General features: G+C 52.9%; 4 protein-coding genes and 2 pseudogenes across 4 annotated transcripts; 3 read left to right on the top strand and 3 right to left on the bottom strand.

Annotated features, from left to right (window-relative positions):
* The first annotated feature begins 4,785 nt into the window (after window positions 1–4,785).
* LOC128069456 (melanoma-associated antigen 10-like) lies at window positions 4,786–5,574 on the top strand. Its single transcript, XM_052662648.1, has one exon. It carries the CDS (start codon window positions 4,786–4,788, stop codon window positions 5,572–5,574), a length of 789 nt encoding a protein of 262 aa, XP_052518608.1.
* A 21,640-nt stretch (window positions 5,575–27,214) lies between these two features.
* LOC128069374 (heat shock transcription factor, X-linked member 3-like) lies at window positions 27,215–28,664 on the bottom strand (annotated as a pseudogene).
* Window positions 28,665–43,815: 15,151 nt separating this feature from the next.
* On the bottom strand, window positions 43,816–44,610 carry LOC128069362 (melanoma-associated antigen 10-like). The gene is given in 1 exon segment (XM_052662591.1): window positions 43,816–44,610. A coding segment is annotated over 1 exon segment (795 nt).
* Window positions 44,611–49,818: 5,208 nt separating this feature from the next.
* EOLA2 (endothelium and lymphocyte associated ASCH domain 2) lies at window positions 49,819–51,461 on the top strand. The gene is given in 4 exon segments (XM_052662647.1): window positions 49,819–49,897; window positions 49,900–50,066; window positions 50,782–51,027; window positions 51,441–51,461. Coding segments are annotated over 4 exon segments (513 nt in total).
* A 694-nt stretch (window positions 51,462–52,155) lies between these two features.
* Window positions 52,156–54,590, bottom strand: LOC128069454 (heat shock transcription factor, X-linked member 3-like; annotated as a pseudogene).
* A 44-nt stretch (window positions 54,591–54,634) lies between these two features.
* LOC128069453 (melanoma-associated antigen 10-like) lies at window positions 54,635–55,423 on the top strand. Its single transcript, XM_052662646.1, has one exon. The coding sequence runs from the start codon at window positions 54,635–54,637 to the stop codon at window positions 55,421–55,423; it is 789 nt and encodes a 262-aa protein (XP_052518606.1).
* The last annotated feature ends 14,820 nt before the right edge of the window (window positions 55,424–70,243 follow it).

The following is a 70,243-nucleotide window of genomic DNA, read 5'->3' as shown; positions in this document are numbered from 1 at the left end:
ATGTGAACCCCAATGAACCCTGCTGCCCTTTTTAAAAGAGACAAGCTGTGAGTCAACCATAATGTCTCTGACAGATGATTGCATCCAGGAGATGCGATGCCCAGTTATAAGTGGGTGTAGCTCAGCCATAGGTCAGAATGAAGTGAAACCATCTGCAGCTACAGGGATGGGTCCTACTAAGTGAAAGAAATCAGACAGAGCAAGACAAAGACCACACGCTATCATTCAGAGGTGAAATCGACCACCTAAAACAGACAAACTCATTTTAAAAGGAGGAGTAGACACGGAGTTAGCAAACAGACTTAGTGTCAACCAGGGGACAAAAGAGTAGGGATAAAACAGGAGGATGCACTTCCCATGCACACACTCACATATGTAAACTAGGCCCGCTTTCTTTAAGGTCCAGCTCTCATACCCATACATGACTACTGGAAAACACATAGCTTTGACTAGATGGACCTTTTTGGGCAATGTCTCTGCTTTTTATTATGCTGTCTAGGTTGGTCATAAGTGGCAGGAGGAAACAAACTACAAGTGTCAATTTATCCCTGCATTGGGGTCTCTTCCAACGGATCAGTTCCTGGCAACAGGCAGCCAAAGTACTGGAACTTCAGCTTTAGCATCAGTCTTTCAGGTGAGTATTCAGGGTTGATATCCTTTAGGATTGACTGGTTTGATCTCCTTGGATCCAAGGGACTCTCAAGAGTCTTCTCCAACATCAATTCTTCCATTCTCAGGCTTTTTTATTTTACAGATCTCACATCCATACATGACTACTGGAAAAACCATGGCTTGACTATACAGATCTTCGCTGGCAAAGTAATGTCTCTGCTTTTTAATTTGCTCTCTAGGTTTGTCATAGTTTTTTGTCCAAGGAGCAAGTGTCTTTTAATTTCAAGTGAAAAAGCACAGTGGAGAAGTTGGCTTAAAACTCAACATTCCAAAAACTAAGATCATGGCATACGGTCCCATCACTTCATGGCAAATAGATGGGGAAACAATAGATACAGTGAGAGACTAAATATAGGACTGGAGTAAGAGATAGATTGAAATATAGTAATAGAAGATACTCTGTAGCAATTTAAGTATAGTAGATGGGGAAACAGTGGAAACAGTGTCAGACTTTATTTTTGGGGCTCCAAAATCACTGCAGATGGTGACTGCAGCCATGAAATTAAAAGATGCTTACTCCTTGGAAGAAAAGTTATGAGCAACCTAGATAGCATACTGAAAAGTAGAGACATTACTTTGCCAAAAAAGGTCTGTCTAGTCAAGGCCATGGTTTTTCCAGTAGTCATGTATGGATGTGAGTGTTGGACTGTGAAGAAGGCTGAGCGCCGAAGAATTGATGCTTTTGAACTGTGGTGTTGGAGAAGACTCTTGAGAGTCCCTTGGACTGCAAGGAGATCCAACCAGTCCATTCTGAAGGAGATCAAACCTGGGATTTCTTTGGAGGGAATGATGCTGAAGCGGAAACTCCAGTACTTTGGCCACCTTATGCGAAGAGTTGACTCATTGGAAAAGACTCTGATGCTGGGAGGGATTGGGGGCAGGAGGAGAAGGGGACGACAGAGGATGAGATGGTTGGAGGGCATCACCAACTCAATGGACGTGAGTTTGATCAAACTCTAGGAAATAGTGAAGGACAGGGAAGCCTGACACACTGCAGTCCATGAAGTTGTAAAGAGTTGGACATGATTGAGCGAATGAACAACAACCAACAGGTAATATTATCTAATCATCAAACCAACGGTTCCCCTAAATCACCTGCCATGACTCAGCCTCTTCACCTAAAACCAAATATTTTATACAGAATGTTTTCCAAGTACAGTGACTGCTGACGGGCCCTCACGGGAAGATATGTGGTTCCCTGTGCTCCCCCATGGTCATGGGCACAGCAGGCCCCCATCCAGCATCTGTCCTGGGACTGCAGCCTTCTCTCGAGTGTTAAGGAGGCCCCTCCTGAATGAGGATGAGGGGGTCCAGTCACTCTGGAACAGAGGTTCTCATAGACTACAACTCCACTCCTACTGGGACTCCTGGAGACCCCGGTCCGGGCTGTCAGGCCAAGCCCCACCTCCCCCACCACTTCCTCAGTGACTCAGGGAGTCAGAGTCGGTCTGAGGGCACAGTCTCATGTGGACAGAGGGAGGGGCCCACGTCTGGCAGAGACTCGAGGTGAGGACAGAGGGTCCCCAAGGGATACATGTGCGGCCCTCCCAACAGCCATGGGGGACCACAGGGTGTGGCATCCAGACGTGATGTCAATGACCCCGCTGGAGGGGGTGAAATGAGGGCCTGGGTCACAGAGCTTGTGTTTAGGTCAGCGGAGTGAAGGAGTCCAGCTCTGCTAGGAGTCAAGGTAGAACCCTGAGGGGGCCACTGGGAGCCCAGGACATACAGGTCGTCACTGCTTTTAGCCCTGCGAGACCCCGACAGGCTTGTGGGAATGAGCCCCCTCTCTTGCTTGCCTCTCAGGGGTCCTGGCTTGGGGGAATGCTGGCTCTAAGGCAAGCGAAGTTGGCAGCTGAGGGTGGTGCCTAGGTGAGCTGGGAGTCAAGGTGGCAAAGAGAAAGAGGGTTGAGGAACCCCTGTGGGATCATCTCAGCTCTGGGAAGCCCTGGGCTTGGAGCCCTGATATCATGTCCACAGTCTCCTCCCGGGGTCTCAGGTCAGTGACGGCCTTGATGTGAGGGTCCTGCTTCCGGTCAACATAGGGACATCCCCGGACCTGCCAGGGCTCAAGATGAGGACGTTGAGGGAGGACACAGGTAACCCCACAGGTCCTGGCACCTGCTGTCAGCCCTGGGAGACCCTGGTGGCATCATGAGCACAGGGTCGCAGAGACACTGGAGACTGGATGTAAGGGGAGGGGCCTCAGAGGGTGAAGGGGAGGATCTTAGGTTCTGAAAGAGTCTGGGTGAGGACCCTGAGGGAGGACTGCGGGGACCCTGGGCCTGGGATAGGTTGAGCCCAACATGCGTGGTCTCACTTCCTGATATCCGGGTCTCAGCCTGGGCTCCTGAAACAAGGGGCAGACTTCCTGACATCCAGGTCTCAGACTGGGGACTTCGCGTATGGGGCCCGGACTCAGGTGCACCAATTCCCAGGTCCTGTGGTGTGTCAAGTTGAGGACACTGAGGGAAGACTAGGGTACCGTGGGCCACAATCAGAGGAGACCTCAGAGTAGCCCGTCTCTGTTATCAGTCCGGGGTGTCCGTGGGATAGAATGAGCGAAACAGGCATGGTCTGACTTCCTGACATCCGGGTCTTGGAGACACTGGGCCCCCTGGTGTGAGGGGCCGGGGCTGCAGTTGGGGAGAGGCGAGAATCCCAGGTCCTGACTGGAGGCAAGGTGAGGTGCCTGAAGGAGGACTGAGGGGCCCCTGCGTGAGGACCGACGGAACCCCATAGATCCCCGCCCCGGTAGTTGGCCCTGGAGCCCTTGTGGTGAGAAGAGCGCACTAAGCCTGTCTGACTTCCTGACCTGCGGGTCTCAGAGAGACTGGGGACTTGGTGTGAGGAGCCGGGTCTCAGGTAGGGAGAGGACAGAGTCCAGGTCCTACCGGGAGTCAAGGTGAGGGAGGAGGGGAGCGCGACCCCAGAACAGAGGGGACCCTGGTAGTCCCCGGGCGGGATGACCATGTGCAGGGTTTCCTGACATGCGGGTCTCAGAGAGCCTGGGGCCCTGGTGAATGTGGCGGCGTTTCAACATGGCGGACGGCACAATCGCGGGTCCTGCCTGGAGTCTAGGCTCCATGCAGGGAAGGACTGAGGCTGTTAGACCCTAAGGCAGGGAGGGATCCTTGCTCTTGGCGTGGGGCAGTGGCGGGGCGGGGGGGGGGGGGGGGTGGTGGTGAGGTGGTGGTGGCGGTGTTGGAGGCCCCAGAGTGGGGTGAGCAGCTTATTCACCTCTTTCTTAGGGGCCTTAAGGTGAGGTGTTCTGGTAGAGGGCGGAAGCTTCGGGTCTGCAAAAGCTGGACTCCCTGGATACCGAGGGAGGACTGAGCAGACGCCTGCCCCTCTATTCAGTGCTGGGAGGCCAGGTAGGAAGTGAGGAGAGGTGACCCAGCTTCTCCCCAGCCTAGGACCCACGGGAGGCCCTAGGCATGTGTGGCCACATATGGGGCCCCTCAGCACTTTCTATCCAGACTTGGCACTTGTTCTGAGTTTCCCTGCAGGCCCCCAAAGGGGGAAGGTCCAGGCCATTCCAGTGGAAATGTGAGCACTACATGTGAGCCCCAATGGGACTACCCACCCCAGATCTGGGGGGACCTCATAGAGTCAATCCCTCCAACCAGCAAAGAAGGCCTAGGTCTGAGCCACAGTCTACCCCCGAGGTGCCCCCTCCATTTTTCTCACAGGGGCTCCAGGAACCAGGAGGCGACGGCGGAGATCTGAGGTCTGTGTTTGAGGTCACGGGAGTGCCAGGAGTCAAGGTGAGGCGGGTGTCCTGAGTGTGCACAGGGGCTCCCAATCCCAGAACAGAGGGGATCTCAAAAGGCCCTAATTCCCCCACCTTGTCGGCCCCAGAACCTCAGGCTGTACTGGCTGCACCCTGAGCCAGAATTTCTCTTCCTCACTTGACAGGGGACTGACCACCAAGGAGGAGCGCCCCTGTAACGCCCAAGAGCAGCCCTCAAGGAAGACCAGTAAGCGGCCTCAGTCAGAGCCACCCGTGGCGCATTTCAGAACTGAGACCATTTACGCTCTCTCTCTTTCCCAGGTCAGCGGTCTCCATTTTCCCTCTGCCACACCCCCACTGGGCACAAGACCCCAGTCATCATGCCTGTGGTCCCGACGAATGAGCTCTGCACTTCTGAGGAAGACCTTCAGGGCCAAATCCAGGCCCAGGGCCCAGTGGAGGCGCAGCTCCTGGGGGCTGAGGCAGAGGATGCCTCAACCCCTGTGGCCTCCTTCCCTCCAGACTCATCGTCCTCTGCCGCTGTGGATGCGGAGGTCTTGTTCAAGCAGGCTGTGAATGTGATGACGGCTGAACTACTGGAGTTCCTGCTCCTCAAGTATGGCACCAAGGAGCCGATTTTCCAGGCTGAAATGCTGAATAGGGTCCTCAGGGATAACCAGGCCCACTTCCCAGTGGTCTTCCGTAAAGCCACACAGTGCCTGCAGCTGGCCTTTGGCGTGGATATGAAAGAGGTGGACGACAGAGAGCACATCTATGTCATGGTCCCCACCCTGGGCCTCACCCTCAATGAGATGCAGAGGGATGGGCAGAGCATACCAAAGGCTGGCCTCCTGGTGACGGTCCTGAGCCTGATTGTCGTAGCAGGGGACCGGCTCTGTGAGGAGAAGGTCTGGGGAGCACTCAGCATGATGGGGGTATTTGCTGGGATAGAGCACTGCATCTATGGGGAGCCCAAGGAGCTGCTGACCCAAGTGTGGGTGCAGGCAGGGTACCTGGAGTACCGTCAGGTGCCTTACAGCCGCCCTGCTCGTTACAAGTTCCTGTGGGGTCCCCGGGCCTATGCAGAGACCAGCAAGCAGCAAGTCAAGGACTATCTGCACAGGGTCAATGGAAGGCGTCCCAGGTTCTTCCCACCCCGGTGTGCATAGGTGTGAGGGAGGAGGAAGAGGGGCCCTGAGCCAGAGCAGCAGCCAGGCTCCTTTCAGGCCCGCATCCAGCAGCTTGTCCTGGGGTTAGGAAGGGAGGCTGATCCTTCCCTCTGTGTTGGAAGAGGGAACATTCAGCCTTCTCAGTCGTGACAGCCTGGGCCAGTTGAGGGAACAGGTGTGTAGCATCTTTGGCTTCCTCTTCTCTACAATGACATGGAGATTCATTTCTGTTTCCTTTAGAATTGTTTCAAATGTTATTCCTTTTAATAGGAGGCTTAATAAGCCTCAGTGTCCAACTATGTCAATAACGTTGATCACAGTGTGTTTGTGCTTACCCAGTTCAAGAACAAGAGTTTTGCTGTTTTGTAAAAGTGATTGCGAACACTTTCATTTTATTTTGTCACCCTGAACAAGATTACATGGACTTGGAATATAACTATTTTGGAAATATCATATTACTTAGTAAGAATTAAGAAATAAAATATATTTGAGGTGAGTTCCTCTGTACTTCTTCTCTGTCATTTTATGCAGCTAAACTATCTCTGTTCAATTGGAGTTTTTCAAGTTATTATTTAAGAAAGTACAAAAAGCCTGAGTTGACGTAATAAGTGTCCCGCTCTGGCTCGTTTATTCCACAGACCTTCATGGAGCCTGTGCTCTGTGGAAGGCCCTGTGTTAACAGTGGGGACACTAGGAGAAGCAGGACACCCCAACACCTAGAGTGATGATCTGAGAGCTGCAGTCACATGAGGAAGGTGGACAGACATCCCCTAGTTCCACAGAACGAGACAACCAGGGGCAGGGTCCACGGGGAGCACTTGAGTGTTGGTGCCTGGTCCACGGTGGTTTGGGGCTTTGGGAAGCTGGGTTCATTCTGTGGGAGGTGATGGTGATGAGGGTGAATGGTGGCAGCAGCCAGGTATACACAGTGTCTTATGGGTGAGAAGAAAATCTGAAATGGGACATACACATTAGAAGATCCGCTTCTGTCCTAGATAAATTTCCTGGGGCAGGAAGGGAAGTTACGCTGCGGTCAGGGAGAGTTAGACACCTGTTTATGCTGCTTGATCTAGGTGCACCAAAAATTTGCCAAATGGGGAGGGGTGAGTGGACTTTGGTTTGCTGCACAATCTACCCAGTCTTGGAGAATATAGTTGAAGACGTCTTGGTAAGCATCCCCAAATTTTGGTAGGATTTTAATGGAGTGTCTTCTTTAAAACTGGTGGCTGTGCACTTAAGCTAATGGATCAGCTTATCCAGGTGGTCAGGCCCTAAAGCCATAGATGAGGAGGGATTATGGAAACCACAGTGGCAAAATCTGCACTGAACTTGAATTCACACACCTCAGAATTCTCCTTGGAGGTGGAAAGTGCGGCATTGTGCATATCCTAGCTAGAGTTTATGAATAAAACGCCCACTGCCCTTGTCCTCTCACTGTCGCTTGTCTGATACCTGCCCTCATGAAGCTCATGGCTGTCGGGAGCCTACGGGCACCTGTGGAGGTGCGCAGGCAAGTCCCAGCGTGTGGAGGCAGCCAGGACTCCTGGGGGAGACTGTGCCTGGCATCAGGAGGCAGGGGCACAGCCTCAGCTCGCTGGGACTGTGGGCAGCATCACTGCAGAGGGAAGGGCAGAACGAGCACGGGAGGGAGCCGGGGGACCCCTCCCTGACATTCCCAGGAGCCTTGAAGCTAAATTAGATCTTGCATTTGAAAGTGCCAGCACAGAGGGGTGACTAGAAATAGTTGGGGATTCAAGGCACTTGGGCTTTCTCAAAAACTCCTCAAACACGAAGGGAATCGTCTTCATCACAAGCTACCCCTACAGGCTGCTGTCTGTTGAGCGCGGAGCACACTGCAGGGCGGGGGAGAGACTCCAGGTCCTTGCTCATGTCTCTTCTCCTCTGCTTCCTGGAAGCTGCCTGCAGGGAACATGGGATCCTAGGTAAACCTCCAACAGTTTGGGAATAAATACATGATCAACTCACCAGTTTAAATACAAAGACAGAAAAAAATCTTTTCAGATAAAGAACAGTAGCACATTGTTTGGGGAAAAAGCATCCCATTTGTGCTGATATCTGGGGTGGTGTGGAAAGATATTCTGAAGGAAAGCTGTGCCACTTCCATGGGGCTGAGGTCCCAAGAAGCAGGAAAGGCTTCTTCCTGACTGACTGATGGAAGCTCTGGCCAGGCGCCGTCCATTCAGGGCCAAGGTGAAGACCTGGGCTCCTTCCAATGGCACTGATCTCGGGAGGCAGCAGGGAGCGGTTGAGCGAAGTGACATCTTAATTCCCTGCCCAGGAATTGAACCTGGGTACCCTGGATGAGAGCCCGGAATCCTAGCCAGGAGACTAGCGAGGGCTAGAGGCTGAATGCTATTGTTTCATGGATCATTGCCTCCAGTGAAAAGTGCATTTATCACAGAGGCAGAAACTGTAAATGCAGGTACAGACTTTATTATTAGAAACATAGCACAAGTGGGAGAGCACAGAAAGAAATGGTTCCGTTGAGACAGAAGCAAAGCAGAGATGCAATCCTGGAGAGAAAGTGTGTGGATGTCACCCCTGGTGAGCAGGAGCACAGTCAAGAGCTGGTCAAGTCATTTATATGAGGCAGTCCTTCTGGATTTTTGTCTTCCTTCAGGCCTATCATCTGGTTTCTTTTTCCACACCTGACCTCCCTGGGACACTCCCCTGGATTCATACACACATCCCTCAGCTAAGATGGATCTCGAAGTGAAGGTTTCCATGAGGAGTAAGACTCATTATGGTCTGGCATTATCCCTTGACTTTTGACCCACAAGGAGCCTTGCTTCACATGTCTGCTGTCTCCCTTGTCCCAAAAGATGCAGGAGTGGAGATCCCTTTATCCTTTACTCAAACGAGGTTTTGCCCCTCTTTGTCCTTGCCATGACGGTTACATTTAGGTATTTATAAGAGACAAACACTGGCTATTTATGCTGTCTCTATTGTTTTATTCATTTCAGAGAGCAAGCAGGAGGCTGATTGTAAGTGCCTCAACTGTAGCCAATATATCTCTTGGCACAGAGAATACTAACATTTGTAAGTACCCAGCCTGAAGCCCACTTCTTTGTGCCCTACGAAATGCACACAGGAGGCCAGGTGAAAATGTCTAACTTGGAGTCCATCCATCCATACTCCTCTGCCTTACTGTGTGATGCATAAATACTTTCTTTTTTTAAATTATTTTTTTTAGCTGTATATAGTATACCATTTTATTTATTTATTTATTTTTACTTTACAATATTGTATTGGTTTTACCATACATCAACATGAATCCACCACGGGTGTACTCATGTTCCCCATCCTGAACCCCCCTCCCACCTCCCTCCCGATACTATCCCTCTGAGTCATCCCAGTGGGAAATGCTTACTAATTCTGTTCCGTGTCTTCGCCGGGACAAGAAGATGATGTGACTTGCCAAAATAACCGTCAGAGCACAGAAGCCTTGAGATATATATAGCTTTGTGATTGAGTCCAACACAAATACTTGGAAGTCATACTCCTTGAACTTCAGACAGGGCACAGGTATCCCCCATGCCCATGACTTCAACCTCCAAAGGCTAAGTTTCTGTGTCTAACTTGCCTTTCATTCAGTTGTTCACTTCTGGTGCCATTTCAGAGCACGGTGGTCATAGTAATTTTCAGAAGGCAGACATGAAAAGGGAAGACCCTGCAGAGATCAACCTAATCAAGGTGAGAGGGTCTGGCCACTGTATGCTCCCCACATTGATCCCATGAGTAGTCTCTCTCAATGAGCTTCCCCCAGGGAGGCAGCTCCTTCAGTGGAGGCCAATTCCAGAGAAGACTTTTGCTCTGAGTCCTCACCCACCAACACCTGTGGCCCTGGGCAAATGAGTGGGCTAGTGGCAAAGAGGAGATCTGGGTGGCACCACGGCATCCACTCTAATCCACCCCTCCCGACTTTGACATACGCTCCCTTATCTGGTGAGTGCGCCTCATCTGAGGACAGCTCCTTGAGGATTCTGGTTGGTCTCCTCTCCTCCTAAAGAAGCTCCGAGAGAAAGACTGGACAAATGCTGGGCCCTCACAGTTGCAGCAGCTGCTGAACCACAACTGATGGTCACTCTCTCTTGCCTGAGATCCGTTCTAAATCCCCTGTACTCTCAGCCAGGACCTCGGCCATTTCCAGTGGCTTCCTTGGTGAGGTAATACAGACTTTGTCCCTCAGGGTTCTGAAGGCCTGGGCCCGACGCCCTTCCCAGACCCTTGCTCTTGGACCTGTCAATTCACCACTGAAATGGGGCAGGAACCAAGACATATCCCCTGGCTGTTAGAGATGTTTCCTGGCTGTTTCCCCTGTGCCAGAGTAACCCACACACTCCTTAGGAACAAGGTCAGCTCTGTCTGCTGGGATGGGAACTGTTCTCTGTGTGTGTTGGTCTCCTAGCAGGAGGAGCCCAAAGTGCCCAGATGGGAACCATGGCTGATGGGTCAGTAGGACTGTTATTGTGTCTCCTGGGGGAACCTTCTTGCTTTGGGAACAGCCTGTCTTGTGTCACCACCAGCAATAGGGTAACCAGTAGCCACATGAGGCTGGATATTGTGAACTCAAGTGTGCTTAGTGTGTCCCAGGGCCTGGCCTTCTACCTTAACATAAGTGAAGTGAAGTAGCCCAGTTGTGTCCGACTCTTTGCCACCCCGTGGACTGTAGCCCACCAGGCTCCTCTGTCCATGGGATTCTCCAGGCAAGAATACTGGAGTGGGTTTCCATTTCCCTCTCCAGGGGATCCCCCTGACCTAGGGATCAAACCCAGGTCTCCAGCATTGCAGGCTGTGGCCCAGCTAGTAAACAATCTGCCTGCAATGCGGGAGACATGAGTTCAATCCCTGGCTCGGGAAGATCCCCTGGAGAAGGGAATGGCTGCCCACTCCGGTAACATAATGTGAAGTCAAATGTAAATAGCTAGATGTGGCTACTGTGGACATCCATGCTGTGGAACTACAGAAGTTACTCTTAAGAACTGGAAGCACAACTTCCCTTGTGGGTCACTGGGAGTGGCGGCAGGTGGGGTCATGAGTCACTGGGAGTGGTCGTACAGGGAGTCATAGATCTCTGGGAGTGGTGGCAGGTGGGGTCATGGGTCAGTGGAAGTGGTGATCAGCGGGGTCACTCTACCCTCTGGTTCAAGGACCATGCATCTTACCTCGTGGGGAACTAAGGATGGCAGATGTTGAGCATGTCCGATCCCTGGAGGATGACACCCCAGCACCACGGGCTCTCATATCCCAGTGTGCACCCCATGCGTGCTGTGTAGGGGCCGTTCCACTGTTCCAGAAGAACAGCAGCTTCTGGATGGTGGGGGCTGAGATAGCGACTTTGGATCCCATGGCCACTTGCCCTCTGAGCCTGGTGTGCTGTTAGAGGATCTCTTGGTCTTGCATGGTTTTCTGAAATACCCTGTGTCAGTCAGTTCTGCTTTCTGTGAGCCCTCAAAGAGTGGTGCCAGACAAGGTGCTGCAAGCAGGAAAGCGAAACCCACATCTAGAATGTGTACCTATCAATTTCAGTAAAGATGAACCTCTCCTCCTGCAAGGATGGAACTGAGATGTTGTGATCAACTCACCATTAGTGGCTCAATGATCTTCTGGCGGGACGGTGCCACTGAGGGATCAACATCACTCTCTGTCCATGGTAGGGCAAACACCTCATAGGCGCCGTAGCTCATCTGGCCTGCTGGTGGCGCCTGTGCTGCTGAGCCCAGATGCAGCACCACCCTCGGCCCCATGGCTCCTCCACGCATGAGAGCACTGTGCAGCCCTGAGGGACCACTGACAGAGGCTGGGCGCTCTCAGTTCTTCAGGCATCGGGTCTTCAGCCATGTTTCTTGCCTCTTGTATGCTGCATGCTTTTGTGAGTAGTAAGAGGCAATGCAGATATCTTCCTTTTTGGTGTCCCTTCCTATCGGTTCGTTGATGTACCCCTTCTCCAAACCTACTTGTGGCAATCTACCATAATGTCTCATTCTAAGTACCTGACTGACTGGCCAATCCATTTTCCATCATCTTTAAGCCCAGTCTATTCTTGACACAGGCCATTTGCTTTATCAATATATAGTGGATCCCTAGAGGCACCCTCAGAAGTTGCATCCACTGGGAGCGCATTTCTGCTCACCCACGTCTCTATGGCCACATGTGGTGGAGGTGTACTATAGAGGAGTCCATTTCCACCTGCGGTTTCAGTTCATCTCCACTCAGCATTTCTACACCCCAGCACCTGGTCAGGAAGGAACTTCCTGGTCCATTAATCTCCAGGAATAAACTGAGGCAGAGGTGCTTGTGACACATTGGCAGGTCATATTGGGGTTTAGCTCACCTTCTTGTAATCGATGGCCCTGCTTGGGTCTGGTCTCCTCAGAGACACCACTTCTGTTTTGTGGTGGATTACTGTTGCAGTCGCCTCCCTTTGTGGGTCTGACAGAACCTAGCTCATGAGGACCAATGGCTGCATGCTGTATGCCGAGGAAGTGGCCATGTATTCCAGTGAAAAAAAACAAACCCGGCAAAGCAGTTGCTATCGAGTGGGTGGTGGTCCACAGTCCTCCTTAGGAGCCTATAGGTTTGAGTAGGGTCCAGACCGCTGAGGAGGTATGGTGGGGCCCACCTGCCTGCATCCTTTTGGTGTTAAGGGTGTCATTAATGTTGCACATCTCCCAGATCAGAGGGAATCTTGGTTTGTATTTACTCTCACAGTCAAGGTGCAGGGAGTGCACTTGGTCTCCCCAGCTCTGATAGCTTCTATACTAATGGCCTTGTGTGCATTCAGGGCTTGTGCCCATCATCAAGCACGTCTGTTCTAATCACACATCTGCAGATGGCAGGCAGGAGCTCTCTGGGTCAGATCTAGGCCAGAACTCCATATGTTCCTGTGCACACATGCTCCCCGTCCACTGTGGACATTGACGGAGTGAAGGCCTGACTATCACTTTCCACAGCATCCCACTTCTAGACGTCCTCACAGTGCTTGCGTCTTTCCTCTCTCGCCCACGTCCAGTCACCAAGGTGAACAATGTGGGTCTCTTGTGGGACAGACTTGGGGAATGATGGCTTTCATACATCTGCCAGGGTGTTTCAGAGTCTTTACTCATGAGGATCCCTCCTTCCTTTTCGTCAATGGATTCTGTGACTGACAATTGACTCAGGTCTGGGAACTGGGGAAGACCTCATGACTCTTTTGGAGCCCTCTCCTGCATCCTCCTGCTCACTCATCCTTGTTGTCTATCAGACAGTAAGGAATCTGCCTGCAATGCAGGTGACCTGGGTTTGATCCCTGGGTGGGGAAGATCCTCTGGAGAAGGGAATGGCAACCCACTCCACTATTCTTGCCTGGAGAATTCCATGGACAGAGGAGCCTGGCTGGCTACAGTTCATGGGGTCGTAAAGAGTCAGACAACAACAACTGATCCATCCATTCCCCCCCCCCACCCCATCCATCTATCTATCTGTGTCCCAAATAGAAAAATGCATAAAGGAGACAAAAGGCAACTAACAAAAGAAATATAAATGACTAAAAACCTTGAGAACCTTAATGTTTTTAGAACTCAAAGGAAGTGTATATTAAAACATTGAGAACATCCAGTGAACGTGGACAGTAGTTAATGTCATGTAGGAAAAGGGAAAACAGACTTGCTCAAGCATTACTGATGGTGATGCACACTGATCTGACCTTTCTGGAGGGGAATCTGGCAATAGGTAGGGAACATCTAAACAGGCATACCCTTATACAGCAATTTCACATCCAGGAATTTATTATTAGGAAATAACTGGACAACTCCACAAGGACATATGTACAGGGATTTCCAGGGAGAACAACCTAAACCTCCATTTAGAAACCTGGTTAAATAAGTTATGCTACATGGATATCATGAAATTGTCTTTAGCTACCAAAAATGATATAAAGCCATATTTAGTGATATAGAAAGAAGCCTACAATATAATAAGTACAAAAGCTAGACTACAAAAGTGTGCAGTGTGATACATTTCTTTTGTAAAATTCTGTGTGAAATGTACAAAAAAAAAAAAAAAAGCCTGGAGAATATATAGGCCAGAAAAAATATTTTTGGTTACCTCTGAATTATAGGATTTTGTTGGAGTTTTACTTTTTCATATGTTTCTGCATTTTCTGAATTTTAGGTAATGAACATGTATAACTTTTGAAATCAGATAAAATCAGTAATGCTGAAATGCTCTGAAAAGTGGAATGAAATGCTTGGTCAGGAGACTTCAGTAGAAAGGTGATCGTGCTTCCCTTCCATTCCCACCTGAAGCCAGTGCATCAGAGCATCTCCAGATGGAATTATGCTTCAACTGTGTCAGGCAGATGAATATCTATCCTCTTTCTTAAAGTTTCCAGAAAAAGAAGCTTCAAAATTCCCTATGACAATTCATTCCAGAGTTTCTCAAATCCGTCTGAAAAAGAAATTTCACCTAATGTTTAATCTGAAACACCTGTTCTGTGACTTAAGCCACTGCATTTCTGCTTCAATTTGCAGTGAAAATAGGATCTGGTGGCTGCCATTGGTCCTCAATCAGTTCAGCTCAGTCATGTCCGACTCTTTGCAAACCCACGGACTGCAGCATGCCAGGCCTCCCTGTCTACTACCAATTCCCGGAGTTTACTCAAACTCATGTCCATTGAGTCAGTGATGCCATCCAACCATCTCATCCTCTGTCATCCCCTTTTCCTCCTGCCTTCAATCTTTCCCAGCATCAGGGTCTTTTCCAATGAGTCAGTTCTTTGCATCAGGTGGCCAAAGTATTGGAGTTTCAGCTTCAGCATCAGTCCTTCCAATGAATATTCAGAAACGATTTCCTTTAGGATGGACTGCTTGGACCTCCTTGCAGTCCAGGGGATTCTCAAGAGTCTTTTCAAACACCACAGTTCAAAAGCATGAATTCTTCAGTGCTCAACTTTCTTTATGACCCGACCCTCACATCCATACATGGCTACTGGAGAAACCATAGCTTTGACTAGATGGACCTTTGTTGGCAAAGTAGTGCCTCTGCTTTTTAATATGCTGTCTAGGTTGTTCATAACTTTTCTTCCAAGGAGCACGTGTCTTTTCATTTCATGGCTGCAGTCACCATCTGCAGTGATTTTGGGAACCCCCCAGAAGTCTCTCACTGTTTCTATTGTTTCACCATTTATTTGCCGTGAAGTGACAGGACTGGATGCCATGATCTTAGTTTTTTGAATGTTGAGTTTTAAGCCAGCTTTTTCACTCTCCTCTTTCACTTTCATCAGGAGGCCCCTCAGTTGCTCCTTGCTTTCTGCCATGAGGGTGATATCATCTGCATATCTGAGTTTATTGATATTTCTCCTGGCAATGTTGCTATGCCAACAGGAAGCTGCTTAAAAACAGTCCCCTGAACCCCAGAGGGACATGATTGCAGGCTGGAGACAAGGTGTCATGGAGCACTTTTTTTCTGCCCTTGTCAACCAACGGTAAGTCCCCAAAGCAGATGAAAGGCCCCAGCATAATTTTCCTGGTTCTCTTCCCCATAACATCTTTGTGCACCAAGTTTATCCCAGCCTTTCAACTCATGGAACCCTCCCTGCTGTCCCAGCGACTGTGCACTGTTACTACACCCAGAATACAGATGTGAAAACTGAGGCTGGAAAAGAGTCATCACTGGCTCAAGATCTTAACCCTGGGCTCTGCACCATGACGCCACAATGCCAAGGACAAACCCAGGCAAGGACACTGATCTGGGCTGCTCAGCGCTGCACTGTGAGGCTGATGGCCATATACCCTCATGGTTAAGCGGGGTACCTGGAGGGTGACCAGGGCACAGAAGCTGGGGTGGGCATTCAAGAGACAGCTTCCAGATCATGGGCTGACAGAAAACCACAATTTTGCTCAGGGAAAACATGGCTTTTGCAATTTGGGGTCCAGGTTAATCTTAAGAATATGATTAGCTACCAAGCATGTTGCAAGTGAGGGCCAGGTGCCACTCCCTGAAGGCAGCTTTCCATCCTGTCCAAAGTTAACGCACAGGCTTCTCCGAGGTAGAAGAGGCTGCCCAGCAGGGCAAGCAGCACCAGCAGCAGCACAATGCCCTTTCTGCTCGTCTCCTCTACCTGCTTTTCCTATCAGCGCTTGAGAAGTGTGCTATGAAAGCAAGTCAACGAAGTGAGCTTTAATGCTGCTGAGCTTCAGGTGTTATTGACTGTATCTCAAAACTAGAGACTCCTGAATCACATTAACACCCCAGGATTGTGTTGCTGGACCCAGGTTTTGTGAGGCTGTAGTGGGAGACCGCACAGGGCTCTGGATATCCTGAAACAAGATGGTGTATAGGTTTCCGGAATTACAAACTAGTGAATACACGTGCTTGCCAAGGGTCCTTCCTTTTTTTAGCTCTGCTAAGCCACTTCAGTCGTGTCCTACTCTGTGTGACCCCATAGACAGCAGCCCACCAGGCTCTCCCGTCCCTGGGATTTTCCAGGCAAGAACACTGGAGTGGGTTGCCATTTCCTTCTCTAATGCATGAAAGTGAAAAGTGAAAGTGAAGTCGCTCAGTTGTGTCCGACCCTCGGCAACCCCATGGACTGCAGCCTTCCAGGCTCCTCCATCCATGGGACTCTCCAGGCAAGAGTACTGGAGTGGGGTGCCATTGCCTACTCCCTTTTTAGCTCTAGGTTCCTCCCATTTCTGCCAGAGAAGAACATGGTTGGTACCAAAATATTCCACATCCTGAGGCAGTTTGGCAGATGATGGGGTGTGTAGTCATCCAGGTTGACCTGGGGCTGGTAGTTAGTCCTGCCTGTCCCGGAAGGGCATCCTTGTAGGCCAAAGGCTGGAAGAAGGCAATGCATCCAATATCCCTGGGCCTCTGTCAGTCCTCTGAAAGTGTTGGTTCTTATTGGGGCTGGGGTCACGTGTGCCTAATGTTTTGTCCAAAAGCCTTGGGGACCACAAGAGTTTAGAGATTTAGAAATCATTAACAGGGACACAGAGATCATCAATATGCAGGCAGGGTCTGGCAAACACACTGACATGGCTGCAGTGAACCATGAGACTGTTAATACCAAGTGGAATACATAGAGAAAATTCAGGATACTATAAATAGCTTCTTGGTATCATCCACTTTTGGTGTGACTACCAAAAGGGTTTAGATCAAGTTGCTGAAAGCACTTGGCTACTGAAATGTTCTGGGTGATGAAATGGTGAACAGAAGGTCATGGACCTGAGGCAGCAGGCAGATGTTAACTCTTGCAGTTCAGGGAAGAGGCTTCCAGCTTTATGGATTCCTGGTCATGGTACAGCCCCCAGTTCACAAAGCCTGTCAGTTTGACTCAGCTCACACTGCCTTCTGTCCCCAGGGGCCACTATATACATCTTTGCTCAAAATCCACCAGTGGCCCTCAAGTCCCAACCCAGGCCACATCCTATAGGACCTTTGGGACTGGGGGCCGATGGTGTCCATGTTCTCCTCCTTTCCGAGTTGGAGGCTCTTCACTGTCTGCTTGTCTCCCAGTTGCAGGTTTCAAGGCACAAGCCTGCATTCCCACTCATTCTGGGGAAAGTTCTCTTGGGAAAAGAGATGCCTCTTCAACCACTATTTGTAGTAGGTGCTTTGTGTTTTATAGATTGCTTTCATGTGCTTTCATCTTGTGACCTCCTCACTCCTATCAGATGCACCGACAAATAGGATTATTCCTAATGGGGACATTTCACACTGTGCTCATGCTTCAGATAAAGAAAGGGAGACTCATAGAGGGAGTGATTTGCTGAGACACACACTCCGGCAGTGGTGGTGCTGGGGATCACTCCAGGTTTGAGATGGCAGAACGGAGTGTCTGCTTCCTCCCACACTGCCTCTGTGGAGGACCAGAGCCTGCCCAGCCTACCTGGGTAGTGCTGCACATACCAGCAAGCAGCCTTGCCTCTGCAAGCAATGGATGAAACTTCACAGCACATCAGTCTCTAGAAATCCTTTGCCAAAAATCCCTTGGGGGACCTGAACTGATGGTGTCAGCTTGGCGACCCTACACAGACTTGCCTGTTCCAGCCACAAACCTGGGCTCAGTTCCCTCCATGGGTCTGACTTATTGGGGGGCCCTCCCCCCATTTCCCAGCCAAGGAGACCCTCTTCACTACAAGGCCCGATCCAGATGGCCCTCCCATCTAATAACCCCTCCATGGTCCTTTGATATTAGCCAGCGGTTGGTTCCCCACTCTTCATGCTCCCCAACATCTGCCTCATTTCAGGCTCTGCACTGCACAGGTCTGCCTGGAAGATGCACTCCAGCCTCCTCACCCCCCAGCCCTGAGTGATGCAGGAGTGAGTGGACACCTGAGGCCCTGCACGGTGGAGGAGCCTCTTGCAGGATGGGCGTCCTTGGACTTGAATGCGCTATGCCTCATGAGGTCTGGCTCACAGACCTGCCCTCTCCCATCAGGCTGTGCTTATACCAGAGCTAGCAGATGGCTGGGTGGCCAGTGCACTGGAAAGAGTTTTCCTGCCCAACCCAGCAGCTACCTGCTGCAAAAGATGCTAAGAGCCCTTCCTCCCAGGCTGCAAGCAGGGCAGAGCATGGCACCACCCAGGCAAAGCACTTGGCATCCTGTGTGTACATACAGCCACTGCTCAGGCACCAATTCCTGGTTTTAGTTCTCCCGCTCGGTCAATAGTGATCATGAGCCTCAGGCACTGTGAGGGCCCGACCACCGGGGCCCACCGTGGACACCTCCAATGCCTGTCTGTGCTCTGCACCTCCCGATGGGCTGGCAGGAACTGTCAGGTCAATATCGCAGGTGAAGGGATGCCCTTCCCACCCCTGCCTGCTCCTTGTCCCCTTGGTGGTGAGTCCCCAGCCAGCCTCTGGCACCAACTCCCCCCTACCCCATCCCTGGGAATAGCCTCACGAAAGCCCCATCCCAAGAAGGTTGGCCCGAGTGAGAGGTAGCAAGCTGGGGCCTTGGTACGGGGTTGATATCCCCGTCCCACTGTTTATGAGGACCCATCCTGGGGGTAGTCCGTGTGCATTCAGCCCTGGGCTCAAAGCCACAGCCTAGCTGCTAGAATTTTGCTGGGCTGGCATGGGAAAAGGAATTCCCTGGCAAGTGAGAAGATCCAAGCCTGTGGATCATGGGAGGAATAGAGAGAAGTGACATTTTTGCTTTGCTGTCCACAGGGGATGAACAGCTCAGGGTGAAGAACAATGAGAACCAAGGGGTGGCCCAGGGTCTCCCCGGTAGCTGACAAAACCTCAGGCAGTGGACAAACATTGGCCCAGGATTCAACAGGAATGGCTGAACCTCAAAGATATTGAGCATTCCGCCAAGGCAGGCCTGACCCGCTGGCATCAGAGGTCCTCTTGGGAAAAGCTGCATCCCTGACATGAAGGCCAGGGAGACCGGGAGGCAGGCCCCTGAGACCAGAACTACCCAGACATCTCTGAACTTCTGAGCTTGTGGCAGCAGCCCACCCACCCCACCCCACCCCACAATGAGCTGAAGAACCCCCACCCCCACCCCAAGGGAGCAAATGGGACTGGAGCCCTCCCTCACAGGTGCCCTCCATCCCAGGAGGCAGGGGAGCTCCCCACCCCGAGTTGTGGCAGGACCCACAGCACTACCAGCAGGAGAGCCAAGGAACCATGGGAAGAAGTGGTCACATACTGCTCGGCCACAAAGCAGAGCGAAGTCACCACACAACATAGGCTGAGCTCGCCGGGCTTGGTGATGGAGGAGACGGACGACACCTCCTTCCCCCCATTCCCACTGCCCAGGGACTGTAGTAGAGGTCACAGGGTTGTACTGAGTGGCCAGAAGCCAGGGGCCATGACAAGGGTTGCCACTGCCCAGGAGGCCAGATCCACAGAGTGGGGAAGGTGATCAGTAAAACATGGCCTCTTTGGGGCTCGATGGATGGGCAACAGATCAAGGTGCAGTCCAAAACAACACTGAGGCCAAGAGCAGCTGCCCCAGTAGACCGGTCAAGATCCCTCATTCAGGTTGGCCCCTGAGCCAGTTCTCAGATCTGGAACTGAGGAACAGGGATGGGGTGGGCCCCAGGGGAAGGACCACTGCAAACAGACACAGGAACAACCTCAGCCCCTCTCAAAAGGACCTTGGGCTCTGCGTCGGTGACCCCATGCAGGGAGGTGGGACCACCAGAGGGGTGGAAGTTGCCGGGCCCAGGGTCAACTTGACACTGATGTGAGAGACCCAGGTAATTCTGACTCTGCAGCCACTTCAGGACCACCCCCTGGGCTGGGGTTTCTGGGCACAGGCGGTCAAGGGGAAAGGAACACAGGGCCAGTCCCGAGGATTCATCAGTCTGTCTTGAGCTGGGAAAGCCTGGAATGCAGTATCCCCCAGAGCCAAGTGCAGTGCTTAGTGAGACATCTGTTGAAGAGTCCTTCAGAACCTGGGGGCACATGTTATGTGAGGGAAAAATGGTAAGGCCAAACAGAAACCCTGCATGAACTCCAGTGAGTAAGAGAGAAACACACAGAAAAAGAGGGGGGATACACGCCCCACTCATGAACCAGAGAACCTTCTCAGCTCTGGTGGTGCCTTATGGGCATCCTCTGCTCCTGACTTCTCACATCCTCTGGGTGCTTCGCCAAGTCACCATGGTGGGCACGCAAGTACTCAAAGGGTAGCTCGATGGGACTCCCACCCAGAGCATGAGAGTCCACTCACTAAAGTCCTCTCACCATGAGTATGGGATGGCAATGCACACTCGAGGCCGCCCTCCCTGCTCCTCGATCTCTCAAACAAAGCACCTGGACCCATTCAGTGGCCCTCAACCTGGTGTCCAGAAGCCCCCTCCAGTGCTGGGGGCCCTGGTGCCTGCGTTGTGGCCAACTTGCCCAGACAGAAGACAGTGAAGAGCCCATAGACCCCAGAGCTTGGGTGTGATGGAGACGCGCAAAGCAGCATCTCCAGCTCCCAGGTCAGATGTGATATAAAGGTCTGCGATGTGAATGTGAGCGGGTCAGCGCCAGAGTCTCAGGGAAGGTCCTGGGCAGTGTCCCATCCCCTGGGCAGGCAGCACCCTGAGAAGTGGCAACAAAGTGGCCACTCATGTCTTCTCAAGATATTGCAGTGAAACTGAGATGAAATAAAAACATGTCCAGTTCTCAGGCTGGCCCCTCGATCTGGGATGTATGGAGAGGGATGCAGCCAACAGGAGCTGCCCTGGGGACAGAGGGGAAGGTTGGCCAACCTCCTGGAACTATACTGCCATGCCTGGGCTTGTCCAGTGTGCGGAAGTCCAAGGCCCAGAACTAAAGCTAGGCAGGGACCAAGGGACTGACACGGACGTGAAGGAGCCCTCTCTCATGGGCAGAGTGCTGGATGCCAGGGCAGAGTCTCCTCTGGTACTATTCGGCCCAGGTGCCAAGCCTGGAGGTGGATGGCGGCCACCAGCAGGAGGGCCTGAGGGACACGCACTGACCTCTGGGGCACTTACAGCTCCAAAAGACCAGGTGAATACTGAGTCTGCCACTAGCCTTCAAACAGAAGAGGACAAATCTGAAACACAAACAACCAGGGCAGAATGAGCACCCAGACCCAAAAGGAGTGACCAAAAGTCAGCACAGAAAGGACACACAGCTTAGTGGAGAGATGAGCAACAGGCATTTCAGAGAGGAAACCACATTGGCCAAGGAGGACACGAGGGAAACTGAGAATCTGGGTCAAGCTCGTCCCAGGTCAGTGCTGCCCACAAATGCACAGCAGGAGCAACGTGGAACCCTCACCAAGCCTCAGAGACCCAGGTGGGGTGGGAGGCAGCACTCCCCATGGCTCGGTCCTCACATCTGGGCACGTGAGGAGAGCTGGGGCCAGCAGCAAGGAAGGGACAGGTGTGGAGAAATGCCACGGAGCAGGGCCTCACAGCTTCCCCATCAGCAGCCACACGTCATAGGTCTCCAGTTCACTGGGCAAGGTCTCGTTCAAAACCAGGATTTGGAGGTACAGCAGCAGCCCACAATCTGTTCAAAGGACCCTCCCTCATGATCTGAAACCACTACCGGGAGGTTCTGGGGTTTCTGGAGACAGCTGGTAACCACTCTTGGGGAGAGGAGCAGGGTGCCACCATGAGGGAGTTGGGTGTGGTGATCACTCGGGTTCCTGCAATGCTGAGGCCTCAAATCCAGGAGGCAGCCTCTGCTCCTCAACTTGTGCCTGGGAGGCTTCTGCAAGGAGAGAGCAGGCTGCTTGCTGGAAGAGAAAGCACTGCTTTGCCACTCAACATTCCCACGGCAGCAGCTGTGTGGGTGCCTGGCTAATGGGAACAGGGAGACACCGACCTTGCCTTCCTGGAACTCGGTGACCCTCGGGGGGGTCCAGACTCGTGCACAGCAGCCACAGCCTGGGAGGAAGAGGGGGGCAAAGACGGGCAGCAGGAAGATGCAGAGTGCCCCAGAACTCCCAGATGACAGCACCTGGCACCCAAGTGAACAGAGAAAGGAATGTTACTGTCATACCTGGAAGGAGGACAATAGGTTGTCAGGACAAGAGGAGCCAGTGGTCCAAGGACAAAACTGCATGAGAAAGTGTGGGGTCTTGGATGTGCTCTGTGCAGAGTGCAGGGCCAGCGCAGCTACCCAGAGTGTGGGGTGATGAGGAAGGAGACCTGAGACCACCGGAAGCCTCCCCCAGGGCACCACAGACAGGTTGGGACTTAAACAGGAGAGGGCTTGGCTGCACTTTAAATCCGGGGTTGACAAGGACCGAGTGCGTGTGGTGTGGCACAGAACCTATGGTGTACAACTGGAGGAGAAGAGACAAGAGGGGTCCAGGCAGGTGGGGAGCCTAGGCTGACCGCACTGGCCCCAGGCCATGAGGCCTGAGCTCAGCTACTAGCAGTGGGGACAGGGAAAGGAACATTTACTCTGATCAGGCACTTGGGAGGCAAGGAGACAGTAGGGAGGGCAGTGGTCAGGCGCAGAGTCAGGTGGCTGCCCTGGGTGGGCTGAGCCCCCGGATGAGAGCAAGAGTTCAGGAAATAGTTTTGAAGGTGAAGCTGTCTTTCTCCGAGACATCTCAGGTCCCAGGGGAAGCAGGAGACACAGTGAGGATTTTCCTTCTCATCTGCAAAAAAGACAAAGAAAAAAACAAAACAAAACAAAACGGATAGACTGTTGCTCAGCACTGGGCCAGCAGCCCCAGGGTGGCTTGGAGGGGAGCTGGCCTGGGCTTTCAGCCCAGAGATGGGGAACTCTGCCCAGAGGCCCCGCCTCTCACGGCTTCCCTGGCCCCTGAGGAACAGTATGAAGGTCAAATGTGATCGCTGTCACTTTGACTCTCACCAAGTCTCGGGGAGTGGACGCCTATGGCAAGGGCTCAAAAGGGCACAATCTGGCCTCCTCCAAGGAGGCACACAGGCCCAGCCTCCATGGGTTCCCTGGGCCCACAGCTCCATCCCTATCAGCTCTGCCCTGCTCCACCCCAGCCCAGCTCCCCAGGGGCACCACCCCACCCTGCCCCAGCCCCACCTCCTTCTCCAGAATCTCCTCCTCACCCAGGTCTTTCCCACACTTCAGCCCCAGACTCCTTGCCCTGCTCCTCCCACCTCCGCCCCTCTCTTCTGCCGGCTGCTCACTTCCTGATCCTCCTTCAGGTCTCGCTCCAGGCCGCCGGTCTCAAGGCTCCTTCCAGCCTAATCTTCCAGGCTCCTCAAGAGTGTGGAGGCTCCTATTTTGTCTCCTAATGGACAAGGCCAGCAAGGGAATGCGCCTTTGTTCCTACGTGCGTGCCTACATGAGGATGGGAAGCCATACACACCGGAAATCAGGGGCTTCAGTGCCTGTGGGCAGGACGGGACCAAGGCCAGCTTGCGCTTTCACCTGTCAGAGGTCTCAGGTGTCAGTGGCGGATCACTGTCCTGCCTGGTTGCCACAGCCCGGCCATCCCAAAGCGCCCATGACTCGCTCTGCTTGCAGGCAGGCGGGACCTGCTTCATATGCAGAAGGTACCTCCGGGCAGGCCCTCCAGGCTCTGCGACCAGGAGCACCTGCCAGGCAGCCAAACTGCACCTTCTGGTCCCCTCCACGGCCACAGTCCCTGCCCGCCATCCTTCTAAGTGTGTGTCCTGGCACTGCCCTGGGCCACATATGAAGGCATCCTTGACTTCCTTCCAGCCTCCTGCTTGTCCCTGGACTGTGACCTCATGCAAGCGCCACCTGACCCCGGCGAGCCAACCCCACCAGGCCCTGACTCTGCAGGGCTCAGCTGCTTGCCCGTGGTTCCCCTCCTGGTGGGGCCCAACCACGAGTCCATGGAGGATGGCCCACTGACTCGGCGGACCCCCAGATCCTTCCAGAGTGGTAGTGTGAGGGGAGAAGTCATTTTCTCTTGTTCCTTGTGGGGTCTCCTGGGTTGTAAATCACCATCACTCCTGGGGGATGGGTTTCTGTGCTGCGGGCTGAGGCATCATGGGGTCCCTGTCCCAGCCGCATGAGGATAGGCCAGCTGCTGTGATGAGCAGAACCCACCCTGAGGTAACCTGCACGTGTGTTTCACATTGGTTGGGCCCTCCTGGGTCCCCGTGGTCTGAGGCTGCTGCCCAGAAGAAAACTGTGGTGGCTTGTTGTCCAACATTGCTGTCTTGCTACAGGTGATTTTCTCCCTGTTGCTCTGGTCCTTGCGCAGGTGAAGACGCCCAGACAAGCAGGCAGAAGAGTGTTTTCTCCCCTGGCCACCAAGCAGGCACCCTCTGCTTTGAGAGGTAGGAGCGCTTGCAGCCCCTTCTTGCTCAGGGATGCCACCCACACAGCTGAGATTTGGTGGCGCCCAGGAGGGAGGGGTAGGGTTGGCTGAGACACTGACTGGTGGAAACTGGGCAAGCCAGGGATCCAGTCACACACCCCAGTAGAGGACATAGCAATGGCCATGCCCCAGGGGCCAGCCAGGCTCCCTGGTACCTAGCTCAGACCCACTGAAGAGGGTGACCCTTTGTCACCCAGCAGGTGAACAGAGATTCAGTGAGATGATGATGCTCTGGGCCAGCCAGTGTGTGAGGACGTGGCACCCTTGTCTGTGGTTTGGGGCGTGAACACAAGGGAAGCCTTTACAGAAGGCAGTTTGCTGGCATGTGTCAGCACCTCGGGTGTGTGCCCTGTGCCCCGGGCCTCCTCCTGCACAGCCCTTCAGTCAGTGAGTGTGTGGTCACATCGAGTGGCTCTATTGCCAGAATGAGTTTTCCCTTCTCTTCCATCAGGAGGGAAGTGTCAGTAACTTGTGGGACCCCCAACACTGGGAGGTGAAAACAGACAACGTGTAAGGTTGAAAACAGACACATGAAGTTGTGCAGACATGGAGGAGTGTGCCCGAGGTGCTGGGAGTGGAGAAGTCATCCCCCCTCTCCCCGACTACAGAGAGATGTCCGGATAGGGCTGACCTGTCTTCAATTGCTTGCAGTCGTGTCAGGGTCAGAGGCCAGGTGGCTCAAACCACAAACCCTGTTGATTTAGGAGGCCGGCAGCCAAGGTTGAGGTTGACAGAGAGTCTGTCCCATCTCTCCTCCCTCACTTCTGGGACATTGCTGGCCATGATGGGCATGTCTGGGCTTGGAGAGTTCTGCCTTCCTCTTCACCCCAGTTCTCCTGTATGCCTGTCTTTAAATGTGTCCTTTGTATGGGGACAGCCATCCTGTTAGAGGTGGGCCATCCTAATGAGCTCACTAGACCTCTATTAAGACCTTTCCTTTGTCTATAAGATCACACTGATGTGCTTGGGATTGAGACCCCAGCACTTGGATTTGAGGGGATATGATGTGACTCCTCACACCCTACAAAGGCGCTGAGGAACACACTGGAATGTTCCTAGGATGGAAGGAGGGTCCTCATGGCTGCTGGGGGTGGAGGGAATCCAGGGGCGAGGAGAGCAGGCTGCCAGGGTAGGAGCCACATCACGTGGGGCCTCATGGGCCTGCGAGAACTGTGACTCTGCTGTGCTTGGGGAAGGAAAGGCCCAGGAGACCCTGGGCTGATTGCCTCAGGGACCTTGTCCCCACCCTCACAGCCATGTGGAAACAGAGGCTCTGCGAGGTGTTGAGAGCCTGCTGAGGTTCCGGGCCATGGCTCTGCTCCTCCGCCTCTCCCTCACTCCAGTAAACAGGGACCCCCCTCTAAGTACAAGGATAGAAGTGAAGATGGATTGCCTGTAGTCAGGTCCCATGTAATCATGGGCTATCTCTCTATGCCTTGGCACCTCCTCAGCCGTGGAAAGATGTGACAGTAACGTAGCAGGTTCTCTGAGGTTTAAATTCTGTGATCCCGGCATGGTTCCATCCCAGGCCCTGGCAAGCACAGGGAGCGCACCCGTCACTGAAGTCCCTGCTCTCCTTTGTTCTTTCTGTAGGCTCTGGGCAGGGCCCAGGGCATCTGCTGACAGTGGAGGCAGTGGTGTGGGAAGGGCTGCAAGGAAGGTGCCTCCCAAAGGCTTGGGGAAGACACCTGGCAGTGCCGTCCAGGGTGGCCCCAGGGCCAAGGCCAGGTTGGTTAGCACAGATCTGCCCTCAGCAGGCCTAGAGTAACATGGGGGATCTTCAGAGCATGGGCAGTGATGGGGCTGGGACTTGAGGGGTGGGGTGGGGGTCGGGGGGAAGCCAAGCCCAGGACTGTGCCTGTCTGTGCAGAGAAAGGACCAGAGGCAGGCTACTGGGCTGCAAAGCCAGGGGGACCCACGTTCCCTCCTCAGTGCTCCCAGAGTTTCAGGACCCTCTGTCTTGGAACTCACCAAGTGCCTCTCTCCACCTGTCCTACCCTCCTTCCTGCCTTCCCCACAGACTGCATGTGATGGCCGGGTCCTCTGGGTCACCATGCCCCTGTCAGCAGACAGCGTGGAGATAGATGGAAAGATCCAGCCCTCTGTGACCCCCTCTTCTGTGTTACCAGGCTTGCAGGATACTTGGGCACTTGGGCCTCTGTCCAGACCAGGGCATTGTGTTGGACATGGTGCCTAGATCCTAAATACAACTATGAGGGCAGAGCAACAAGGGCTGGTGTTCAGCTTGTGGAAATCTTGTACTTGTCTTTGGGTTTGGTGTCATGTGTTTGCAAGGCCCTTGGCAGGTGGAGTGACCCTGATTTCCAGTGGGCCTCTTGGGGATGGCCCTAGATTGGGAGCTGGAGACACTCAGCTGCCGATCAGAAACTTGTGGCATCGTCGGTGGACCCAGGAGGAGCCCCTTCTGCTTCAGGGTGCATGACTCATGCAAGCTGACACTCCCATCATCAGGAGCCAGACTGTGTCTTCTGCTGTGTGACAGGCAAGGCCCAGGGACCCATCCGTCCTAGGCTGTCCTCAGCGCATGGCTTGGGAGCCACACTCATGGCTGAGCGTGTGAAATGCTGCCGTTTCAGATGAAAAGGGACCATGGGGACCAGACTGAGGCCTGCTTGGGGCGTGGGCTTCCAGCCTTATTGGGCTCACCCAGTGCCGTGTGTGAATAGCATAGACAGACAGAACACAGACTCACGCTTCTCATTCGATTCTTTATTTACTCCCATGTTGTTTTTGCAGTCATGATAGCCCATGACTCCAAAACAACAAAGTTTTGTTGTACTTTATTAGAGCTAGAAATAGATTTTTGCTTACAAGAGAATGCTTTTGTGTGTCCCTAGGGACCTGGCAGCTCAGGGATTGGGATTATCCTTGAACTGCTCACAGAGGGCACACGTGTAATCTGAGGACTCCTCCTCCTCCTCATCCGCCTCAGGGGCCTCACTTGGGGCCACAACTAAAATGGCCACCTTCACGATGGAATCATAGGTGTTGTACAAATTCATCACCGAACCATAATCTGGGTACCTTGGGGGGCTCTTGGGCAGTTGCCCTGCGCTGTCCCTTCCAGCAGTAGCCGGGGATACAGACATGGAATTCCTGGACATACCCTCTCCCGTGGGGCCACCCAGCTCCCTGGGGAGATGGTTTTCCTTGGCCTGCCTGGCTACACTGCCTATAAACCAAAGGCCACAAAACAGAAATGAGCAACGGCCGGGGATTCTGTGAACATTTGGGGTTCCCTTCTGGACCTTCTTGTCAGCCTCTTGGGTGGACTCATTGTGACGAAATCGAGGAGAGTATCTGGTCACCACCACTTGCTTCTTTCTCTTTGGGGCCGCTCTCGAGCTGGTGGTGGGCTGAGCAGTTGTTCTGGGGTCACCTTTCCTCTAGATGTTCTGCAGGAGCAGAGGCTTGTATCTCTGAAACTTGGAGTTGCGATAGATCTGAAAGGAAATGAATCACTTTAGCCACCGTGGGGGAGAATGGCCATTGCTCGCCACCCTCCTCCCCACCACCGTCACGGCCTTGGTTAAGTATGGAGATAAGGTCTCTTCGTTCCTGGCAGGTTATGAGGCCCTAGCAAGTGCAATCCCTAGAGCTCCCCCAGTGCTGGCTGTACTTGATGTGTTACTGGTGCTCCCTGACATCAAGTGGCCCCTCAGGGTCTGGAGTCACCCCTGTGGATCCTGTCTAGGGAATGGTGGAACAAGACAGGCCCTGCTTTCTCTTCTTTCCTTTTCCACCCTCTCATGAGAAAAATGCTCTCCTGGGAAATGAAACCTGTCCAGCACTCAGCTCATCGAGTCTAGTCTCCCCAGGGCTCTCTACATTACCATCATCCTCTTCTTTCCTGCAGAGCAACCTGAAGGGCAGATTTTACTGAACATACAGGTTCAGTTTGTGAATGAAAGTCTTAATGCTGTCTGTCGAAGATCCTGTCTGTGCCCCTACGCTGGAAGACCTCCATCTGGAAGAGATCTGCCTCGATGACCACCATGTGTCCCTCATCGTTCCAGTGCACAGAGGTGAAGGCCACATTCTCCACGATCATCCAGAGCTTCCTTGGGAAGGACAGCCTGAGGAGGGCATTGTTCTCTTCCTCATTGGCTGTTTCTGGGTTCAGGCCCTGTCGGGGTGGGTTGTTGGGAGCCCAGGTCTGGACTTTCAGGTTGGTCCCATAGCTTCTCCAGAGCCTCCCCTGAATCCACGTTTGGATCTGGGGAGACCTGCTGTGGCCTCTCCATCAGTTGATGGGGCGAGCGGGGCTGTGCATGTCTCGTTGGAACTCTGACTAACCATGAAGCCAGTCTAGCTCAGGAGCATTCACCACCCAAGCAGTGAACGCTCATGGCAGAAGGGCCTCAGACCACGGTCAGGGTGCCCAATAAATACTGTCTGGAGATTCTAGAATCTCGGCTGTGGGCCATGCAGCCAATTAAGTGGTCGGCTTCCTTAATTCCTTTGTGATATCACAGAGGTGATGTGGAGAGGCAGCCCTGGCCCAGTGTTGGGGAGCGGGGGATGGGAAAGGAGATGTGATCCCCAGCTTGTCTCTTCACTGAAAGTACAGAAAAGTATGTTTCAGGTTTCCTGAAAAGGCTTCCATCTGCTGCCAGGCTCCTTGTTTCAGGAGGCCAGGCCCTGGATGGGTTGACAAATGTGCTCCTGGCTTCACCCCCCTCCCTAGTAATGGGCAGACCTGTGGCTGGCTGTTCAGAGCCAGGCCCTGGTGAGTCCTAGCTCGGCTAACACTGAGAGAGACTCCAGGCGTCAGATGGGACCCTGGCGGCTGTCCCTCCCAGAAGATGGGGTCCAGAGTGTCCTGGTTGGCCTAGCCTGAGTTGGTGGGTCCCCCGTCCTTCCTCCTCTTCTGGCTTTGGCCTCCTCCATTTGGTGCTGCTGGTTGGTAGGTTGTGTTCAGATGGCCCCAAAGTCAAGAGTCCTATTGTCCTGCCCGCGCCGCCCCTTGGGTTGAATTCTCCCCAGAGTAGGGCTGTGCTCAAGTACAGTGGGAGCGACCTCACGTTCCATTTGACTGTTCCCAAGCACCTGAGACAAAGACTCCCAAGGAGGCCGTGTGGGAGGGCATAGCCAGGCACTCCGCTTAGCTTGCAGCCTCCCGGGCTCTGCCCACCCCTAGACCTTGTCCTGCTGCAGATCACAGGCTGTTGTCTTCAGTTTCCATTTCTTCCCATAAAGACTGCTCTTGTGGCCCTAGAGTGCTCAATATGGGAAAACCTGTGTGTGTGCTTTCCCCATCCCCTTCCTGGAGCCTCAGATTCAGCCTCCCTTGAGGCTGCCTCTAAAGCCCTATTTCCTTTTGTCAGTGGGGTGGTTGGGCTTCTGCTACCCCCAGTCCTGGCCTCCCATGTCCAACGTGGGTCTCCATGGGTACTTGCCCTTTGAAAGACTTGATTGGGGCCTCAGGGTACAGCCTGTTCTACTGAAAACAAGCATTTCACTGGTCCTCCTCTCTGCCCCTGCCCCTGTCCCCACCACCACTGTGGACCTGTTCTCCCTTACCCAGATCCAGGTCCATCAAATGATTTTGCTGGCTCTTGGGTTAGGCGCTTTTCAATGGGCCTCCTTTACATACACTCACTCTCAGGGACATGTGTGACTTGTTGAGTTAGATGTGACCAAAGGAAACCCCTGTCTACCTGTATCTGAAAAAGGGTGAGAGTCTGGGTGTGGGACTGGAGGAAATCCTAATGGAAGTCACCTGTCTTCACTGTAAATGGACAATTGAGCACTGGGTTTGGAGATGCGTGTTCTCTGGCCTTTGTGGGCCACTGTTCTTCAACATCACCATGTAGGGGACAGACTGGCACCTTGGAAAGGCCTATGTGCAAGGACCCTAGGGCACTGTCCCTCAGTTCTGCCGCTCAGCAGGCTCTTTTGCCCCGTGTGAGGGCCACAGCCTGCTGTCTAAAAGAGACTGCTAAAAGGGTATGGAAGAGGCTCTCCCAGGGGTAATTCAGGCTAAGGACTGGCAGCGTGGATGGAGCCTTGACTTGGGCTTGCTCCCTGGCCTTTTTGCTTCTAAACAGGCTTACAAAGCATTCCTTCAGGTCAGTTACTCCGGTTGGGACATGACCTTGGAGGCTATGAACGTCGGTGGGGGCCCCTGGTGGCTCCTCAGAAGGGGACGGAAGGCCATGGCATCTGTGGGCAGCCTGGCTAGGTGGCCTTTCCTGCCGCTGCACCCTCCCACCGCCACACTCGGGGCCCCTCCTTGCCCCCTGGGTCCTGAGGGAGCTGCCTTTCCTGGCTTCCCTCCCCGAGGCACCACCCAGACCCTCGCAGTGGGTTTGTGTGTCACTGAGGGGTCTTTGTCAGCCATGGCTCAGGACACTTGTGTTGTGCACACACAAGCCCTCATGACGTTCAATACCTGCCTTTCTCAGCCTGGCTTTCCTGCCCTTGTGCTTGGTGGCCCAGCCCCAGTGTTCCCAGCCCAGAGGCCCTCCAGCTGTTCTGCTCCCTCACTGCGGTTGGGAAGACCTGGAGCCTCAGGGGTCCACCCGTGTTACCTTCCCTCCCGTATTGGAGGAGGCTCCTGTAGGGGCCTTATCCCAGTGGGCACTGGGACCATACAGTCAGGCCCTCCTCCCTCCTGCTCAGTGAGGAGCTGGTCAACCTGGCAGGTTCAGTTGGGCAGGAGGCCCCATGGCAGCAGCAGGGACAGGGCGCCGACCTCACGCGGGAGGCGCTGGGACTGGACAGAGATGCTGGCCCCCAGCAGAGTCAGTTCTCAGCAAACCCCAGAGCAGCCCCACAGTGCTTCTGGTTCTCCTCATCCCCTTCCTTCCCTGGGCCAGCTTTTGTCACCTCAAGGGCATCCTGTAGCACTGAGAAGAGGAAGGTGTGAGAAGTTGGAAGGTCAGGCCTTGGCATGGGGTGGGCGGGAAGAGCGGGGGCTCCAGAGGAATTGAGACCAGGGCTCTGAGCCCACCCCAGCCATCACTAGCACGTGGTCCTGCAAAGAAGCCCAAGCCCCATGGCCTCAATTCTTCATCTTGGAAGTGTGAGGAGCCCTGTGTGTTCGGCTGCAGGGTATGCCCGAGGGATGAGACTGAGCTCACAGGGCCTGAAGGCCGTAGACACTGTGATGGTGGGGCAGGAATCTCTCACACTGTTGCCCCCAGACGCTCCTCCACTGTCAACTGGATGGTGTTGACGTCTTTGTGATCCAGGGCGTGTCAAACAATATGAACCTCAATAGGATGTGGAATAGCTAATCAGCCAAACAAGATGTTTCATAGATAAAACTATGTACCTTTTCCAGTTAGACCATTGTGGACCATAGTGTTAGTCACTCAGTCATGCCTGACTCTTTGTGACTCGCTGGACTGTAGCCCACCAGGCTCCTCTGTCCAGGGAATTCTCCAGGCAAGAATACTGGATTGTCCGCCCTCCTCCAGGGGATCTTCCCGACCCAGGGGTTGAACCCAGGTCTCCACATTGTGACCAGATTCTTTATTGTTTCAGCTACCAGGGAATGCCCATTTGCAGTTAGAGGACCTGTTAAATTTGGGTGTGGAGGAATGTTGCAGCAGGACATGACAAGAGGCTCCAGGAAATAGAACAAGAACCTCTCCTTGCCTCTATCTCAGCTGATTTTCCATCCAAACCCTTACTTTCCGTAACTTCAGCCCCAACTAATGTCAAATACTTGATTATAATGGCCAGTTACAGTCTATAATTAAAAACTAATTAACACCTTGGGTTCTGGCTCCCTGGAACCAGGAAAGAGAGGGTCAGTCTATGGATTTCTGGGCATCACTTCAAGGGAGTGTGACCGGAGTTCTGCAGGTTTCCTAGCAGATAGGGGGTAGAGAAAACTCCTACTTTGCCCCTGTGGTCAATAGCTATGCAACAAGAGCCAGGACCGCTTCCTCCCCCAGAAAGAGATCCCTCTGAGGTTTATTCAAGCCCGTTTTGGTTTCTCCTCAGCCCTAAGACACACTTCACGTGATTTTAGCTCCTAGACCTACATCACTCTAGGTGTGGGGGGTCTCCTGATTCTCCTAGTGTCCCGACTGCTAACACAAGGCCTTTCTCGGAGCAGAGGCTCCATGAAGGTCTTGGGAATTAGGAGCCAAGGAACAGGGGCTATTTGACTCAAATTAATTGTTTGCTATTTCCCTAGATATCCCAGGCAAATCCAAATAAACAGAGATCCCTTAGCTTTATATGTCACGCAAAAAGTCTAAGAAGCAATAATTCCAACTATCACTTTTTATTTTCTAATTCTTCCAACAACCAATGTGCTAAGTAAGTTCACATTGCCAAAATTGTTCTAATTCTAATTACATACTATGCTGTGTAGGACCATGAAATACAATGGAAGAGTCCCCAATCTCTTTTATAAAACAGCAAAATTCATGTTCTTGAACTGGCTAAGTACAAACACACGGTGATCAATGTCACTGACATAGTTAGATACTGGGATGCATCGTCTTCTATAAAAAGGAATAACATTTGAAAAATTCCTAAAGAAAAGAGAGAGGAGTCTCCATGTCATTGTAGAGAACAGGAACACAAAGACACCACACAACGACTTCCCCCAATGGGCCTGGGCTCTCACTGCTGAGAAGACTGACTTGTCCGTCTTCAATCATGAAGGGAAGGATAAGCCTCCTTTCTTGTCCCCCAGGACAAGCTGCTGGACATGGGCCTGGAAGGAGCCTGGCTGCTGCTCTGGCTCAGGGTCCCTCTTCCTCCACTCTCAAGCCTCTGCGGAGGGGGTGGAAGGAGCTGGGACCCCTTCAGCCCATTCTGTCCAGATACTCCAATACCTTAAACTTGCTGGTCTCCACATAGGCCCGGGGACCCCACAGGAACTCATAGTGGGCAGGGTCGCTGTCAGGCACCTGCTGGTACTCCAGGTACACCTCCCGCACCCACACATGGGTCAGCAGCTCCCTGGGCTCCCCACAGATGTAGTGCTTCCTCCCAGGACGCAACCCCATCCTGCAGAGTTCTGCCCAGACCTCCTCCTCAGGGGCACAGTCTTCGTACATGATGATCAGACACAGGATCACCACCAGAAAGCCGGCCTTGGGCAACCTCTGCCCATCCCTCAGCATCTCACTGAGGGTGAGAACCAGGGTGGGGAGCAGGACATACCTGTGTTCACTGGGGTCCACCTCCAAGCCAAAGACCACCTGCAGGCTCTGCTCAGCTTGAAAGAGGACCACAGGGAAGTGGTCCTGGTAATCTTTAAGGACACTATTCAGCACTTCTGCCTTTGTAATCAGCTCCTTGGTGATATACCTGCTGAGCAGGAATCACACCAGCTCATTCATCTTCACCCGTAGTGTATCTCGGAGTGAGGACCTGGCACCTTCTTGGTCACGCAAGGTGCCTGGCACTTCATCTTGCCTGCTGAGACCGTGCTCTTCAGATTGGCTCTCCAGAGTGGCAACCAAGGCATGGGAGACTGGCAGACACCCAGTGGGCTCCGGGGGAGACTGGCTGTTTCAGCAACAGCCCCCTCCCCCAGGATTCCCCGGACCAGGAGGGAAGAGGAGGAGGAAGCTGCATCTGCTTCCCCTATCTGCTCCTCCTCCACCTCCTCCACCTCCACCTCCTCCACCTCCACCTCCACCTCCTCCACTTCCTCCTCCAACTCCTCCTCCACCTCCACCTCCTCCACCTCCACCTCTTCCTCCACCTCCTCCACTTCCTCCTCCACCTCCTCCACCTCCTCCGCCACCTCCTTTTCCTCCTCCTCACCCCAAAATAATTGTGCCTCCATCAGGTCCTCCTTCTCTCTTGGATCCTGAAAGACTCTCTCAGGCTGGCGGAGCTCATGCATCCCAGGCATGATGACTGGGATCAAACCACAGAGAGGAGTGAGGCAGGGGGACAGATGGGGACCACGGGCCTGCAGGAGAGAGTGGGTGTGAATGGCCTCAACTGAGAAACACACCCTGGGCTGTCTGATACAGGTCTCCTCTTGAGGGGTGCTCTTGGGCCTCACAGGGGTGCTCCTCCTGGGCAGGCTGTCCCCTGGCTACCCCAAGGAGGAAGGGTGGTGGCTCCCTAGGGTGCAGTCAGCAGAGCCCTGAGTTCTGTGGCTGACACGGTGGAGGGATTTGGGCCTTGTGGGGTCCCCTCTGTTCTGGGATGGGGTAACCCTGGTGCATGATCACGGCACCCTTCTCACCTTGACTCCTGGCACTGCCTGGACCTCCTCTGCTCCCTGACCTCAAGTAAGGGCCTCAGAACTACACCTTTGCCTCTTGGTTCCTGGAGCTCCTAAGAGAGAAATGGAGGGGTCACCTAGGGTGCACACTGTGGCAAAGCCCTAGGTCTTCTGTGCTTGTTGGAGGGGTAGACTCTCTGAAGTCCCCCCGCTGTGGGGTGAGAGGTTCCCTAGGGGCTCCCTTGTAGTGCTCCCCTTTTCCCTGGCACAGCCTGGACCCTCTCCTTTGGGGGCCTGCAGGGAAACTCAGAATAAGACCCAAGTCTGGATAGAAAGCATGGAGGGCCCCACCTGTGGCTGCACCTGCCCAGGGCCTCCTGCGGGCCCTAGGCTGGGGAGATGCTCAGTCCTCAGCTCCTCCTCACGTCCTGCCTGGCCTCCCAGCACTGACCACAGGGGCGGGTTCTGCTCAGGCCGGGGAGTCCAGCCCCTGCCGACCTGAAGCCTCTGCTGTCCACCTGAAAACCTCACCTGCCGAGGCCCCAACACTATAGGTGAATAAACTACTCACCCTGCTCACCCCGCTCTGGGGCCTCCGAGACCACCACCCCGACAAGTGCTAGCAAACCTCCCTGCCTTGGGGTCCAATCACCTCAGTCTTTTATCGCATGGAGCCTGGACTCCAGGCAGGACCAGGGATTTTCCCTTCCACCACTTTGAGGCCCTGCTACTCTCACAAGGTCCCGAGTCACTCTGAGGCCCGGATGTCAGGATATGCTGCACGTGGTCTTCCCTCCTGGGGACAACCCGGGTCCCCTCTGGTCTGGGGTCCAGCTCCACTCACTCCTTCCTCAGGATCCTCACCTTTACTCCCGCTAGGACCTGGGCTCCGTCCTCTCCCCAACTGAGGCCCTGCTCCTCACACCAGGGCCCCAGTCTCTCTGAGACCCAGATGTCAGGAAGTCTGAACACTGTTCTAGGACCCCAGTCTGAGATCTGGATGTCAGGAACTCCGCCCCCTGTACCAAGACCCCTGTATGAGACCCGGGTGTCAGGAACTCTGCCCCCTGTACCAGGACCCCAGTATGTGACCCGGGTGTCAGGAACTCCGTCCCCTGTACCAGGTCCCCAGTCTGAGACCTGGGTGTCAGGAAGTCAGACCATGCCTGTTGCAGTCATCATATCCCAGGGTGTCTCAGGACCGACAGCAGGGATGGGCTTTTCTGAGGTCTCTTCTCATTGGGGTCCAGGGTCCCCTCAGTCCTCCCTCAGGCACCTCACTTTGCCTCTGGGTAAGACCTGGGATTCTCTCCTCTCCCCAAATGAGGCCCCGTTCCTCTTAACCAGGTCCACAGTCTCTCTGAGACCCGAATTCTGAAACTCAGGACCAGCCTAGAACACTAATTCTACACTGAGACCTCCAAGACCACCCGAATGTAGGGGGTGGGGGTCTGTGGGGTCCCCTCAGATTGGGGTCCAGGATCCCCCAAGTACATTAGTGCATGCCCTTTGAGTCCCATGAGGACCTGGACCCTTCCCTCTGCCCACATGAGACCCCACCCCTTATCCTCGGTCCCCAGTCTCTCTGAGACCCTGATGTGGAAGTCAGGACATGCTGCCAAGTGCTCATCCCACCACCAGGGATGCCCAGGGCTGGCAGCAGAGGCGTGGAACTGTGGGGTCACCTGTGTTCACCCTCTGGGTCCTCATCCTGAGCCTTGGCAGGTCCTGGGATGCCAAAGTCCTCGGCAGAGGCCAGACCCTCACACCAAGGGCCTCACTGCCCTGAGGCCCCAGTAGGAGGCTGTGGACGTTGCAGCAAGGCTCCAAGGCCAGGGCTTCTTAGTGGTTGAGGACGCCATGGGCTGATACGATGTCCCACGAGTCACTCAGCCTTCCCTCTGCTCTTCGCCTTGACTCTCAGCTAGTCTGGGCACCACCCTCTACCCACCTGATTTTGCTTCCCTTAGAGACCCAGGCCCTGTCAAGCCAGCACACCCGAGAGGGAAACCAGAGTGGGGAACTCATTCCCACAACCCTGCCAGGGTCTCCCAAGGCTGAGAGCAGTGATGACCTGTATGTCCTGGGGCCCCAGAGCCCCCTGGCCCCACTACCTTGACTCCTAGCGTGGCTGGGCTCCTTCACTCTGCTGACCTGAACCCGAGCTCTCTGACCCAGGCCCTCACTTCTCCACCTCCCAGTGGGATCAGTGATGTCACATCTGGACGCCATGCCTCGTGGTCCCCCAGGGCTGTCAGGAGGGCAGCACATATATTCCCTGGGAACCCTCAGTCTCCTCTGGTCCTCACCTCGAGTCTCCGCAGGACATGGGGCCCTCCCTCTGCCCATCTGAGACTGCACCCCACAGACCCAGCCTCTGGCTCCCCGAGTTCAGTGAGGAAGAGTGGGCGTGGTGGAGGGGTTCTTAGACTGACAGCCCGGCCTGGGGTCCCCAGTAATGGTGGAGTTGCATTCTATGGGACCCTCTGTTCTGGGGTGTCGTCCTCACTCAAGAGGGGGCCTCCTTGTCCCTTGAGAGAAGGCTGCAGTCCCAGCACAGATGCTGGATGGAGGGCAACTGCACCCTTAGTAAACACGTGGGGTTTACTAAACTTGATTGTGTGGTGGTTATTGTCAAAGCTGGGAAATGGACTCACATTGTTCTCTGCACGTGGGGGGAGAGGTGACGCTTTGTGAGTAATAAATCGTCGAACCAGGAAAGAATTCTTAACCTGCACGGTGTTCCTACTTCTCAGTCAGGGAAAGCAAGGGAATTTGAAATTAGAAAAGTACAACAACAAAAAAGAAAAGTACGACAATATATAGATGCCAACTTTATTTTTTTTATTTTAATTGGAGGCTAATTACTTTATAATATCGTATTGGTTTTGCCATACATCAACATGAATCCAACTTTAAAAAACGGAAACAAGCAGAAAAGGATTCTGATCTGCAGAATGGTTTCCAGAGTGTCATGTGGGTGCTGTACCTGAGCCAGAAGAGACAGTATCGCCTATGGGACATTTAAAATTTCACGCACACTGAAAACTGTTTCTTCCTGAAATCTGGAAGCATCACATGGGTGAATGACACTACAATTGCAGTGAGGTTTACTCCACTAGAAAAGACGCCTCGCTAGCAAGGAGGGATGGAGTTCAAGCAAAAATCTTGTCATGTTGATATGATACATGTATAAATGGTGAAATGATCACAGACATAGTATTAGCTACCACCTCCATCCTGTCCCATTTCTCTTTTGTGGTGAGAATGTAGAAGTTCCGCTCCCTTTGCAACAGTCAAGTATTTGACAAGGAACTGTGAGCTGTAAGCTCCTGCTATACATTGGATCCCAAAATGTGGTAGTATTGTGAGTGGGGGCTAGTACCCTGTGAACAATCTCTCCCTATTTTCCCATCCCCTAATTGGTAAACACTACTCTCTTCTCTGTTTCTCTGACCGTTTTACTTTTTAAATTTATTTTTATTTACTTTTTAATTTTTGGCCTCACTGCTCAGCATGTGGGATCTTAACTCCCCAACCAGCGATCAAATCCACGCTCCCTGCATTGGAGGTGCAGAGTCTTAGCCACTGGACTGCCAGGGAAGTCCCAGTTTGTCCTTTTTAGACGCCGCATGTAAGTGATAACAAACCGTATTTATCTTTTTCTGTCTCCCTTATTTTACTTAGCATAATGCCCTCAAGCTCCTTCCAAGTTGTTGCAAATGGCAGGATTTCCTTCTCTCACATGGCTGCATACTGAATATGTCACCTCTTTATCCATTCATCCACTGACGGACGCTTAGGTTGTATCCATATTTTGTATATTGTGAACAATGCTGCAATAAATGTAGGAGTGAAGATATCTTTTCCATATCCTGTTTTCATTTCCTTCTGAATATACACTCAGAAGTGGAATTCCTGGATCATATGGTAGCTTCCTTGATTGTGTTCTTTGATGCACAGTTGTTTTTTTTTTTAATGAGGTCCAATTTGTGTTTTCTTTTTCTTTTGGCTGTGTTTTTGGTGTCATATCCATGAAATCATTACCATCAAAGTATTTCTAGAGATATAAATAAACACAGGACAGGAAGTACACATATAATTCTTTCCTCTGACCACCAAGAGGTCCGAGAATCAATGACCCTTCAGTACCAATGAGCACACTTAGTGTACAGATGTAGTTTTGTCAATATCATTTGACAATAAAAGGAACAAGGGCTCCATGGCAAAATTGATGATTCTAGAATTGGGATGGGAAAGATGGAAAATGAGCCTAGAGCATCTTTGTAGGGTATGAAAAAAAAAAGTGCTCAAGAAGTTTCAAAAAAGGAAGCAAGGTTTTCAGGGATATGACAAAGGTATATACAAAGGGAGCTGACAGGAAGAGCTCCCTATGGTCAGTCTGAACAATTTCAAAATAAAAAACATATAAAGTTGTATTGCATTTTAACCCAAAGTGTAATATAAATACCATGAGTCCATACTGAGAAAAATAAATGATTTCCTAATTACACAAACAAGGACGGACAAATCTCCCACCGAGAAAGATTCCAGTTTATGCAGACACTCCCACTTCTAGAAAGTGGAGCACAATTCTCCACCCCTGAAGCAAGACTTTCTTCCAAAGAGGACAGGATGGAAAGGGGGCATAAAACAATCACCTTATTGCACAGACACATGACAAGCACTATCTCAGCCAGATGATCAATGAGAGCATCATCAGTGATCAATTGTGCTAACAGTATATACACTTGATAGGATGTGATGAGAATGGGATTTAACATCTGTAATATTCCTCCCTCAAACTCCTAATCCCAGACTAGGCACGAGTAAAATATCAGACAAATGCTAATCAAGGGACATTGTACAAAACATCTACTGAGTACTCCTCAAAACTGTCAAGATCATCGAAAACAAAGAAATGTTAAAGCTAAGAGGAACCCAAGGAGACATTACAACGAAATGTTAGGGTGGTTTCCTCACCAGGATCCTGTGGGTAAAACCTATAGAAATCTGAGTAGAGCATGGGCTTTAGTTGACAATAAATAATGCATCAATACTTCCTCATTAACTGTAATAAATGTATTGCATTAAGGTAAGATATTAGTAACAGGGGAAACTGGGTAAGGGCATGTGAGAATTCTGCTATTTTCACAAATATTATTCAAATCTTAAAGAGTTACACAGGAAAAGGTCAAAATAAAGTCTATTGACAGTTTCAATAAAAAAGACAAGGAAACTCTGGGCAAAAGATGCTGAGTATGATAAAAAAGGAAATAGGAAACCAAACACAGAACCTGTAAGTGTGAAACGACCCTTGCTAAATTACCTGCAGCTTTCCCTCTCCCTTAACCTCCAATCCTATATAATATACTAACCGGGCCTCTCCCACCACAGAAACATCTCTGGATCCACTTTTTGTCAAGTCCCACAAACACTGCCCTGATCCAACCTCATAGATGTTTGCCTGGATATGGCAAAAGCCACCAACCGTGGCCAGGTGTAGACCTGGAACCCTGTACTTGCTCAAAAACCACTTTAAGATGTTTGCCAGTGTTATTTGCCACAGAAGTCTGTCAAGATCCAGGCAGGGGCCAGTGTCTTGCCAAAGATACAAGGGTCCAGAGCAAACCTTTACCTTGGTGTACGTCTCAGTGTGCTCTGTCGCTCAGCCGTGTCTGACTCTTTGCGACTCCATGGACTGTAGCCCCCCTCGGGGCTCCTCTGTCCATGGGATTTCCCAGGCAAGAATACTGGAACGGGCTGCCATTTGCTCCTCCAGAGTATCTTCCCACCCAGGGATCGAACTTGCGTCTCCCACATTGCAGGCAGATTCTTTAACACTGAGCCTCCAGGGAAGCCCTGAGGAAACACAGGGACTTCACAAAGGAGCAGAACATTCACTGAGAATCCTTAAGCCAGGGATGGCACCTGTCCAATCTGTGATGCCCTGGGCAAGATCAGCTTGGGAACATGGTGGTGTGTTTCTACACAGAGGCTGCTGCTGAAGATGCTGGATCCTGGAAATGACCTCCGTATAAGTCGGTTGTGGGGAGCAGTTTGGGCCCCCTAGCAGCCAAAGGCCTGAGGTTCTTATGTACCCAGAGCAAGATCCCAACTACACCTAGCAGGCACTTCCAATAAGGCGCGTGAGGAGTACCTGTTATGAAGGTGTCATGTATCCATCCTGGAGTGGCCCCCGGGGCTGTGGTCCCGGAATTGGCCCCAGAGCACGGATGTCCTCATGGAGACCCGGGCAGCAGCTCACCTGCAGCGGCATCTGCTCCCCACTCCCTCTCCCAGCCAGGTCAGATGGGATCTCCAGAGGCTTGCTGCTTCCACCTCTATGGGGCAGCCGACCCTCTTTGCAGCCTGCACCCCTGGGACCTGGTTACTTTCCAAATCCTCATTGGAGTCTGGGGCCTCTTGCACCTAGGAGAGCATCCTGGGTACCAACCCTGCCATCTGCTAGAGCCTGTCCTCTGCTCAAACAGCCTGACTGGCTCCTACCTGGCTCTGCGGATGGCTGATTAGATACCCCTCTGCCTCTCACACTCAGGCTCAAAAGCTAGGACCGCACAGTCACATTCACAAGACCCCGAGTTTCCTCCAACACATGGGATTCCACAGCGAATGGTCTAATACACCTCAGGATCTTAGACATGTGCCCTGCACTTCTATGGCAATGAATACTACTGACCCACCATGAGGAGATCACCCAGATGCTGTGTCAAGTCCGGTCGGCTCCACCTGAAGCACTGTGGAAGGGGATGCTGCCCTGGGACTTCCAGATAAATATACACGCATGAGGTCATCAGGACCAGGGCCTAAGCGGCTCCTGTGGCAGGTAGGGCAAATCCCAAGGCCAGGTTCTGGGGAAGAAGGGGTGCTGTGGGCAGCAGGGGTGGTTGGCCTCGGGGCTGGGCCCCACAAGGAGGATGCCCCCAGTCCCAACAGGGAACTTTGGCACCTAGCTGCTGGCCTCCTGATGGAGACTGAGCACAGCCCCGAGGGGGCTGACAGTGCAGCTCAGGGAGGGCAGCAGGGGTGTGACTGTGGGTGTGGTAGGAGGAATCCCTGCAGCCAGCTCCTTGCGGGGCAGCCTCTCTCAAGGGTCAGAGACGCAGGACTTTAGTCTCTGGGAGAGCAACCACACTCCGAGTGGTCTATGTCTGTGTGTTGTCCTGACTTGAGGATCAACCCCCAGGCGCCTGTGTCCCTTCAAAACAAATGGTCCTGACAAAAATGCTTCTGCTCAAAATTCATTGGCCCCGGGTCATCACATGACCCTTCCTAAGTGAAGAGGCCTGGCAAGGTCGTGTCCCCATGTGTGCAGGGAGAGAGGAAGACAAAGGTGACTGAACACCTGACATCTCTTCAATTCCACACTTCCAAGCAAATGCTCAACAAGAACAATGGTTAGAATTTATAATGACAAAATCTCCTTTGTTTTGGGGAGGAGAGTCTGAGCAGGTCACATGGGTCTTGAAATTCTCCACCTTTTCCAAGAGTCCACTGACTATCTGGCAGCTGCCATATATGTGGGCAGAATCACATCTCCTGTTCCCGTTGTTCTCTGGCACTCAGCACAGAGCTGCCCCCTCGCCCCCTGCACCCGTCTGCACCCCCCACTGCAGTGACCCCCACCACCTCCTTAGGGCCGGAAGTCGCTCCTGCCCTTTGATGCCAGGCACAGCCTTAACCTGTAAGTCCTCTGCTGCCTCCACACTTCTCAACCTGCCTGAACCCAGGGATTCTGGCAGATGTTACATCTTTACTGGCGAGTAGTTATTTCTAGTGTGATTCAGATCCAGACTCTGTCCCTCTCTCCTCAGGAAACTGTTTTGTTTTCAAGACACCTCAGAAAATCGGCAGCTCAATAGGAAACAGAATAGAACACCAGGCAAAATTGCTGCTCTGAGTGTTTTCCTCTTGGAGGATATATTATTCAGTTTGGGCATTGTGTGTGCTTGTGGGTGGGGAGCAGTGTCTTTCTCAGCTGTGAAACTTGTTCCCAGGATTCCAGACACCCAGCATGTCCTGTGCACATTTGCAGCTTCTCCTCACACATTTCTTCCCACTGAAATCTAGACCATGCTCACCAGTGGCTGAAATATAGTCCAGATGACCAAATAAATTGTCATTTCAATATACTTGGTAATCAGCTTTCCCAGGGCAGAGAGGATGGCTAGCCAAGGGAACACAGTGAAATACTTCAAAGAGCAAGATTCGCATTTCTCCAGGATTCATAGCAGATGAGGGGTGGTGGAAAACACCTCCTTTGCCCCTGTGGTCAACAGCAATGCTTCAGGAGCCAGGAAGGACCCTGCCTCAGAAAGAGATCTCTCTGGGCTTTATCCAAGATGCAAAAGGACACCTCACAGCAATGATCCATTTCAGACTTTCCCATCAACCTCATGACACACTGCCTGTAAGTCTGAGGGCTGCCACCAACCAGCCTCATCATGATCACCTCCCACAGAAGGAACCCAAGTTCTCAAAGCCCCAAACCACCCTGGCTCAGGTACCGACACTTGAGTGCTCCTCCTGGAGCCCCACCACCCCTTCCGGTGCTGCCTTGTTCCGTGGGACTAGGGGACGTCTCTCCACCTTCCTTGTGTGACTGCGGCTCTGAGACCTTCACTCTAGCTGTGGGGGTGTTCTGCTTCTCCTAGTGCCCCCACTGCTAACATGGACTTTCATGGAGCAGAGGCTCCATAAAGGTCTTCGGAATAAATGAGCCAGTGAGCAGGGGGCTCAGATGAACTGTCTCCTACTTCCTTAAATAACCCAGGCAAATCCAAATAAACGGAGATAATTTAGTTTTTGAGAATGCTACACAAGAAGGACAGAAGCATGAATTCACTACGATTACTTTTATCATCTAATTTTTCCCCCATCAATACTACTGCTCAGTAAGTTCACATTTCCAAAACAGTCCTAATTCCACTTCCACTGTATCCTGTTCAGGACCACAACACAAAATGGAAGAGTTCCCAATCGCTTTTACAAAATAGCAAAACTCCTGTCCTTGAACTGGGTAAGCACAAACACATTGTGATCAACATCATTCACAAAGCTGAGACACTCAAGTTTATTTAGCCTTCCATTAAAGCAATCCAAGTTTGACAATTTTCTAAAGGAAAGAGAAATGAATTTGCCTGTCATCATAAAGAACAGGAACCCAAAGATGCTACACAATGGCTTCCCCAACTGGCCCAGGCCCTCAGTTCTGAGAAGGCTGACTACTCCCTCTTCAATCACAGAGGCAAAGATTAGCCTGGCTGCTGCTCTGGCTCAGGCCTCCTTGTCCTCCTCCCTCGCAGCCTCTGCAGACAGGAGTGGGAAGGCCCTCAAAGTCCTTCGTCGGACCCTGAGCACAAATGCCATGACTTGCTCTTTGCTGGTCTCCGCATAGGCCCGGGGACCCCACAGGAACTCGTAGCGAGCAGGGTCACTGTCAGGCACCTGCCGGTACTCCAGGTACCCCCCACCCACCCACACTTGGGTCAGCAGCTCCCTGGGCTCCCCAAAGATGGAGTTCTCCCTCCCAACATACACCCCCATCCTGCTGAGTGCTCCCCAGACCACCTCCTCAGGGGTGGGGTCTCCATTCCTCATGATCACGCTGAGGACCAGCACCAGTAGACCGGCCTTGGGCAGGCCCTGCCCATCGCTCAGCATCTCATCGCAGGTGAGGCCCGGGGCAGGGATCATACCGTAGGTGTCCTTCCTGGGGTATACCCCCGTCACCTCCACACCAAAGACCAGCTGCAGGCACTCCAAGGCTTGTCTGAAAACCACCGGCTAGTGCTCCTGGTTATCCTTGAGGACCTTCTTCAGCATTTCCGCCTGGGAAGTCAGCTCCTTGGCTCGATACTTGAGGAGCAGGAAGTTCATCAGCTTAGTTATCATCTCCTTCAGAGTTTCCTGGGGCAAGGCCTCCCGAGGGGCTGAGGAGGACACTGTGGAGGAGGAGGCCGAGGGGGATGCAGCCTCTCGCACCTCAGCCCCCATGAGCTGCACCTCCACCAGGCCCTGGGCCTCGCCTGGGTCCTGAAGGTCTTCCTCGGGCTTGTTCAGCTTACTCATCTCCACCAGGAGGACGATGCCTGTGATCAAACCCCAGACAGGCGTGAGACAGGGGCTTAGGGGAGGAGGGGGTGGGAATGGCCTGGGCTGAGAACCCCACTGCCCCTGTGGTCAGTGCACAGAGGCCAGGCGGGACATGAGGAGCAGCTGAGGACCAAGCATCTCCCCAGCCCAGAACCCACGGGAGGCCTTGGGCCGTCTGATACAGGCCACTTACAGGTCTCCCCTTGAGGGTTTCACTCAGACCTCACAGGGGCGCTCATCCTGGGCAGCCAGTCCCTTGGCTACCTGAAGGAAGAAGTGAAGTGGCTCCCCAGGGTGTAGTCAGCACAGCCCGAGATTTCTGGCACTGACAAAGCGGGGCGATTAGGGCCTTCTGGGGTCCCCTTTGTTCTGGGATAGGGAGCCCCACTCAGGGCACCCTCCTCACCTTCACTCCTGGTACTGCCTGGGCCTCCTCTGCTCTCCGACCTCAGGACATGGGCCTCAGACTTCTGCCTTGCCTCCTGGTTCCTGGAGCTCCTGTGAGAGAAATGATGGGGACACCTTGGGGGTAGTGTGGCACAGCCCTGGGCCTTTTGTGCTGGGAGGAGTGGACTCTGTGAGGTCCCCCCAGTTGTGGCATGGGAGGTCCCCTCGGGGCTCCCTTGTAGTTCTCCCCTTTCCCCTGGCACAGCCTGGACCCTCCCCTTTGGGGGCCTGCAGGGTAACTCAGAACAAGATGCGAGTCTGTACAGAAAGCGCTGAGGGGCCCCACATTTGGCCGCCCCTGCCCAGGGCCTCCCGGGCGTTCTAGGCTGGGCAGATGCTTGGTCCTCAGCTGCTCCTCATGTCCCGCCTGGCCTCCAAGCACTGACCACGGGGCAGGCATCGGCTCAGTCCGGGGAGTCCAGCCTCTGCCAACCGGAAGCCTCCACCCTCCGCCCGAAAACCTCACATCCCAAGGTCCCTGAGCCAGATGTCAAAAAACTTCTCACCCTGCTCACCCCGCTCTAAGGCCTCCAAGAGCCCCCACAAGGGCCAGGATCCCTCCCTCCGTGTTGGAGTCTAACCGCTTCAGTCCTTCCTTGCGTGGAGCCTGGACTTCAGGCAGCACCCGGGACTGTCCCGTCCGCCATTTTGAGACCCTGCTGCACTCACGAGGTCCTATCTCTCTGAGACCCGCACGTTAGGAAGTCAGACAGGCCGAGTGTGCTCTTCTCACCGCAAAGTGTCCCAGGGCCAACTACAGGGGCGGGGATCTGTGGGGTTCTGTCGGTCCTCACTCAGGGTCCCCCCCAGTCCTCCTTCAGACACCTCACCTTGCCTCCGCGCAGGACCTGGATTCTCGCCTCTCTGGAACTGAAGCCCCGCCCCTTATACCGGGACCCCGGTCTCTTGAAGACCTGGATGGCAGGAAGTCAGCGCATGCGTGTAGTGCTCATCCTGCCCCCACGGTTGCCCTGGACTGACAACAGAGACGGGCTTCTCTGAGGTCTCCTCTGCTTGGGTCCAGGGTCCTCTAGTGCCTCCTCAGGGTCCTCAATTTGACACCCCGCAGGACCCTTTCACTTTTCACTTTCATGCATTGGAGAAGGAAATCGCAAGCCACTCCAGTGTTCTTGCCTGGAGAATCCCAGGGACGGGGGAGCCTGGTGGGCTGCCATCTATGGGGTCGCACGGAGTCGGACACGACTGAAGTGACTTAGCAGCAGCAGCAGCAGGACCTGGGAATCGCTCCCCCCCGAGGCCCCGCCCTATATGCAAGGTCCCCAGTCTGAGACCCAGATGTCAGGAAGTGAGACCATGCATGTTGGGCTCATCCTACCCCAAGGTCACCAAGGGCCAATAGCAGCTACAGGCTTCTTTGAGGTCTCCTCTGACTGGGGGTCCAGGGTCCCCTCAGTCCTCCCGGAGGGTCCTCATCTTGAAACCCTAGGGGAGCTGGACTTCTTCCCTCTGCTCACTTGAGGACATGCCCTCTCTCCCAGGTCCCCAGTTTCTCTGAGACCCGAATGTCAGGAAATGCAGCATGTGCTCATCCACCCTGTGCTCCTTGAGCGTTGATATGAGGGTCCCGCCTCGGGTCAACACAAAGGGCATCCCCAGATCTGCCAGGGCTCTAGATGAGGTCCTTGAGGGAGGATGTAAGGAACCCCACAGATCCCTGCCCCTGCTGTCAGGCCTGGACGATCCTGGTAGTGGGATGAGCACTTGGCAGCCTGTTCTGATTTCTGCATCTGTGTCTCAGAGACATTAGGCAACTCTTAGAAGGGGCAGGGCCTCAGATGGGCAGAGGGGAAGATCTTAGTTCTTTTGAGAGTCAAGGTGAGGATGTGGAGGGAAGACTGAGCGGACCTTGGACCCCAGAGCAGAGTGGGCTCTGGGAGGACACAGGGCAGATGAGCACATGCTGCATTTCCTGACATTCTGGGTCTCAGAGAGACTGGGGTCCTGGTATAGGGAGTGGAATTCCTGACATTCTGGGTCTCAGAGAGACTGGGGTCCTGGTATAAGGGCTGGGGCCTTAGTAGGAGACAGGAGAGAATCCAAAGTCTTACCTGGAGACAAGGTGAGGTCCTGAGGGAAGACTGGAGGGACCCCGAGGGAGGACTGATGGAAGCCCATAGATCCCCGCCCCTGTTGTTGGCCCTGGGAGCCCCTGGGGTGAGAAGAGCACACTAGGCCTGTCCTGACTTCCTGACATCAGGGTCTATGAGAGATTGGGACTTAGTGTGAGGAGCAGTGGTTCAGGCCAGGAGAGGACAAAGCCCAGGTGAGTTGGCTCTTCCCATCAGGTGGCCAAAGTATTGGAGCTTCAGCTTTAGCACCATCCTTTCAACGGATATTCGGGGTTGATTTCCTTTAGGATTGACTGGCTTGATCTCCTTGCTGTCCAAGGGGCTCTCAAGAGTCTTCTCCAGTGCTACAGTAGTACTATTTTATACGTAGTAGTGTGCATCTGTTAATCCCAGACTTCTAATTTATCCCTTCCCCTGCTTTTCCCCTTTGGTAACCATAATTTTATTCTGAGTCTTTCTGATTTGTAAATAATTTCATTTGCATCGTCTTTTTAGATTGCACCTATAAGTCTTACCATAGAATATTTCTTTCTCTTTCTGACTTACTTCACTTAATATGATAATCTCTAGGTCCATCCACAGAGAAGGCAATGGCAACCCACTCCAGTACTCTTACTTGGAAAATCCCATGGGCACAGGAGCCTGGTAGGCTGCAGTCCATGGGGTCGTGAAGAGTCAGGCATGACTGAGCGACTTCACTTTCACTTTTCACTTTCATGCATTGGAGAAGGAAATGGCAACCCACTCCAATGTTCTTGCCAGGAGAATCCCAGGGACGGGGGAGCCTGGGGGGCTGCCGTCTATGGGGCTGCACAGAGTCGGACACGGCTGGAGCAACTTAGCAGCTTAGCAGCATTCTGACCAGTGCAAGGTGATATTTCATTGGAGTTTTGATTTGCATTTGTCTAATAATTCAGAATGTTGAGTATCTTTTCATGTGCCTGTTGGCATTCTGTGTCGTCTTTGGAGAAAGGGTCTTCTTTGGAGAAAGGGTTTCATGTCAGGGTCACACAGGCTGGGTGGCTCAAACTACAAACTGTGTTGGTTCAGCAGGCCAGCAGCCAATGTGCAGGTGTCAACTGACGTTGGCTCTTGTGAGGGTTGTGGAGACAGTCTGTCCCATCTCTTCCCTCTCACTTATGGGGCATTGCTGGCCATGGTGGGCGTGCATGGGCTTGGGCTTCCTCTTCACCCGGAGTTGTCCTGTGTGTCTGTCTGTCTCTAAATGTCCTTTGTATGGGGACGCCCATTTTGTTAGAGGAGGGACCACCCTAATGAGCTCACTGGACCTCCATCAGCTCTGTGAGGACCTTTCCTTTGTCTGTAAGGTCACGCCGAGGTGCTTGGGATTGAGACTCCAGCACCTGAACTTGAGGGCACACGATGTGACTCCTCACACCCTACAAAGGCTCTGAGGTAGGAACACACTGGAATGTTCCAAGGATAGAAGGATGGCCTTTATAGCTACTGCGAGTGAATCCAGGTGCGAGGAGAGCAGGGGTAAGAGGTGGATCATATGGGGCCTCATGGGCCTGTGAGAACTGTGGGTCTGCTGTGCTTGGGGAAGGGAAGGCCCAGGATGCCCTAGGCTGGGTGCCTCTGGGACCATGTCCCCATCCTCATAGTCTCGTGGAAACAGAAGCTCCCTGCTAGAGGTGCTGAGAATCTACTGAGGTTCAGGCCAGCGGCTCTGTTCCCCTGCCATCACCCCACTCCAGTAAACAGGGACGCCCTTCCAGGTACAAGGAAAGAAGTGAGGAAGGAGGTACATGTGGTCAGGTCCCCTGTAGTCATGGGCTATCTCTCTATCCCTGGCACCTCCTCAGCCGTGGAAAGATGTGAGAGTAACCTAGAGGGTTATTTGAGGTTTGAATTCTGTAATCCCTGTATGGTGCCATTCCAGGCCCTGGCAATGACACGGAGTGCACCCATCCCAGTAGTTCCGGCACTCTTTCATTCTTTCTCTAGGCTCTAGGTGGGGGCTGGGGCATCTGCTGACAGTGGAGGCAGTGGTGTGGGAAGGGCTGCAAGGAACGTGGTTCCCAAAGGCATGGGGAAGACACCTGGCAGGGCCATCCAGGGCCAAGGCTAGATTGGTTTGTACGGATCTGTGCTCAGCAGGCCTGGGCTAAGATGGGGGCTCTGCAGAGCATGGGCAGGGATGGGGCCAGGGAGTTAAGAGGTGGGGTGGGGGCAGTGTTTGGGCAGGGGGAAGCCAAGCCCAGGACTGTGCCTGTCTGTGCTGGGAGAGGACAAGAGCCCGGCCACTGGGCTCTGAAGCCAAGGGGCTTGCCCTCCCTCCTCAGTGCTCCCAGGGTCTCAGGGGGCCTCTGTCTTGGAACTCACCACGTGCCTCTCTCCCGCTGCCCCGCCCTCCTTCCTGACCTCCCCACGGACTGCATGTGATGGACGGGTCCTCTGGGTCGCTAACCCCTGTCAACAGCCAGTGTGGAGATGGATGGAAGGAGCCAGCCCTCTGTGACCCGCCCCCTCCCCCCCCTTCTGTGTCAGCAGAGTTGGAGGATGCTCGGACACATGGGGCTGATGTCCGGCTCAGGGCTGTGAGCTTGGAGGCTGCTGTGTCAGGCTCCCGGCCTTTGTGGTTCTGTGTTTCCGCACCCACGTGAGGTTCTGGGAGCCCTGGGAGATGAAGTGCGGCTGTCTGTCCTTCCGACAGCCTTATGGTGTCAAGACCGTGGAGATGTGGTGGCGGCCTGTGCTATGTGGACCCAGCACTCTACCCTGGCTGTCCACATCAGGCACTGGGATTGGGAGGAGGTGGACTGGCAGAAGCTGCCGGAGCAGAGGCTGGGGATGAGCCCTGCCCAGATCCAGGCCTTGCTGCAGGATAGGGAAAAGTTTGGCCACGGAGTGATCGCCTGCAAGTGACACCCTGCCCCGTGCTGCCCGCATGGCCCCTGGTGCTGCCCTGGATCTCAGCTGGCTTGTGGTCATTTGTTTTCTGTTGAACCGATTGGTAGGGGGAGGAGGGGTGGGGCTGAGGTTTCTTCAGAGGGGCAATGAGGGTCCCTGGGCTGGGAAATGGTGACCTGAGGTACCTGACCCCCTCTCTGGGCCTCAGTCCCCATTTGTGCTCTGAGAGGCAGAGGCATATCTGGGTCTGCATGTGGCACTTGCCTCTGTGTGTGTGTGGGCGGGGGGTGTGCCCAGCAGAGACTATAAGAGGTAGCACAGCACCCAGCCTGGGTTCCCCAACCCCAATGCCTGCAGCCGGGCCTGAGCAAGTCCCCTGACTGCCCAGGGGTGAAGCCCCACAGCAACTCCTGTCTGCTGGTGAGTCGCTTGGGGACCTGATGTCTGTAGGCTCCCCACCGGGGCCCTCCTGTTCTGTCCCTGCAGCCTGCAGTGGGCAGACTGAGAGGTGCCCATGGCCTGGTGGGTTCATGGAGCACCAGGCCTCTCCCTTTCATTTCACTCCCTCCCTCGCTTGGCCTCAGCCCGAGTGCCCTTTGTTGAGGTGAGCCCACCTGAAATGCTCAGCCAGAGGACCCAGTTCACCCTGGGTCTCCTCTGTGATGCAGTCTTAGACTCTAGCAGGCATGACTGTGAATCACCTTGTTCTCCTTCCATGTCCTGTCTTTGCACACAGGTCCTGTGGATTGGGGTCACTTTGCTGTGCCCAGAAAACTTAGGTTGTGATGAGGTGGAGGAGCTGGAGAATCAAGCCATGCTGCCCGACCTGCAATGGAAGTACCTGACTGCACTGGCCGACCCTCGCTGGCTGCTACAGCCCGTCCTGGGGAGGGCCGGGAAGGACATCTTCCAGGTGGACATCCCCAAGCACCTGACCCCCTTTGGTCAGGAGGCCTGTCCAGACTGGGCTCTCGAGAGGAAGGTGACCGAGAGACCAGCTCATGGTGACACCATCCGGTCACCACCATGCCCTGGACATGCTCGTCTGGTTCAGTCTGAATTGGCCCCACCCTGCGGTGAGCTGCCCACTTGGTGTGGGGCCGGGGGCCGGGACTCTGGACTCAGCAAGAGTCTCCAGGACTTTACCTTTACAAAAAGATGTCACCACTCGTTTTGGCCCTGCTGGGTCTGGGTGCTTGAGAGAAATGTGTTGTTAGGAAACCGGTTAGTGTTTTTCCCCTCTCTGTTCTGGTCCAAACTCCCCGATATTGGAACAGTGTCCAGGGGACTGATGGGGGAATGCTGGGGGTGAGGCTGAGTGTCAGCAGCTGGCTAGGACTCTGGCACATGGAGAGGCCAGCAGGCCCAGAAACTGACCGTGGTTTGTCCTTGCAGTTGACCCTTGCCCTGCTGTAAAGTGTACCTTGGCTCACAAAGCTTGTGTGTTGAACATGGTGCCTGGCTGCTCCGTATCCAGAGTTAGGCTCCTAAATACAGCTGTGGGGGCAGAGCAACAAGGGCTGGTGTTCAGCTTGTGGAAACTTGTACTTGTGTTTGGGTTTAAAGTCATGTTTTTGCAAGGCCCTTGGTGAGTGGGGTGACCCTGCTTTCCAGTGGGCCTCTTGGGGATGCCCCTGGATGAGGAGCTAGAGAGGCTCAGCTGCTGACCAGAAACTTGTGGCATCGTTGGCGGACCCAGGAGGAGCCCCTTCTGCTTCAGGGTGCATGACTCATGGAAGGTGACACCCCCACGGTCAGGAGCCAGACTGGGTCTTCTGCTGTGTGACAGGCAAGGCCCAGGGACCAGCCCGTCCTGGGATGGCCTCAGCGCATGGCTCGGGAGCCACACTCTTGGCTGAATGTGTGAAATGCTGATGCTTCAGATGAAAAGGGACTGGATTTGAGGCCTGCCTGGGGCGTGGGCTTCCAGTCTCATCTGGCTCACCCAGGGCCATTTGAATAGCATGGACAGACAGAAAGAACACAGACTCGTAGTTCTCATTTGATACTTTATTTACTCCCGTGGAGTTTTGCTGTACTTTATTAGAGCTAGAAATAGATTTTTTTATTACAGGAGAGTGCTTTTGAGTGACCCTAGGGACCTGGCGGCTCAGAGATTGAGATTGTCCTTGAACTGCTTACAGAGGGCACACTTGTAAACTGAGGAATCCTCCTGCTCCTCCTCCACCTCAGGGGCCTCGTTTGGGGCCACAGCTGAAAGGACCATCACAATGGAATAATAGGGGCTGTACATAGTCATCACCGAACCATAACCTGGGCACTCTGTGGGGCTCTAGGGCAGTTCCCCTGCGGCCTCCCTTCCCGCAGTAGCTGGGGTACAGATGGAGCATTGCTGGACATGCCCTCTCCACTGGGCCCACCCTGCTCGCTGGGGAGATGGTTTGCCCTGCCCCCCCAAGCTACACTGCCCATAGATCAAAGGCCACAGAACACAAATGAGCACAGGCCAGGGGTTCTGTGAGCTGTTGGGATTCCTTTCTGGGCCTTCTTGTCAGCCTCTTGGGTGGACTCATTGTGATGGAATTTAGGAGCGTCTGGTCAGCACAGCTTGCTTCTTTCTCTTTGGGGCCGCTGTTGCACTGGTGGCGGGCTGAGCAGTTACTCTGGGGTCACCTTTCCTCCAGATGTCCTGCAGGAGGAGAGGCTTGTCTCTCTGAAACTTGGAGTTCCGATAGATCTGAAAGGAAATGAATCACTTTAGCCATCGTGGGGGAGAATAGCAGCTCCTCGCCGCCCTCCTCCCCACCACGTCCGGACCTTGCCTAAATATGGAGATAAGGTCTCCTCATTCCAGCAGCTCATGAGGCCCTAGTAAGTGTGCTCCCAGAGCTCCCTCGGGGCCAGCCTCGCTTGAGGTGTTCCTGGCCCCCCCTGACTTCAGGTGGCCCCTCAGGGTCTGGAGTCACCCCCGTGGATCCTTTGTCAGGGGGTTGATGGAGCATGACAGGTCCTGCTTTCTCCTCTTTCCTTAACCACCCTCTCACGAGAAAAAATGCTCTCCTGGGAAATGAAAGCAGTCCAGCACTTGGCTTGTCTAGTCTAGTCTCCCCAGAAGGGCTTTCCACGTTACCATCATCCTCTTCTTCCCCACAGAGTGACCTGAAGGGCAGATTTTCCTGAACCCATTCAGGTTCAGTTTGCAGATGAAAGTCGATGCTGTCTGTCTCGAAGATCCTGTCTGCACCTCCGCACTGCAGGACCTCCGTCTGGAAGAGATCTGCTTCGGTGACCACCGTGTCTCCCTCGTCGTTCCAGTGCAGAGGTGATGGCTGCATCCTCCACTATCACCCAGAGCTTCTAGGGAAGGACAGCCTGAGGACGGCAGTGTTCTCATCCTCGTTGGCCGTTTCTGGGTTTGGGCCCTGTGGGGGCAGGTTGTCTTGGGAGCCCGCATCTGGGCTCTCGGGTTGGTCACCCTTCTTCTCCAAAGCCACCCCTGAGAATTCACATTTGGATCCAGGAAGGAATCATGGCAGTCCCCAATCAGTTGATGGGGCCGGCGGAGCCGCAAGCGCCTCGTGGGAAGCCAGTCTACCTCGGGAGCATTCTCTACTCAAGCAGTGAATGCTCAGGGCAGAAGGGCCTCAGACCAGGGTCTCAGTGTCCAGTACTGTCCGGAGATTCTAGAATCTGGGTCATGGGCCAGGCAGCCAATTAAGTGGTCCACTTCCTTACTTGTTTCATGATGTCACAGAGGTGAAGTGGAGAGGCAGCCCTGGCCCAGTATGGGGGAGGGGCAAAGGGGATGGAGATGGGATCCACAGTTTGTCTCCTATCTGAAAGTACAGAAAAGTATGTTTAAGGTTGCTTGTAAAAGCTCCCATCTGCTGCCAGGTGCCTTGTTTCAGGGGGCCAGGCCTTGGATGGGTTGACAAACATGCCCCTGGTTCCACTCCCCTCCCTACCAACTGGCAGGCCTGTGGGTGGCTTCTGCTGAACAGCCAGGCCCTGGTGAGTCCTGGCTCGGCTACCACTGAGAGAGACAGCTTGTGCTGCCAATGGTAGGTCCTACACAGATGACCCCAACCTGAAGTCCTGACAGGACTAGCCACTCCAGATCTGGGGGGACCTCACAGAGTCAACCCCTCCTAGAGCACAGAAGGCCTAGGTCTGTGCCACAGTCTACCCCCGAGGTGCCCCCTCCATTTGTCCCAGGGGCTCCAGGAACCAGGAGGCAAAGGCAGAGGTCTGAGGTCTGTGTGTTGAGGTCACAGGAGTGCCAAGGTGAGGTGGGTGTCCTGAGTGTGCACAGGGTTTCCCCATCCCGGAACAGAGGGGATCTCGAAAGGCCCTAATTCCCCCACCTTGTCGGCCCCAGAACCTCGGGCTGTACTGGCTGCACCCTGAGCCAGAATTTCTCTTCCTCACTTGACAGGGGACTGACCACCAAGGAGGAGCGCCCCTGTAACGCCCAAGAGCAGCCCTCAAGGAAGACCAGGAAGCGGCCTCAGTCAGAGCCACCCGTGGCGCATTTCAGAACTGAGACCGTACACTCTCTCTCTTTCCCAGGTCAGCGGTCTCCATTTTCCCTGTGCCACACCCCCACTGGGCACAAGACCCCAGTCATCATGCCTGTGGTCCCGACGAATGAGCTCTGCACTTCTGAGGAAGACCTTCAGGGCCAAATCCAGGCCCAGGGCGCAGTGGAGGCGCAGCTCCTGGGGGCTGAGGCGGAGGATGCCTCAACCCCTGTGGCCTCCTTCCCTCCAGACTCATCTTCCTCTGCCGCTGTGGATGCGGAGGTCTTGTTCAAGCAGGCTGTGAAAGTGATGACGGCTGAACTACTGGAGTTCCTGCTCGTCAAGTATGGCACCAAGGAGCCGATTTTCCAGGCTGAAATGCTGAATAGGGTCCTCAGGGATAACCAGGCCCACTTCCCACTGGTCTTCCGTAAAGCCACACAGTGCCTGCAGCTGGCCTTTGGCGTGGATATGAAAGAGGTGGACGACAGAGAGCACATCTATGTCATGGTCCCCACCCTGGGCCTCACCCTCAATGAGATGCAGAGGGGTGGGCAGAGCATACCAAAGGCTGGCCTCCTGGTGACGGTCCTGAGCCTGATTGTCGTAGCAGGGGACCGGCTCTGTGAGGAGAAGGTCTGGGGAGCACTCAGCATGATGGGGGTATTTGCTGGGATAGAGCACTGCATCTATGGGGAGCCCAAGGAGCTGCTGACCCAAGTGTGGGTGCAGGCAGGGTACCTGGAGTACCGTCAGGTGCCTTACAGCCGCCCTGCTCGTTACGAGTTCCTGTGGGGTCCCCGGGCCTATGCAGAGACCAGCAAGCAGCAAGTCAAGGACTATCTGCACAGGGTCAATGGAAGGCGTCCCAGGTTCTTCCCACCCCGGTGTGCATAGGTGTGAGGGAGGAGGAAGAGGGGCCCTGAGCCAGAGCAGCAGCCAGGCTCCTTTCAGGCCCGCATCCAGCAGCTTGTCCTGGGGTTAGGAAGGGAGGCTGATCCTTCCCTCTGTGTTGGAAGAGGGAACATTCAGCCTTCTCAGTCGTGACAGCCTGGGCCAGTTGAGGGAACAGGTGTGTAGCAGCTTTGGCTTCCTCTTCTCTACAATGACATGGAGATTCATTTCTGTTTCCTTTAGAATTGTTTCAAATATTATTCCTTTTAATAGGAGGCTTAATAAGCCTCAGTGTCCAACTATGTCAGTAACGTTGATCACAGTATGTTTGTGCTTACCCAGTTCAAGAAGAGTTTTGCTGTTTTGTAAAAGTGATTGCAAACACTTTCATTTTATCTTGTCACCCTGAACAAGATAACATGGACTTGGAATATAACTATTCTGGAAATATCATATTACTTAGTAAGAATTAAGAAATAAAATATATTTGAGGTGAGTTCCTCTGTACTTCTTCTCTGTCCTTTTATACAGCTAAACTATCTCTGTTCAATTGGAGTTTTTCAAGTTATTATTTAAGAAAGTACAAAAAGCCTGAGTTGACGTAATAAGTGTCCCGCTCTGGCTCATTTATTCCACAGACCTTCATGGAGCCTGTGCTCTGTGGAAGGCCCTGTGTTAACAGTGGGGACACTAGGAGAAGCAGGACACCCCAACACCTAGAGTGAGAGCTGCAGTCACATGAGGAAGGTGGACAGACATCCCCTAGTTTCACAGTGGCAAAATCTGCACTGAACTTGCATTCACACACCTCAGAATTCTCTTTGGAGGTGGAAAGTGCGGCATTGTGCATATCCTAGCTAGAGTTTATGAATAAAATGCCATCTGCCCTTGTCCTCCCACTGTTGCTTGTCTGATACCTGCCCTCATGAAGCTCATGGCTGTCGGGAGCCTAAGGGCACCTGTGAAGGTGTGCAGGCAAGTCCCAGCGTGTGGAGGCAGCCGGGACTCCCGGGGGAGACTGTGCCTGGCATCAGGAGGCAGGGGCACATCCTCAGCTCGCTGAGACTGTGGGCAGCATCACTGCAGAGGGAAGGGGAGAATGAGCACGGGAGGGAGCCGGGGGACCCCTCCCTGACATTCCCAGGAGCCTTGAAGCTAAATCAGATCTTGCATTTGAAAGTGCCAGCACAGAGGGGTGACTAGAAACAGTTGGGGATTCAAGGCACTTTGGCTTTCTCAAAAAATCCTCAAACATGAAGGGAATCGTCTTCATCACAAGCTACCCCTACAGGCTGCTGTCTTTGAGCACCGAGCACACTCCAGGGCGGGGGAGAGACTCTAGGTCCTTGTTCACGTCTCTTCTCCTCTGCTTCCTGGAAGCTGCCTGCAGGGAACATGGGATCCTAGGTAAACCTCCAACAGTTTGGGAATAAATACATGATCAACTCACCAATTTAAATACAAAGACAGAAACAAAAACACTTTTCATATAAACAACAATAGCACGTTGTTTGGGAAAAAGCATCCCATTTGTGCTGATATCTGAGGTGGTGTGGAAAGATATTCTGGATGAAGGTGGTGCCACATCCATGGGGCTGAGGTCCCAAAAAGCAGGAAAGGATCCTTCCTGCCTGACTGATGGAAGCTCTGGCCAGGCGCCGTCCATTCAGGGCCAAGGTGAGGGCCTGGGCTCCTCCCAGTGGCACTGATCTCCTGTGGCAGCAGTGAGTGGTTGAGCGAAGTGACATCTTAATTCCCTGCCCAGGAATTGAACCTGCGTAGCCTGGATGAGAGTCTGGAATCCTAGCCAGGAGACTAGCAAGGGCTAGAGGCTGAACGCTATTGTTTCATGGATCATTGCCTCCAGTGAAAAGTGCATTTATCACAGAGGCAGAAACTGTAAATGCAGGTACAGACTTTATTATTAGAAACATAGCACAAGTGGGAGAGCACAGAAAGAAATGGTTCAGTTGAGACAGAAGCAAGGCAGAGATGCAATCCTGGAGAGAAAGTGTGTGAATGTCCCCCCTGGTGAGCAGGAGCACAGTCAAGAGCCGGTCAAGTCATTTATATGAGGCAGTCCTTCTGGATTTTTGTCTTCCTTCAGGCCTAGACCCACAAGAAGCCTTTTTTTCACATGTCTGTTGTCTCTCTTGTCCCAAAAGATGCGGGAGTGGAGATCCCTTTATCCTTTACTGAAACAAGGTTTTGCCCCTCTTTGTCCTTGCCATGTCTGTTACTTTAGGTATTTATAAGAGACAAACACTGGCTATTTACGCTGTCTCTATTGTTTTATTCATTTCAGAGAGTAAACAGGAGGCTGATTGTAAGTGCCTCAACTGCAGCTGACCTATCCCTTGTCACAGGGGATACGAACATTTGTAAGTACCCAGCCTGAAGCCCCTTCCTTGTGCCCCATGAAATGCACACAGGAGGCCAGGTGAAAATGTCTAACTTGGAGTCCATCCATCCATACTCCTCTGCCTTACTGTGTGATGCATAAATACTTTAATCATAATAGTAGTGGTTGCTGCTGCTGCTGCTGCTAAGTCGCTTCAGTCGTGTCCAACTCTGTGCGACCCCATAGACGGCAGCCCACGAGGCTCCCCCATCCCTGGGATTCTCCAGGCAAGAACACTGGAGTGGGGTGCCACTGCCTTCTCCAATAGTAGTGGTAAATGCTTACTCATTCTGTGCCATTTATTCGCTGGCACAAGAGGATGATCTGACTTGCTGAAATAACCATCAGGGCACAGAAGCCTTGAGATATAGCTTTGTGATTGAGTCCAACACAAATACTTGGGATTCATACTCCTGGAATTTCTGACAGGGCACAGAGATCGCCCTTGCCCATGACTTCAACCTCCAAAGGCTAAGTCTCTGTGTCTAACTTGCCTTTCATTCTGTTGTTCACTTCTGGTGCCATTTCAGAGCACCGTGGTCATAGTAATTTTCAGAAAGCAGACATGAAAAGCGAAGACTCTGCAGAGATCAGCTTAATCCAGGTGACGGGGTCAGGCCGCTGTATCTTCCCCACACTGATCCTGTGAGTAGTCTCTCACAAACAGCTGCCCCCAGGGAGGCAGTCCCCTTGAGTGGAGGGTGAATTTGGAGAAGACTTTTGCTCTGAGTCCTCATCCATCAACACTGCTGGGCCTGGGCAAAAGAGTGGGCTAGTTATAAAGAGGAGATCTGGGTGGTACCACAGCATCCACTCTAATCCACCCCTCCCAACACTGACATACACTCCTTTCACCTGGTGAGTGCGCCTCATCTGAGGACAGCTCCTTGAGGATTCTGGTTGGTCTCCTCTCCTAAAGAAGCTCCGAGAGAAAGACTGGACAAGTGCTGGGCCCTCACAGTTGCAGCAGCTGTTGCACCACAACTGATGGTCACTCTCTCTTGTCTGAGATCATTCTAAATCCCCTGTACTCTCAGACAAGACATCGGCCATTTCCAGTGGCTTCCCTCTTGACGTAATACAGAGTTTGTCGCTCAGGGTTCTGAAGCCCTGGACCCGATGCCCTTCTCAGACCCTTGCTCTTGGACCTGTCAGTTCACCACTGAAACACAAGAGAAGACTCTTGTCTTCACCGCAGGAACACAAGACGCATCACCTGGCTGTTAGAGATGTTTCCTGGCTGTCCCCCCTGTGCCAGAGTAACCCACACACTCCTTAGGATCAAGGTCAGCACTGCCTGCCAGGATGGGGACAATTCTCTGTGTATGTTGGTCTCCTAGCAGGAGGAGCCCAAAGTGCCCAGGTGGCGACCGTGGCTCATAGGTCAGTAGGACTACTATCGTGTCTCCTGGGGGAACCTTCTTGCTTTGGGAACAGCCTGTCGTCTGTCACCACCAGCAATAGGGTAACCAGTAGCCACATGAGGCTGGGTATTGTGAACTCAAGTGTGCTTCGTGTGTCCCAGGGCCTGGCCTTCTATCTTAACATAATGTGAAGTCAAAAGTAAATAGCTAGATGTGGCTAATGTGGATAGTCCTGCTCTGGAACTACAGAACCTGTTCTTGGGAGACCGGAAGTAGAAGTTCCCTGTGGGTCACTGGGAGTGATGGATGGTAGGTGAGGTCATGGGTCAGTGGGAGTGGTGATCTGTGGGGTTACTCTACCTCTGATTCAAGGACCATGTATCTTACCTCGTGGGGGAACTAAGGATGACAGATGTGGAGCATGTCCGGTCCCTGGAGGGTGACAACCCAGCACCATGGGCTCCCATATCCCAGTGTGCACATCACGTGTGTTTTGTAGAGGTCATTCCATTGCTCCAGAAGACCAGCAGCTTCTGGAAAGTGGGGGCTGAGATAACAACTTTGGATCTCATGGCCACTTGCCCTCTCAGCCCCTGGTGTGCTATTAAGGGATTTCTTGGTCCTGGATGGTTTTGTGAAATATTCTGTGTCACTCAGTCCTGCATTCTGTGAGCCCTCAAATAGTGGCACCAGACAATGCGCTGCAAGCAAGAAAGCGAAACCCACGTCGAGAATGTGTTCCTATCAATTTCAGCAAAGATAGTCCTCTCCTCCTTCAAGGATGGAAGTGAGATATTGTGATCAACTCACCATTGATAGCTCAATGGTCTTCTTGAAGAACAGTATGACACTGAGGACTGAGCAATAGTCTGTGATGAAAATAATACCATTTTATATATAGAAATATATATATAGAAATTAATATGTCTAGAATTATATATTTATATACATGCACACACACACACACACACACACACATATATGTACTATAGAAAGGCAACCACATCAGGATGGGTAAGCTGGGCAGACTCATGGTATAGTCAAGAGCCGTACCCTGAGTGGGCAATGCACACACGGTAGGATAATCACCAGTGCTGATGTTCTTCCCAGGAAGTGAGGGGTCCGAGCCCCACGCTGGGCACCTAGCCTGTAGGTCATGCACCGGGACAACATGCCCACAAAACATTTGGCTTGAAGGGAAGCGGGTCTTACGCTAAGGAGAGCCAGGCAGCTTTAGCAGCTAGAGACTCCACTCTTCAAGTACATACAGAAAACCTCACCCACTCCAAGACTCTGTGTGGATGCAGAAATTTGAGAAAGCCTGCGTGAGACCCACCTGCTCATCTCTGAGAGCTCCTGGAGAGGCAGTAGGTAAATGGAGCTCACCCTGGGGCAGAGCTGCTGGTGGCAGCCACTTGAGGGCCTGCGTTCTACAAAAGGACATGGGTGCTGGTAAGTGCCATTTTGAAATCCTCCATCTCACTTATTAGCAAGATGTCTCAGCCCCACCAGGCAGCTTGTTGGCATCACTACTGGGCAGACTCAGACCAAGCAGATAGGTGAGCATGGCCATAGCCCCACCCACCTGCAGGGCATTTGCATTAGGACCCTCAGAGTCCCCTGCCTACACAGGACCTGGCCTTGCCACCAGGGTGCCCAGGATGGTGCTTCAGCCACCAGTGTGCCCACACAAGCCCAGGAACCCTCAGCTCTGTAGCCAGAGGTCCAAGCCCTGTCCCATCCTCCTGTGGGCTGGCACCAACTTCAGCAAACCCAAGGCTGGCAGTCAGAAACTCTGGGACCAGCTCCACCTACCAGATGGCTGGCACCCATTCCAGGAACACATGCTCTGTAGCCAGGGTCGCCAGGATTGGGCTGCACCCAACACTGAAAAGGAAGCAACCCTAGGTCCACTGTAGCCCTACAGCCTGCCATATCAGGTCCAAGCCCACCCACTAGCAGGCCAGCAGCAGACCTGGGATCCCATAGGAGCTGGATTTCCAGACGAGAAGGAGGAGACTTGATTCAGACACCCTGGACCCTGAAACCAGCTGTGTCAGGAATGAGCCCCACACAACAGCAGGTTAGCAGCAGATCTGGGAACCCTGGGCAGTGTAACCATCCACCCCAGAACACTGCTCCCCCCACCAGTGGGCTGGCACTACCTGGGACCACCTGGTCTCAGCAGCCAGACACCTCATGACCCAACTGCACCTACTGGTGATCATCAGCCTCTGCACAAGGCAAGGCCTGGGAACCAAGCAGACCAGGGGTCAGCCATGCCTACCAGGCTGCCCAACCAGTCAGCCTGAGACAAGAGAGGGGACCATGCAGTCCCCACAGGGACAACACTAGCGCATATATATCTGGTGACAAGAGGTCAGGGGACTGCTGGGATACATAGGCTGTCTCCTTCTAAAGACCACTACTCCAAGATGAAGAAATAAAACCAACCTGCCAAAGACATAGAAATAAAAATAGCTAATGAAGAAAAATGAGGGAACAGAAGAATATGTTCCAATTGAAGGAATGAGATAAAACCCCAGGAGAAAAACTAAGTGAGAAGGAGAAAAGAATTTAACAAATAAAGAGTTCACGGTAATGATCATAAAGTGGCTGAAGAATTTGAGAGAAGAACAGATGTACATAGTGAGAAGTTACATAGTGAAAGTAGGGAAAAGCACCAGACCATTCAGGTGTGACCTAAATCAAACCCCTTACAATCATACAGTGGAAGTGACAAATAGATTCAAGGGATTAGATCTGATAGACAGAGTGCCTGAAGAACTATGGACGGAGGTTTGTGACATTGTAAAGGAGGCAGTGATCAAGACCATCCCCAAGAAAAAAGAAATGCTAAAAGGCAAAATGGTTGTCTTAGGAGGCATTACAAATAGCTGAGAAAAGAAACAAAAGGCAAAGGAGAAAAGAAAAGATATACCCATTTTAATGCAGAGTTCCAAAGAGTGGCAAGGAGAGATAAGAAAGCCTTCTTCAGCAATCACTGCCAAGAAATAGAGGAAAACAATAGAATGGGAAAGACTAGAGATATCTTTAAGAAAATTAGAGATACCAAGGGAACATTTCATGCAAAGGTGAGCACAATAAAGGACAGCAACAGAATGGACCTAACAGAAGCAGAAGAGATTAAGAAAAGGTGGCAAGAATACACAGAAGAACTGTACAAAAAAGATCTCATGGCCCAGAGAAGCACAATGGTGTGATCACTCACCTAGAGCCAGACATCCTGGAATGTGAAGTGAAGTGGGCCTTAGGAAGCACCACTATGAACAAAGCTAGTGAAGGTGTTGGAATTCGAGTTGAGCTATGTCAAATTGTAACATATGATGCTGTGAAAGTGCTGCACTCAATATGCCAGCAAATTTGGAAAACTCAGCAGTGGCCACAGGACTGGAAAAGATCACTTTTCATTCCCATCCCAAGGAAAGGCAATGAAAAAGAATGTTCAAACTACTGCACAATTGCACTCATCTCACACGCTAGCAAAGTAACGCTCAAAATTTCCAAGCCAGGCTCCAACATTTCGTGAACCACGAGCTTCCAGATGTTCAAGCTGGATTTAGAAAAGGCAGAGAACCAGAGATCAAATTGCCAACATCTGTTGGATCATCGAAAACACAGGAGAGTTCCAGAAAAACATCTACTTCTGCTTTGTTGACTACACTAAAGCCTTTGACTGTGTGGATCACAATAAACTGTGGAAAATTCTTCAAGAGATGGGAATGCCAGACCATCTGACCTGCCTCCTGAGAAATCTGTATGCAGGTCAAGAAGCAACAGTTAGAACTGGACATGGAACAACAGACTGGTTCCAAATCAGGAAAGGAGTATATTGTCACCCTGCTTATTTAACTTATATGCAGAGTATATCATGAGAAATGCTGAACCAGTTGAAGCACAAGCTGGAATCAAGATTGCCATGAGAAATATCATTAACCTCAGGTTTTCAGATGACACCACCATTATGGCAGAAAATGAAGAAGAACTAAAGAGCCTCTTGATATAAGTGAAAGAGGAGAGTGAAAATGTTGGCTTAAAACTCAACATTCAAGAAATTAAGATCATGGCATCCGGTCCCATCACTTCATGGCAAATAGATGGGGAAACAATGGACACAGTGACAGACGTATTTTTTGGCCTCCAAAATCACTGCAGATGGTGACTGCAGCCATGAAATTAGAAGAGGCTTGCTCCTGGGATGGAAAGCTATGGTCAAATCAGAAAGCATATTAAAAAGCAGAGACGTTACTTTGCCAACAAAGATCTAGTCAAAGCTAAGGTTTTTCAGTAGTACGTATGGATGTGAGAGTTGGACTATAAAGAAAGCTGAGCGCCAAGGAATTGATGCTTTTGACCTGTGCTATTGGAGAAGTCTCTTGAGAGTCCCATGGACTGCAAGGAGGTCAAACTCATCCATCCTAAAAGAAATCTGTCCTGAATATTCATTGGAAGGAAAGATACTGAAGCTGAAACTCCAATACTTTGGCCACCTGATGCAAAGAAATGACTCACTGGAAAAGACCCTGATGCTGGGAAAGACTGAAGGAGGGAGAAGAAGGGGACTACAGAGGATGAGATGGTTGCATGGCATCACTGACTCGATGGACACGAGCTTGAGTAAGCCCCAGGAGTTGCTGATGGACAGGGAAGTTTGGAGTGTTGCCGTCCATGGGGTCGCAAAGCATCGGACACGACTGAGTGACTGACTGAAGTGAAGTGAGAAGTTTAATGAAACTGAGAAAACAAAACAAAGGACCAAACAGAGCTGAGGAATGCCACAGCTGAAATTAAAGGTACACTAATAAGGATCAAGAGTATATTAGATGATACTGAGGAACAGGTCAGAAAACTTGAGGAGTGAGTAGTGGGAATCACTCAAGCTGAACAGATGAGAAAGCTTTAAAAACGAGGACAGTTCAAGAGACCTCTGAGACAACACCACCACACACTCTCACCTTTGCATTATATGGGTCCCAGAAAGAGAAGCGAGCGAGCGAGAGAGAGAGAGAGAGAGAGAGAGAGAGAGAGAGAGAGAAATGGTTAGATATATAATGGAACATGCAATACCTGAAAAGTTACCTATCCTAGGAAAGGAAACAGATCTCCAGTTTCAGGAAGCACCTAGAACCCAAGCAGGATCAACCCCCAGAGGGCCACCTCACCACACACTGTAATTAAGAAGTCCAAAATAAAAGATAAAGTGGGAATACTACAGCAGCAGGAGAAATGCAGTTGGTTACCTACAAGAGAAATTCAATTAGGTTACCAATGACTTCTCAGCAGACATGCTGCAGGCCACAGGGAGGGGCACCTTGCTTTTAAAATGCTGAAAGGGGGAAAAAAAACCCCACTACATTCCAGAGTGTTCTATCCAGAAAGTCTACTGTTCAGATTTGAAGGAGAGTTCAAAATTTCTGCAGCAAAGCAAACTAAAAGAGTTCAGCACCATGAAACCAATTTTACAAGAAATTTTAACAGGACTTCTCAAAGTTGAAAAGAACAGGCCACAAGTACAACTATGAAAATTACAAAGGGAAATCTCATTGGATAAAGCAAGTGAACAGTGAAAGCAATAATCAACCACATGTAAGCGTGGAGGAAGGACAAATGAGAAAAGGAAAATCATCTATATCCACAAACAATAGGTGAGGCATAGACAAAGCAAAAGGACATATGATGTCCAAACCATTAAACATGGGCCAGAGAGTACAATGCAGTGTTGTTAAAGCGCAGTTGAATTTAATAAACCAGCAGCTGAAAATAACTATAAATACATAACTGTATGTACACATATGTGTGTGCGCACATATATAAACATAGAGCATGCATAAACATGTATATATATACAATATGTATATATACAGCAATGTGAAATGTTAGAGGCATTTTTGTTAGGGACAAGTCCTATAAGTATGTTATCTATCCCGTCTAATTTTTGAAGCTGCCCTGAAACAGAAAACCAGAGTTATATAAATATAATGTCTTTATATTTTACAATATAAATTTATACTGAAAAAAATATTTCATATTACAATGTGATCATCTATGTAGCAAATTCAAAAGACTGAGCCCTTGGAAAGGTCAAATGAATAAGAGACTTCAGAAAAATAGGGGAAGGAATACTTCCACTGCCAAATCAAGTGCTTTGCCCTGCAAGAGCAAGAGCTGTGTAGAACCTGTACTAGAAAATGCCTCATTTTAAAACTGCAATAAATTGCAAAAGTTATCTAAAAAGAATCCTAACAAATATGTAGACAAGATCTCTATGGAGGCATTACACAAGCTTACTGGTAGACTCAAGTTCAAGAGTTCCCCAATAAATAGAGCAGGAGAGCAGATCCAATTTTGGGAAACAGAATTCTGTGACAATACCAATGTTCCTTTTTTTTAAATATAGATTTACAAGATTAGTGCTATAAACTTATCTACCAAAAGGACAGTCAATCTTGAGCTTCTGTCATCCGTCCCCAAAAGAAATCCTGAGAAACTAAGAAGGGGGAGTGAATGAAATTAAATGTATTTGTATCTATATAGCTGTAGCCTGCATAGAAGCAGGTGACTGGATGGGTAACAGGAGAGTTTAAGCTTCTGCCCATATTTCATTGTGTAAATTGGGAGACAGTGTCTCAGACCACAGATGCCAGAAGCCACAGGGTAAGATCAGGACAGCACAAAGAATGGGGCTATTGAGCCAGCAGGGCTGCAGTGTCTGTGCTAATAACCACTTGAATTCACCTCACCTTAGGGTGAGGACTGCCCTTTCTGAGATGTACGCTTTAAACAGCAGATAAAGACTGCACTAGAAATAAGAGAATAGCATTGAGCATCAGAGTGAGTCAGGCAGCGTAAGAGTGGATGCTCTTTCCTGAAATTTGGCAAGATGTGAAACATAATTCGGACTCTGAATGTGGCTTAAGAGAGTGAAAATCAGTGCTCTGAACTGTGAAAAGTTAGAAAACTTGATTCAAAAGACCTCCCCAGACCCCGCTGCTCAGGCTCTTCCGTGCAGAGAAGGAATCTTAGAACAAACTAAGTCTGGCTGCGGGCAGGGAGGCAACACTGGAAGGTGTGCTTCCTCAGGGACCCTCCTCTGCAGTCAGGGGCGCTGCAGCCCCCCCTCCAGCATCCAGTCTGGGTCGCAGAGTCACTCTGCACTCGGGGTGCAGCTGGATGGAGTTGCAGACCCGACTGGGAGGGAGCCCGTTGCAGCCGACATTTCCTCAAGGACTCCCAAGTGAGGACCCTCAGGAGTGAGTTCTGGGGAGGGGCCTCTGCCCAGGGGCTCCAGAGAATCCAGCTCCACTCCCAGCTCAGCCCTGGCAGGCCCTGAGCCACGGATTCCAACGTGATGTCACCTGACTTCTGTCTGCCTCAGAGGTGTGAGAAAGTGCTGGCCTGGGTCTGGGAGGAGGGTCCAGTCCGGTAGAGAGGAAGCCAGCCATATGGGGAGGGGGGTCAGGAGAGGAGCCTGAGGGAGGACTAAGACCCCACAGGATCTGCATCCTTCCTGGGAGACCCCGAGTGGGCTTGTTGCAATGGGGACTGGAGGGGGAGGGCCTGAGTCTCAGGGCAGAAAATTCAAGTGGGCAGAGGGAGGAGCCCAGGTCCTGAAGGGAGCCGAGATGAGGAGCAGAGGCAGGAGTGAAGGGCTCTTGGAGCCCTGAAAAGTGGGGAGTAGGAAAGTGGGGTGTCCAGAGAAGCCCAGCCCTGCCGTCAGGCCTGGGGGGCCCCAGGCGGATGGGCACGTGGCAGGGCGTCCTGACATACGCATTAGGTCTCAGGCGTGGGAGGGGGGCTCAGGTGGGCAGATGAGAAGCCTAGGGACTACTGGGTCAGAAAGTGAGGACCCTGAGGGTGCACTGAGGGGACCCTGGACTCCAGAATATGGGTGAGCGTGGAGTGTCCCAGAGAACCTGGCCCTGCGCTCAGCTGTGGAAGGCCGCAGGGCAGGATAAGCAGCCTGTGCCAACTTCCTCATCTGGGTCCCAGAGAGACTGGGAGCCTGGGATAGGGGTGGGCACCCAGGTGGGCAGAGGGGAGGGTTACATGGGACCAAAGTGAACATGAGGACGCTGAGGGAGGATTTAGGGGGCCCCGGACCCCAGAACAGAGGTGACCCCAGCAAAACCTGCCCCTGCCTCCAGGCCTGGGAGACCCCCAGGTGAGAGGAGCAAATGTGGTGTGTCCCAGCTTCCGCATCTGGGTCTTAGAGAGTTTGGGGTCCTGGTGTGAGGAGTGGGCTGTCTGCATGAAGACGGGCCACTAGGACCTGCAGGGACATTGGGTGGAGACCCTGAGGGAGAGTCGGGCCCTGGACTCCAGAACCCAGCGTCCCCCTCTCCGGCTCTGCTGTCACCCTGGAGCCTGGGCGTGTGGCTCCAGGTGCTGCCCCCTGAGGGCAGCCTCTCCATCTGGACCAGCTGCAGGTCTGGGTTGAGGGGTCAGGAGGCTGCAGGTGGGCAGAGGGAGGGGCCCGGGCTCCATCAGACAGTGAGGGAGGACCTGGAGGAGGTCACCTAGGAAGGTCCCTAGGAAACATCCCCCTCCCAACTGCAGCACCTCAGGGTCCGGGGGGATGGGGCTGAGTTCGAGGGGCCCCAGGGTGAGCCTGGGCAGGAAAGGCCTGAGCCTGCCCTGGGGGAGGACTGCCGGGTCTCCTGCTCAGAAAGAAGGGAACCTCCCTGCAGGGCGGTCTGCTGTATCCCCGCGGAAGCCCAGCACGGAGGCCAGGGTGATGCACTCTTGCTGCAAAGGTACTTGGAAAGGAGCTCTGGGGGTTTCTGGAGGGCTCAGGCTTCAGGGGAAATCAGTCAGCATGGGTCAGGCCAGGCTGGATGGCAATCAGAGCGAAGGTCCTGAGGATGGACTGAGGATCAGCCTCCCCCAGGACAGTGGGGACCCTGCGTGGTGGGGATGGGGGAGCGCCTGTGGTGGAGGCGGGCCCGGAGGGGGAGACTTCGCTGGGGCAGCCATCTGGGGAGCATGTCTGCTTAGCAGCAGGAGAAGTCCCAGAATCCCCGGGAGTCAAGGTGAGGACCCTGAGGAGAAGTGGGGAACCCCAATACCCGCCACAGAGAGGGGACCACAGAAATCCCTCCTACCAGCCCTAGAAACCATTGGAACCCTGAGGCCCACCTCCTCAGCCAGATGGTTGGTCAAGGCCAGGGGCCTTCCTTTGAGGGTCTGGACTCAGGCCCACGCAGAGGTCGGGGGAGCACCGGGGAGACCCCCTCCTCACACCAAATACATGGAGCCCAGCCTGCCATGTCCCTTTGTTGACACAGGGGTGGCCCAGAATAGGTGGGTGCATTGAGTGTTCTCACTTCTGGTGTCATGAATGTTAGTTAAGGCCTTTGCTTAAGGAGATGGGTCACAGTCAACAGAGGGTCCTTTCAGGGTGTCAAGGTGGAGACTCATGTGACTCCCCGTCGTCCCAGCACAGAGGCACTCCACAGAGTTTGGCCACCCCTTGTTGTCCCTTGTGAGCCCTGTTAGCCCCTGGGCAGGCGTGCTCAGTATTCAGGGCCCCTCTCTTTCTTCCTTTCAGTACAGGGAAATTGTCTTGAGAATTTTGCCTGAGGAGAACAGACAGGAGGGCCCAGACACTGCCAGGAGGAAGTGGAGGGCCCTCTGTGAGCACAGGGGGGGAACCACTCACCTCAGGACAAGGGGAACCTCACCGAGTCCAGCCCAGTCCTCCTGTCAGCACCAAGGGCCCCAGCGCCATGCCACAGTCTATGGCTGAGGTACCCCCTTGTTTCCTCTCACAGGGGCTCCAGGAACCCAGAGGGGAAAGCACAGGGCTGAAGCTTCTGTCCGCAGGTTGCAGAGCAGAGGCGGTCCAGGCAGTGCCAGGAGTCTAGGTGAGGTGGGTCCCCTGAGTGTGCATCAGGGACTCCCCACCCCAGAACAGACGGGACCCCACAAGGCCCAATTCCCCTCACCATATCAGCCCCGGAACCTCGGGCTGTGCTGACTGCACCCTTGGGAGACACCTCACTTCCTCCTTCGCATTAGCAGAAGACAGCCTGCCCAGGGGAGCATCCCTGTGAGGCCCGAGAGCACCCCTCAAGAGGAGACCTGTCAGTGGCCTGTGTCCATCCACCCAGGGTGGGTTTCTCAGCTGAGGCCACTCACACCCCCTCTCTCCCACAGGCCCGTGGTCCCCATCTGTCCCCCTGCCTCACTTCTGTCTGTGGTTTGATCCCAGTCATGCCTGGGATGAGCGAGCTCCATGAGGAGAGTGAGGCCAACCTTCAGGACCCAAGGGAGGCTGAGAGCCCAGTTGTGGGACAGTTCATTTAGTGGGAGAAGGAGGAGGAGGTGGAGGAGGAGGAGGAGGAGGAGGAGGCGGAGGCCGCATAACTTTCCCCCTTCTCCTTGCTTTCCTCCTCCTCCTCTGTCCTGTCCCTGGGCACCCTGGAGGAGCTGGAGCTGGCTGATGTGGAAGCACCCATTTCCCGCCCCCTGCCGAGCCCTCAGGGTGCCTCCCCCGCCCCCCCCCCCCCCCACCACAGCTGCCGCTCCATGGAGCCAATCCAAAGATGAGGCCTCCAGCAGCCAAGATGAGGGGCCGAGAGCACCCAGTGGGACCAGGAAGGTGCCAAGTCCACGCACCCAGACCCACTGCATCTGCTGGTGCTGGAGCTGGTGTGCTTCCTGCTCCTCAAGTATCACACCAAGGAGCCAACCACGAAGGATGAAATCCTGAACATGGTCCTCAGAGAGGACGGGCACCACTTCCCTGAGGCCTTCCGCCAAGCCTCGGAGTGCCTGCAGCTGGTTTTCGGCGTGGACGTGAGGGACGTGGACCACAGGAAGCACATCTACATGCTAGTCCCCACCCTGGGCCTCGCCTGCAATGGGATGGTGAATGATGGGCACAGCATGCCCAAGGCCGGCCTCCTGGTGGTGGTTCTAGGCATGATCCTCCTGGAGGGCAACTGCGCCCATGAGATCTGGGAAACCCTGAACGACATGGGCGTATACCCCTGGAGGGAGCACTACATCTATGGGGACCCCAGGGAGTGCTGACCC

Source organism: Budorcas taxicolor, chromosome X (genome assembly GCF_023091745.1).
Source record: "Budorcas taxicolor isolate Tak-1 chromosome X, Takin1.1, whole genome shotgun sequence".
NCBI lineage: Eukaryota > Metazoa > Chordata > Mammalia > Artiodactyla > Bovidae > Budorcas > Budorcas taxicolor.
This window is presented reverse-complemented; position numbering and strand designations above follow the sequence as displayed.

Bases quoted from the DNA above. Each gene is read 5' to 3' on its own strand.
- LOC128069456 (XM_052662648.1), top strand. From the start codon at position 4,786: ATGCCTGTGGTCCCGACGAATGAGCTCTGCACTTCTGAGGAAGACCTT.
- LOC128069453 (XM_052662646.1), top strand. From the start codon at position 54,635: ATGCCTGTGGTCCCGACGAATGAGCTCTGCACTTCTGAGGAAGACCTT.